The sequence below is a fragment of the Bubalus kerabau genome, chromosome 2 (assembly GCF_029407905.1).
Source record: "Bubalus kerabau isolate K-KA32 ecotype Philippines breed swamp buffalo chromosome 2, PCC_UOA_SB_1v2, whole genome shotgun sequence".
Lineage (NCBI taxonomy): Eukaryota > Metazoa > Chordata > Mammalia > Artiodactyla > Bovidae > Bubalus > Bubalus kerabau.
Window position 1 is genome coordinate 65646008 of NC_073625.1, and position 72089 is coordinate 65718096.

Below are 72089 nucleotides of genomic sequence, written 5' to 3' on the forward strand. Positions count from 1 at the left end.
AAATGCAGTATTTGGATGCAATATCAAAAATGACAGAATGATCTCTGTTCATTTCCAAGGCAAACCATTCAATATCACAGTAATCCAAGTCTATGTCACAACCAGTAATGCTGAAGAAGCTGAAGATGAACGGTTCTATGAAGACCTACAAGACCTTTTAGAACTAACACCCCAAAAAGATGGCCTTTTCATTTTAGGGGACTGGAATGCAAAACTAGGAAGTCAAAAAACACCTGGAGTAACAGGCAAATTTGGCCTTGGAGTACAGAATGAAGCAGGGCAAAGGCTAATAGAGTCTTGCCAAGAGAATGCACTGGTCATAGCAAACACCCTCTTCCAACAACACAAGAGAAGACTCTACCCATGGACATCACCAGATGGTCAACACCGAAATCAGATTGATTATATTCTTTGCAGCCAAAGATGGAGAAGCTCTATACAGTCAGCAAAAATAAGACCAGGAGCTGACTGTAGCTCAGATCATGAACTCCTTATTGCCAAATTCAGACTAAATTGAGTAGGGAAAATCACTATACAATTCAGGTATGACCTAAATCAAATCCCTTACGATTATACAGCAGAAGTGAGAAATAGATTTAAGGGACTAGATCTGATAGACAGAGTTCCTGATGAACTATGGATGGAGATTCATGACATTGTACAGGAGACGGGATCAAGACCACCCCAAGAAAAAGAAAAGCAAAAAAGCAAAATGGCTGTCTGAGGAGGCCTTATAAATAGCTGTGAAAAGAAGAGAATGAAAAGCAAAGGAGAAAAGGAAAGATATACCCATTTGAATGCAGAGTTCCAAAGAATAGCATGGAGAGATAAGAAAGCCTTCCTCAGTGATCAGTGCAAAGAAATAGAGGAAAACAATAGAATGGGAAAGATTAGAGATCTCTTCAAGAAAATGTGAGATACCGAAGGAACATTTCATACAAAAATGGGCTCAATAAAGGACAGAAATAGTATGGACCTAACGAAGCAGAAGATATTGAGAAAAAGGTGGCAACAGTACAAGGAAGAACTGTACAAAAAAGATCATCACAACCCAGATAATCACGATGATGTGATCACTCACCTAGAGCCAGACATTCTGGAATGTGAAGTCAAGTGGGCCTTAGGAAGCATCACTACGAACAAAGCTAGTGGGGGTGATAGAATTCCAGTTGAGCTATTTCAAATTCTAAAAGATCATGCTGTGGAAGTGCTGCACTCAATATGTCAGCAAATTTGGAAAACTCAACAGTGGCCACAGGACTGGAAAAGATCACTTTTCATTCCAATTCCAAAGAAAGGCAGTGCCAAAGACTGCTCAAATGACTGCACAATTGTACTCATCTCACACGCTAGTAAAGTAATGCTCAAAATTCAACAAGCCAGGCTTCAGCAATACGTGAACCGTGAACTTCCAGATGTTCAAGCTGGTTTTAGAAACGGCAGAGGAACCAGAGATCAAATTGCCAACATCTGCTGGATCATTGAAAAAGCAAGAGAGTTCCAGAAAAACATCTATTTCTGCTTTATTGACTATGTCATAGCCTTTGACTGTGTGGATCACAATAAACTGTGGAAAATTCTGAAAGAGATGGGAATACCAGATCACCTGGCCTGCCTCTTGAGAAACCTATATGCAGGTCAGGAAGCAACAGTTAGAACTGGACATGGAACAACAGACTGGTTCCAAATAGGAAAAGGAGTATGTCAAGGCTGTATATTGTCACCCTGCTTATTTAACTTATTTGCAGAGTACATCATGAGAAATGCTGGGCTGGATGAAGAACAAGATGACATCAAGATTGCCGGGAGAAATATCAATAACTTCAGAGATGTAGATGACACCATCCTTATGACAGAAAGTGAAGAACTAAAAAGCCTCTTGATGAAAGTGAAAGAGGAGAGTGAAAAAGTTGGCTTAAAGATCAACATTCAGAAAACTAAGATCATGGCATCCAGTCCCATCACTTCATGGCAAGTAGATGGGGAAACAGTGGAAACAGTGGCTGACTTTATTTTGGGGGGCTCCAAAATCACTGCAGATGGTGATTTCAGCCATGAAATTAAAACACAGTTACTTCTTGGAAGGAAAGTTCTGACCAACCTAGACGGCATATTAAAAAGCAGAGACATTACTTTGTTAACAAAGGTCCGTCTAGTCAAGGCTATGGTTTTTTCAGTAGTCATGTATGAATGTGAGAGCTGGACTAGAAAGAAAGCTGAGCACAGAAGAATTGATGCTTTTGAACTGTGGTGTTGGAGAAGACTCTTGGGAGTCCCTTGGACTGCAAGGAGATTCAACCAGTCTATCCTAAAGGAGATCAGTCTTGGATGTTCATTGGAAGGACTGATGTTGAAGCTGAAACTCCAATACTTTGGCCACCTGATGTGAAGAGCTGACTCATTTGAAAAGATCCTGATGATGGGAAAGATTGAGGACAGGAGGAGAAGGGGATGATAGAGGATGAGATGGTTGGATGGCATCACTGACTCAATGGCATGAGTTTGGATAAATTCCGGGAGTTGGTGATGGATAGGGAGGCCTGGCATGCTGCAGTTCATGGGGTTGCAAAGAGTCGGACATGACTGAGCAACTGAACTGAACTGAAGGTGACTGAGAAACTGAACAATAAAGATCACTAATGAAAACTTTTAAAGGCTCTTATTAAGAATAGTCAATACCTTATTGAGCCCCAACTTAGTAGTCATGTATGGATGTGAGAGTTGGACTATAAGGAAAGCTGAGTGCTGAAGTACTGATGCTTTTGAACTGCAGTGTTGGTGAAAACTCTTGAGAGTCCCTTGAACTGCAAGGAGATGCAACGAGTCCACCCTAAAGGAGATTAGTCTTGAATATTCATTGGAAGGACTGAGGCTGAAGCTGAAACTCCAATACTTTGGCCACCTGATGCGAAGAACTGACTCCTTGGAAAAGACCCTGATGCTGGGAAAGATTGAAGGCAGGAGGAGAAGGGGATGACAGAGGATGAGATGGTTGGATGGCATCACCGACTAGTGGACATGAGTCAGAGCAAGCTCCAGGATTTGGTGATGGACAGGGAGGCCTGGCATGCTGCAGTCCATGGGGTCGCAAAGAGTTGGACGAGACTGAGAGACTGAATTGAACTGAATTCAGCCTCAGCTCTAGGTCCTAAAGAACCAGACTCAAGACTCTAAAGACTTAGAGATAACTAAGACAAATCCTCAACAAGGTCCCAAATGCAATTTGATACTCTCAACATAATTGGTTCAGATTCCTATCTCCTGTCCCCTCATTCATCAGAGACACTTCTTTACAACATTGCTGGACAAACACATTTTTCCTTTCCTTAAAGGTTTTTGTGTAATGTCTATAAGACTCATTTCTTCTATCATATTAGAAAGCCATTCATGCCTTTACCAGCTCCTGCCTCCCCACGTCTCACCCTCTTTGCTCTCCTTCCACTTCAGTCCCCGAACACCTACAAAGCCTGGCTTACATCTCTGACTGCGCCTTGGGCACCATGCCCCCAGCAGAGTTCCTGGCACACCATTTGCTTTTCGTGTGTTTAATGATTTCTACTGAGCTGTGTTGGCCTGGAATTCTGGTTAACGTTCCTGATCTTTCTCTTTGTGAGTCTCCTGATATGGTTCTTTGGACGTAAACCCAAGGTTCAGAGGTCCTGCCGGCTGTTTGGTTTGGCATGACATTTTGATTTTGCTTTTTCTTTCTGCAAGCAGAGTGCCCTGTAGTGTTCTCTCCCCCATAAACAAATGTTTCTACACCAAGATGCAGTTTCTTTTCTGCACTTTCAGCTCCTCAAGCCTGTGGTTTTTTTCCTAGTTCTTTTCATTTTGTCCCATCTTCTTGTTACTTTTCATTCCCCTGATACTTTAGAAAGTAAATTTCTGTAGAGCTTCTCTTAGAAGGGTGAGAAATTTAGAGTGTGAAAGTGAATAGTAGAAGAGAAGAAAAGGAACTCATGCATTAGAGACCTCATCTTTAGAAAAAACTCAATCTCCATCAACCATTAAAAATTATCAATACAAAGATTTTGGCTTTTTTCTTTCATCAGAGAAAATATCCATTTATGCGGTAGGTCATTTTTAGCCACTTAATTCTTATGTAAGAAGCAGCTCTCAATTTTCTCTAAACATTTATTTCTTACACAATTTCCACTCTGAGTTTTCATTTTAATTAGTGAAATCCATCCTCGTTCCTGCAGCCATAGGACCGTTCCAACCACCTGTACATTCGGCTTAGCCAATACAAGCACTTCTTTTCCTTCTCACTCATTTCTTTCTCACTAGATTCTCAGGGCACAGTGTTTATGGCTCCCCAGACAACACTGCCTTTAGGAATAACATTTTTAAAGTATAAATAACCTAATTTGTTGTTGTTTAGTTGCTTAGTCGTGTCCAACTTAGTGACCCCACAGGCTGTCCGTGGTATTTTCCAGACAAGAATACTAAAGTGGGTTGCCATTTCCTTCTCCAAAATAACCTAATTAAACTCCATACACTTCTTTTTTTGACTTTTTACTTTGTCTTGGGGTATAGCCAATTACCAATGTTGTGACAGTTTCACATGAACAGTGAAGGGACTCAGCCAGACATATAAACGTATCCATTCTCCCCCTAAACTCCCCTCCCATCCAGGCTGCCACATAACACTGAGCAGAGTTCCATGTGCTATACAGTAGACCCTATCCATTTTAAATATAGCAGCAAAACACCATATACTTTTCAATCTGTTTTCTAAATACATATTAAATTTCAGGGGTGAAAAAGAAAAGTCAAACCCCAACTTATTCCCACTCAGTTTGATTTCACATACTTTTCCTTTGCTGAAATTCTAGCATTGCAACACTTTGTAAATATGGAATGAAGGGCACTCTCAGAGGCTAGTCAGCTTTGTCGTTCATGCTTTTGACCTGATTACTAAATTATGCCTGCAATAATAGTCTATTTTGATTATTTCAAAATGAAACACTTAAAATCACAATTCATTTTGTTACTAAGTGAGTATGAGTAAATCATAAATATGAATAGCATTGGAAGCCCAGGCAATTACAATTTTTCCCAAATCATCATCCACCCCACCCCAAGTCCATTGTTTAACATACTTTCCACAATCATTATTCTGTGATGATTTGGTTCCAAGGCTGAGGGGAAACTCTATTCAACCCTTCTTGGAGGAATGCTACCACGTGAATTCCTAAGGGAAACACATTTAGGGTTCCAGTTTGGACTGTAGCAAGTGCGTCCACATAGGGCTAGGAAGGGGGAAGTGGCAGGCATGAGGCCGACTGGGTATGAGTGACCACAAGATTTGGTCAGTTGGCTCAACAGAATAAGGAAGTTCCTGAGGTCAGGGAGAATAGGGAACTCCAAGACAGCTGCAAAACAGGAAGTATACACGAAGGAAGTTTACAGAGTGCATGTTCATAAGCCAGAGAATGTGCCTCCATTTGATCATAAATAGTTATTATGAAATACCATGGGACTTTTCTAAGGAGAAAACTGCAACCACCTGCTCTTACCAGAAATTCTCGTATAGGCCTGGCTTTGTGGGAATTTGCCTGGCTTTTTGTGGCTGCCATCCAAAACTGGTGACCACAGAGTCAAAGCTAAATATAAGCTAAAATTAAATTACTTCCCTTCTTTGTTTTTGTAGGTCTGCTGAATGAGGACATTTTAGCAGTGATTTTATATTCATTAGGAGAATGGAAAGTCACAGCAAGTCAATCATAGTCATAATGAAAATCCCAAGACATTCTTGCTCATTTTTCCACAATCCCCTATATTCAGTTGGGATAAAATACAGGATCTCCAGTGACATAACAAAGGTATGTGTTCAGTCGCTCAGGTTGTATCTGACTCTATGTGATCCCGTGGACTGTAGCCCACCAGGCTCCACTGTCCACGGGATTTTCCAGGAAAGAATGCTGGAGCAGGTTGCCATTTCCTACTGCAGAACATAATAATACTATACTACTACTACTAGTACTAAGTCGCTTCAGTCGTGCCCGACTCTGTGCGACCCCATAGATACCAACCCACCAGGCTCTGCTGTCCCTGGGATTCTCCAGGCAAGAACACTGGAGTGGGTTGCCATTGCCTTCTCCAGTGCATGAAAGTGAAAAGTGAAAGTGAAGTCGCTCAGTCGTGTCCGACTCTTACCGACCTCATGGACTGCAGCCTACCAGGCTTCTCCGTCCATGGGATATGTAAATGCACTTTAGCTCTCGATGTGAATAGATATTGATGGTAAAAATGTATGAGTCAATGTTCAGCAGCTTCCAAAGAACAATATCTAAATTTCTATCTACCAAAACTGGCTTTTCAGGATTAAACTTCAAGCTCTTTTAACTTTTTTCATATTTATATGAAAACTATTTCTCTAGAAATAACCAAGGAAAAACACAAGTGTTTTCAAAGGGAAGAGACTCATGAGCAACACTCACAAAAAATGGAGAGTGAGGGAGTTTGTTAAGTGTGGACGTGTTAGAAGATTGAGCAGAGGAGTATTTAGAAGAGAATAGAGTCAGTGATTCTAAATCTTTCTTAAACTCCTACCTACAATCCACAATTACACTTTTTGCTTCATGGGGAGCTCCAATACTTTGGCTCCCTGATGCAAAGAGCCAACCCATTGGAAAAGACCCCGATACTGGGAAAGATTGAAGGCAAAAGGAGAAGAATGTAGCCGAGGATACGAAGGTTAGATAGTATCACCAACTCAATGGACATGAGTTTGAGCAAACTTTGGGAAATAGAGAAGGACAGGGAAGCCTGGCATCCTGCAGTCCATCAGGTGGCAAAGAATCGGACATGACTTAGCAACTGAACACCAGCAATAATAGCTCATTCTCCAGAAGCATGCAACTCTTCCCACCAATTTTTATAGTTGTTTGTATCTGGTCCCAGTTTAAGAATAGATGCAGGCATATAACAAAACCAAGATTGTTTCCAGCACAGCCAGTGATTTTCTGTGAACAATCCCTGGCAAGTTTTACTCTCTTCATAAGAACCACAATATATTCAACTGCGCCAACCAGTTCCTCCTACTGTGGGTGAGCTCTCATGATAAAAAAGGAGGAAGAGAAAACTAAATTTTGAGCATATTATCAAGGAGAAATATTCCCATAGGTTGTAGCTATTTCAAAGTGCTTATTGGTAATTAAGAACAATTACCAATAACATTTGTCTAGTAAAAGAAAGGTTATAAAGAAGAGACACCAGTTATTAGACCCTTCCACCACTTACTTGCCATATGTTTGCAAATCAGGTGAAACTTCTAGTCCTCTATGATATGGTCCATGAGGGATTCTAAGATGCATTTCTTTGAAATAGTTAAAAAATTTATTCATTTACAAAATACAAACATGCCCACAAACAATCACAAAAGAGTGTGGTATGTTAAGTGGGAAGATGAGGATTCTTCAGACACACAATAAACACCCAATGTAAACTAATAGAAGAGGAGAGTTAGGGAGACTTTCCTCGGGGTGAATAGGAGTGTGGGATCCTAAAGGACCAGAAAGAAGGGATTGGACCCTTCTTTGACTGAAGGCCTTGGGAAGAGAGGACAAGAGCAGGGCATATTCTAGGTACCAAAAGAAATGGATGCAGCATCAATGGTGGAGAGAAACATGGACAAAGGGGAAAGCAGGAGAAATGATACTTACCATCATAGTTACCTTCCCAGTCATAGTTTTTCCAAACAGGATGGAAATGCCAAAGATGTGGTTGGGGAAATAAGGGAAGACAAGATTTGGCAGGGCTAGACCTATTATCAGTTTTTTACAAGAATTTTGTTGTCCTCAGGGGGAAACAAATGAAGCCACTTTTAAACTTACAGCTTCTGAACCCTCCTCCCACCTCCCACCCCATCCCACCCCTCTAGAACACCAGGTTTGAGTTCCTAGCATCATACAGCAAAGAGGGAAGGGACATATGTATGCCTATGGCTGATTCATACTGATGTATGGCCGAAACCAACACAATATTGTAAAGCAATTATCCTCCAATGAAAAGTAAATCAATTTTTTAAAAAACTTACAGCTTCTGGAACCAACAAAAAGAACTGTATCTCAGGACTATCACTCCAACTGCACTGGAGATTAGCATTAGTCCAGGAGAAAGGTGGTAGTGAGCGTTAGACCAGAAGAGTGTACCTTGATAGTACAGACAGAAATAAACAGATGGAACTGAGATGCGTTTAAGAAGCAGACTCAAAAGGACATGGTGAGGACGGGGCTGTGAGACTGAAGGAAGAGGGATTTAGGTTGGGGATACAGCGAGATCCAGGAGACAAGAAACAGAGATACAGGATAAGAGTGGCTAATTAGGAGACTGACAGTAAGAGGGAAGTCAGGTGTACAGAGAGAAAGGAGGGTGTTGACAAAGATCATATTTAAATACACCGAGTATCCTCAGAGATGTTGCCTTCAAGGACCCAGACAAGATTTCCAGCATGGACCTTAGAAGAAAGATATCAGCAGAGATATATGATTCATGGGTTGCACTGAGTCATTCAGTCATGTTCAACTCTTTGCAATCCCATGGACTGTAACCCGCCAGGCTCCTCTGTCCATGTAGGTTCTTCAGGCAAGAATAATGAAGTGGGTTGCCATGCCCTCCTCCAGGGGATCTTCCAGATCCAGGGATCGAACCCAGGTCTCCCACGTTGCAGGTGGATTCTTTATCGTCTGAGCCACCACTGATGGGTTAGATTTGATCATTTTGCTGAAAGAGCTCTTAAAAGATTGGACCCTGGATTAGGTAAAAAGTAAGCCCTTCTCAGTCATAGTTTTCCGTATTTGGAATTTTTTTTTTTAAGTATAGGGTTGGGGGTGTGTGTGAGTATGTTTGTGTGTGTGTGTGTGTGTTCTGATGGGAATTTTGTATTGCCAAGAATTTATACAGCCAGAAAATAAATTACATTGCAAATTTGTTTTGTAATTCTAATGCCATTCAAGAGGAATGCCGTCACTTGAAATATTAAAGGCAATATTGTCCAATAGGCACTTGCCTAGGACTTGATCAACTTGAAAATAAATACAAAAAGAAATATGTAGGTTAATTACTGTACCAACCAAAATAATGTTCACCCTTTATTGTGTCTGAGGCATCAGACTATGGGACAGCATTCAAGGAAAGATTTTATCTTCTTTGTTCATTCAGACTTTTCTTCAAGATCCTAAATGCACCATTTTATCTTTTTCCTTACTGGCATTTGCTATTATAATACTCCTCTTCCTTTCTTTTTCCCACCTTCCCTCACAATCTCTCTCGCTCAAAAAAAAAAGAAAAAAGCCTTTTCAATGTGCTAAGGGGTGTTGTTTGTGGGGTGGAGCTGTCAATCAATGAACACTTTTTCTAAAATATACTATTTTCTGTGCAACTAGACTGGATACCCCCTCCACGGGACACTGACCTGTCTCCTGTCACGTTCCAGGCTTAAAACCGAGCATTTTTTAGACATCTTTCCAGAATGAATGAAATGGACAGTAAAAGGACAACTTGAGACTCTTAAGAGGTACAGAGAGAGGGAAAGGAGATAGAATACATTCCCGCCATTCCCAAAGAAACCTCCTCATAGAGCTTATATACAAAATTGAATTCTTCTGCGGAAGCATGCAAACTAGACAGCAATTAGAGCTGATGAGGCAATCGAACTGAAAGAGGGTTTTGTTTTTTTTTTCCCCTCTCTGTCAAGGGTACTGTTTCTACTTTCCTGGGAGCCTTTCATTTTCTAAATATATTCCACCACACCCCATCTAAGTGCAATCTCACATCAACTTCCCTCAGGCAGTTGCCACAAATGGTCCAGTGCCATCCAAGACGAGCTGAAGCACAATGGAGAAGTCAGAAAGGAAACAGCAGTCATCTGAAGGTGATGGTTTCTCTTGTAAAGTTTACAAAAATATGTGACAATATAATTATATTGTCAGAGCCCCTCCCTGGAAGGAGCCTGCGCTAGTGAAGTGCTCTGAAGCTTAATCTTTACAATAATCTGCATCCTTTACCTCACATGTGTAACAGGGATAATATTAAGCTTCTTGAAAGGATTGAGTGGGGAAGATTCACACAAACACTTTGAAATGAAAGGCTCCTGGGAAAGTAGATACATGTACCCTTGACATAGGAACTTGGAAGATTTGCCAGCAAACCTATCATCTCAGTGAATATAAAAATCAATCTCTTCTGGTTTATTTCCATCAGTGCTTTCTTTCTTTTCCTTTTATCCTAATTCTTACATAGAATTCTGGTATCTTTTTCTTCCGCTTGGCTTATATTTTGTTTATTTTCCCAGGTTTCATTTCCTGTGTTTTCTGTTCTTTTTTTTTTTCAAACTCCCTCACGCTCCTTCCCTCCCCCGCTCAACTCGCAACTCCTGTGTTTTGTGTCCACGGATATGACCACCAGGCTTCCCTGGTGGCTCAGCAGTAAAGAATCCGCCTGCAATTCTCCTGCCTGCAGGAGATGCGGGTTTGATCCCTGGGTTGGGAAGCCCCTGGAGGAGGGCATGGCAACCCAATCCAGTAGTCTTGCCTGGAGAATTCCATGAACAGAGGAGCCTGGTGGGCTACAGTCCATAGGGTGGCAAAGAGTCAGACACAACTGAGTGACTTAGCGCACATGCATGCATAGCTGCTGGTAGCCACAGAACTGCTCCCATAGCTTTTCCTAAGCTGCTTACCATATCTTTAAAACCCACAGATGTGAGGACAGCCATCAATCCAGGAGAGACAGGCAAGCCATGTGATGCTTCACTCTCCAGATGGGGTTTCAGGGTGACCCTGTCTGATCACCAGGCTCAACTTATGAAATACAACCTCTGATGAAATTCATAGCAGGCAAACTCCCTGCTCTGCATGGGGCAACGGGTGATGGATGGGCCGGTGATGATGGATAGCTCCTCTCTCACCCTCAGTCCATGAATTCTGGTTCAGGAGACTACCCTAGCAGGGGCTGGATTGTCCCAGAGATAACAGCACTCAGTCGGGAGCTGGGTTCTGGGCTTATTGCTTGCTTAGGGATAGCTGCTGCCCTCATTACTCAGTAAAGCAAATTACTGCTGACGCTATAATGTTTTAGTTCATTCCAGTGGTTTTTAAATCAAACAGACAGCTTGGCATATGGATCTAGACTCCAAGCACTATTAAAAAAAAAAAATCTCTTCTACAGTATGGACAAAACACAGAATTAAAGTAAAGGGGAAGATTTATATATAGAAGCTTAATAATCCTCCTTGTCATCTGTTCATTCTTTTGGGAAAATAATACTGCATAGTTGATTTTTTTTTAAACTACATGACCCTTTTTTAGTATTAGGAAATGAATCTGAATATGAAAAAAAAATTGGGTGACTTTAATATGCCTGCTAACCTTGTCTCATTAATCCTTATGGTGCTTCTGAAAGATGTATGGAATGTATTTTTATCTCCATCTCATGGAATGTGGAACTAAGATATCCCAAAGCTCTTTAACATACTTAAGATCACACAGCAGCTCAGTAATAAAGTCAGAAATAAAAGCCAGCTTTTCTAACAAGAAGGGCTCTAACAATTAATCAGAAACACAGCAAGTCTGCTCTTTGATGACTAGAAATTTCATCTGAAACCAGATGATGAGGTGAGAAGAATGACATTGCCACAACTGGTAATTACATTGTTTCTTTGGCAGACTGTCAGTCCCCAGACTGGTAACATAACATGTAGACCCTGCTTAGATTTGGTACATCACAGCAAAGATAATGACTCCCAAAATTTTTTATAAAGAAAACCTTATTCTACTTCATTTATTTCATTTATAAAATTCAGGAGTCATTCCTATGGGAAACAGAATCCATAGACCCCAGTGGAAACAGAAGTTTCAATGAATAGCTCAAGATTTGGTAAGAAGACAGTCAAGTATCTGGGAAACTGGACTCTGTCACTTCCTAGAGCTTCTCTTTCCTTGTTCTGGAACTGACACTTGTTATTTAGTCACTCAGTTGAGTCCGACTCTTTGTGACCCCCATGGACTGTAGCCCGCCAGGCACCTCTGTCCATGGGTTTTCCCAGGCAAGAATACTGGATCGATTGGGTTGCGATTTCCTCCTTCAGGGGATCCCCCTGACCCATTGATCAAACCCGTATCTTCTGCATTGCAACAGGATTCTTTACTGCTGAGCCACCAGGGAAGCCCTGGAACCAACACTGCAAAGTAGAAATAATTATACTACATGGAACAGATGTGACAAAAATCACCCTTTGTATCCCCTGTGCTTGGCCTGATGAACAGGTATTTAATAGATAATTATTGACTATGAAGGGGGTGGAACATGTATTCAATAAATAATCAATGATACTTAAATGGGTTGCTATCACTCTGCCCAACACATTTCCACCTGCAGATGATACTGATGTGCCTGGAGTTCTTTCCACTGCCTAACACATTTCCAACCAAGAGAGCTTTTCCATCTAACTTGAACAAGAAGAATTTCCCATCTCTGTAAATACCAAGGTTTTACACTTGTGACTACCATCGCATCACTTTAATTGAACTGATAACTGCTAATTCAGTGGTTTTCCAACTGTATTGCATATAATAATCACTTGGGAGCATGTTATATGTGGATTCTCAGGTCTCTAGCAATTTTGGTTCGGATGGGAGGGCAGAACTCAGCATTTAAACAAGAACCTCACAGGGTTTTGATACAGACATTCCAAGGACCACTCTTAGAGAGAGAAAAAAAAATGTCTATATATTGGCCTTATCCCAGAAATAAAGAAATGGAGATTCAGAAAAGATTCTTGCCCAAGGCAACTCATTCATTCCATCATTCAGTCATTTGACAAATACCTACTCTGAGTATAGATGATCAGACCCTCCTGATTTGTGCAAAACTGAAACCTGGTCTGGTCCCCAATCCACTACTACTTTAAATCTTGCAGCCAGATGTTATGGAAATTCCAAACAATACACAAGACTGGCTGGAGTGAATTCAGGAAACGCTTCATGAAATAGGCAGAATTTGGACAGAATTCTAGCCGTCAAAATACAGAGAAAGGAACTGGGCTAGCAAAGATATTAATAATAAATGGCAGGTGTCCAGCACCTCAGCTTGCCCTCAGAGGACCAGGCGAGAGAGGCAGAGAAAGTGCAAGGGTGATACAGCTCAGGAACCCCACTTGGCATATTTCAGGAGGCCTCAAAGCCTTACCTCGTGAATCTCTTGGGCAATTCTCACTGCTACACCCAAGTCTGTCGGGATTCCCATCGGAACAGGAGAAGGCCACCAGCAGTGGCCCCAGCCCTCCACACCCAGGTACGCTTGAGTCTCCAGCGTCAGCCTTCTTCTAAGCACCTCCCTTCCCTCAGGCTTTTCAGCAGAAACAACCTCGTCCTCACAAACAACTTATTGATGCAGAAAAACAGGGAATATGATAGAAAGGGCTGCATGCAAAAATCAAACAAGAAGTGTAAATATGACCTGGGATAATTCCTCAGGATCCAGGGACCTCAGAAGGAAGAAGAGAAATACTCATCAAGATGCAGAAGCATGAGCGATTTCTCTGGGCACTTTGGTTCTCAGCCTGGGCTGCATGTTAGAATCACTTATGGAACTTTTGAAAAAACACCGAGGCCTTGGTATCCCCATGACCACTGGAATCAGGAGTTCTAAGGTGGAGTCCAGACATCAGTACATCCTGAAATCTCACTGGGTGTTTCCAGTATGCACCCAAGAAGCTGTGAACCACTGATCTAATAAAGCAGAGCTTGAGAAAAACCAATACAGTGTAAGTATGTTGGAGCCAATGAGGTGAGATTCAGGTGGCTGTAAATAGAGTGATTCCAACCTGGGACTAAGAGGTCTGGAATAAAGGCATAAGTAATCCAAGGAGTATGGGCTTCCCAGGTGGCTCGGTGGTAAAGAACCCACCTGCCAATGCAGGAGACAGGTTCAATCCGTGGGTTGGGAAGATCCCCAGAGAAGGAAACAGCAACCCACTCTAGTATTCTTACCTGGGAAATCCCATGGACAGAATAGCCTGGTGGGCTACAGGCCATGCTGCTGCTGCTGCTGCTAAGTCACTTCAGTCGTGTCCAACTCTGTGCGACCCCATAGACAGCAGCCCACAGGCTTCCCTGTCCCTGGGATTCTCCAGGCAAGAACACTGGAGTGGGTTGCCATTTCCTTCTCCAGTGCATGAAAGTGAAAAGTGAAAGTGAAGTCGCTCAGTCGTGTCCGACTCCTAGTGACCTACCAGGCTCCTCCATCCATGGGATTTTCCAGGCAAGAGTACTGGAGTGGGTTGCCATTGCCTTCTCTGGCCACAGGCCATGGCATCATAAAAAGTCAGACACAACTTAGTGACTAAACAACAACAAATCCAAGGAGTGCAGGTTATAAGTGAGAGGCAGTCAGTCTGAGAGCAACACTTAGATCTTGCCTGTGGAGGACCTGAGTGGTAAGCAATGTGTGCCAGGCTAGAGAAGATTGACTTTATAAACAGATCAATGAATCTATTAATATTACTATCTCCACTTGTCAAATAAGGCAACTGAATCATGCACAGGTAAAACTGCCCAAAGCTCTTATTACAGCAATTGTTCAAAAATAAATGATTACCAAATCAAACTGATTTTGATACAGGCTGTAGAATATATTTGGTTGAATTATAAGACATCACCATTTTTGTAGGTTATAAATAGTTGAATACAGGAAATTTCACATGGCTTAGCCTAATACATTCCCATCCAATCTTGTCTCTAGGTTCTTATTCACGTATTTATTTAGAAAATCTAATTGTATCTTGGCCTGGAAGTCCTCTGTGCGTGAATGCTCAGTCACTCAGTCGTGTCCAACTCTTTGAGACCCCATGGACTATAGCCCACCAGGCTCCTCTGTCCATGAAATTTCCTAGGCAAGAATACTGGAGTGGGTTGTCATGCCCTTTTCCAGGGGATCTTCCTGATCCAGGGATTGAACCCCAGTCTTTTGCATCTCCTGCACTGCAGGCAGATTCTTTACCACTGTACCACCTGGGAAAACCAAGAGTCCTCCAAAGCCTTCTGAATACTAATTTCATCATACCAGAATTGTCTATATTCATATATCAACTTGTCTTTCTATTTGTCTCATATCAGCAATTGGTTCTATGTGATAAAGACTATAAACCAAGAGAAGAAGAGTAAATAAATGACTTTCCCTGATAACAAAATCAGGCTAATAAACTTTTTATAGGGCTATCAACCTCTGCAAAAGAAGTGAGGTTGACCAGACAGCTTCCAGCTTTCCGTCAGAACAAGGGCAAAACTTTCAGCCAAGGAACAGAAATGAAGTCTGGCAACTTAATCTCTAATAAAATCATTAATAAAATCAAAGAAGAAGAGGAACTTTTCTCCCTTTAGAATGTTCTGGGTATCAGGATATCCTAGAAGAAACTTTCCTGTCTCTAACATCTAAGTAAGGCTAGACTAAGGAAAGTTTAATATGATTGTCATTGAACTAATCTTATATGCCATCACAGGGTCCCATTTTTTTATTTGGTCTCACTCAAAGATTACTTTGAGTAGGCTCCATGAGGCCAACACCCCCTCTGTATATTTTTATTTGACCCCTGACTTTTTAATTTTTATTTTTAATTAGATGATAATTACTTTACAATATTGTGATGGTTTCTGCCATACATCAGCATGAATCGACCACAGGTATGACCACCTCTGTCTTACTCAGCTCTTGATCACAAGTGCCTGGTGCAGAACGTGATGTGATGTTAAATTGGATACATATTTTGGAAAGAATATGTTTAAAAAAGGGACTGGGCTTCCCAAGCCGCTCAGCGAAGAAGAACCTACCTGCCAATGCAGGAGACACGGGTTTGATCCCTGCGTCAGGAAGATCCCCTAGAGAAGTAAATGACAAACCAATTCAGTATTCTTGCCCGAAAAATCCCATGGACAGAGGAGCCTGGCGGACTACACTCCACGGAGTCACAAAAGAGACACAACTTAACAACTAAACAACAGCAATAAATATTTATAAAGGCAGGAGTTGTTCTCTTAATAGTCACAATACAAACAATGCTGGTTTTCTAATCCCAACTTGCCAGTAACTGGCTGTGTGATATTGGACAAGTCATTTAAACTCTTTGGGCCTCCCTTTTCCTTTTGAGTAAAAGAGGGAATTGGGATGGAACCCGTCTTCCCCTCTGTAATTCCAGTGCACAGAAGAGAGTGTTTGGGCTAGTCTTGTGCACAGCATGGTAATTTCTGTACTGCACTCTTTCCTTGGTCTGTTCATCAGTCCTCTCTACACTTACCCAAGAGCACAGCAGAGAAGGGCAGGGAGTGCAAAATTATGAACCAACTTACAAAGAATTCTCAGGAGGCTTCTCGGGGTATCTGAGTTTGCCTGACCACAGGAAACTACAACAGCAAAGCTCACAGGGACAAAGCCTTGGTATGCAGAAGTTATTCTTTGTGCATTGTTGATTCAATTTAGGAGTAATTTCTCAATCATATTTCCATCCATGAGGTCTACATTTTTGTTGCAGTTCAGTGAAGATTCTATTCCTTCTCTTTTTAAAAACAATTGAAAAATTTCCATGAAAAGCCAGTTTCTCCCCAGTGGAAGGAGACCAGATAATATCATTGTCTTAGCAAGGTCAGACTTTGAAAGCTCTCTGTCCTTAAGAGGAGATACATTCCTGCAAGAGGTAAATGGCACACGTTCCAGGGTCCCACGCCATTCTGAAGGAGGGAAGGTGACCCCAAATACCACTACTTTTAATCCTCAATTTCCCAACCTCTTCATATTCCTTTTTACAAGGTTATAGATTGGATCAAAAGGACTACACTCTAAGTCTAAGAGAAAGGGGAAAAGGGGAAGACAACACAGAGAAAAAAAGATCTGGGAGTCTCCATATCAACTCACCTCAGAAAAAAGGGCCCTGAACTCCAGATACACATTCCTATACATGTCTGTTCTTCCCTGGTGGCTCAGTAGGTAAAGAATCTGCCAGCAATACAGGAGACCCCAGTTCGATCCCTGGGTGGGAAATATCTCCTGGGGAAGGAATGGCAACCCACTCCAGTATTCTTGCTTGGAGAATGCCATGGACAGAGGAGCCTGGCAGGTTACAGTCCATGGGGTCGAAAAGAGTCAGACATGACTCAGTGACTACACAACAACAAGGATTTTGTGCATCAGATCAGGAAATCAGGCGGAACTCAGATGGGTAATTCTTCTGCTCTCTGTGGCTTTGGCTGAGGTTGCTCAGGATCTATGCCTGGTGGATGGGTTGAATGGAGGGTCCAATGTGTCTTCATGCACGTGTCTGGCACCCAGGCAGGGATGGCCTGGCGGGCTGGGCTCAGCTGGGGCCACTGGCCAGAGCACCTCTGCTGGCCTCTGCAGCACAGTGGTCTCAAGTAGTTGGACTTAACATGGCTTAGTGCTCTTGGAGGAAGTTTTATAAAAAACCCATGAGATGGAACCTGCCAGGTTCTTAAGGGCTGGCTAGGCAACTGGTACAATATCATCTCTGCCATTTTCTCCTGGTCATTGCAATCACTGACATACACATTTTCAAGGTAAAGAGATATAGACAACCCACACCCACCCCTGCCCCACCTGCCCACCAATCTCTTCTTGGAAGAAGAGTCAAAGAACTCAGAGTCATGTTTAACATGCCATATCTGGCCAGGTCCCCCCAGGGTAACACTTCCTGAAGCATCCATATCTGCAGTTGTATGAGTCAACATAGGCTGCTGAGACCTAGAAAATAGTATAGGACAACTGCCAGAAAAAGAGGGAACGCTGAAAAAGAGGAAACACTGAAACCAATGCCAGGATTGAGATGTGTCAATGTGAAGAGAAAGAGGCTGCAGTGTGATCACTCCTCATTGGCTTATGACACTCATGCTGGAGACAGGAGCCCCTCTGAGGAGAGAGGACAAGCAGAGCTGAGCATAGGTGATTCAGACAGGTAAGTGCACAGCAGAGGATGAGCTGGCTGGATGGTATCACCGACTCGATGGACATGAGTTTGAGCAAGCTCCAGGAGTTGGGGATGGACAGGGAAGCCTGGCGTGCTGCATTCCAGGGGGTGGCAAAGAGTCAGACACGTCTGAGCAACTGAACTGAAGTGTGATACTATGAAATGCCAATTATATTGTCCTCTGATCCCACTGGTGAGGAAACTGGGGTCACAATTCTTTTCAGGAAATGAGAGCTCTGAAAAATGGGAAGACTGTATAAAATAGGAGTTAACAATCTTCAATCTTTGTTGTTGTTTTTTCTTTTAATAATGAGAACTTTCCTACTTGGGAATTTTAGCATGCTCTTGGGAAATTTTAACAACTTTTACATACTTTTTCCCTTCTGTGTGTAGGAGATGTATGTAAGCCCCAGCCACCGCCCCCTCCAAACTCACCCACCAAACTGCCCCTTAAGACCAGGTACTCATTCCCTATCCGCTGGGAGTGTTGGTGGCTGATCCAAGGTTCTCAGCTTAGTTCCTCCCTAGGAAACACTCTGTTCTGAAAAGAGCCACCATGTTCAATGGGCAGCCCCCATCTAACCACTGGTCCTTCTCATGAGCTGGCTGATACCTTCTTGATGGCTACATTACAGTTCAACCCTTCCTTCTGCAATCTTACCTCCTCTCCTCCATAAGAAATGAACTGAAGCACACTCCCCAGTTCAACTCGGGGCATGGCTCAAATGGTGAAGAATCTGCCTGCAATGCAGGAGACCTAGGTTTGATCCCTCGGTGGGGAAGATCCCCTGGAGAAGGGAACAGCTACCCACTCCTGTATTCCTGCCTGGAGAATTCCACGTATAGAGGAGCCTGGCGACCTACAGTCCATGGGGTCGTAAAGAGTCAGACACAACTGAATGATTTTCACACTCCCCAGTAGGTTTCCACACACAAAGCTCCATCTCAGAACTTATTCCCTGGGAAACTCAACCATAAATAGATTGCAATTGGGGCAGCAACAACGATGAAAGGAGGCTTTGTGTAATTTGGAAGCCCTGGATGTGGCCAGGTGAGACAATCAACCATGCAGGGCACCTTCCAGTTACACTGCCCCCATCAGGAAAGCCTCAGAATGGCAACCACATAAGCAAAGGAAAGAGCTCTGAATGCTTCCTGGGGGTGAACCTTGTCCTCTAACCCACTCAGCTGCATGCTGGCAAGCCGGCTCTCTGGAAGGAAAACAACCCTGATTTCTAGCCTTTCCTGATGTCCATGTGTAAGTACTCCAACCCTGGGTGATTTCAAACCATGGACTGTTTAACAACTGGGCTCATCAAATTCCTAAATGTTTCACAATCAGCTCGAGGGGACCAGTAAGGGGCAACTCCAGCACATCACTGCATGTGAACAGACTGTCCTGTTCAAACCTGCTTGGACCAGCCATGAGCACCAAACTCACAGCAAATCCATTATGGGTCTGTCAGTGGCCTAGGCTCGTGGTGGCATGAGAATCAGAAAAAGATCAGAGTGATTTAAGCAAAGTAGTCAGTTGCTCTCTGGGTGAATCTGAATGCAAAGGATATAGAGAATATGAGCAGCGGATGCCAGGGAGTAAAGCTAAGAAGGCAGCTATAGGGGCACCACAGGGGCCAGGAAGTGGTGCTAATTATGAGCAAGCCTTTGATAGTGAGAGATAACCGATCAAAGCCAAGCACAGAAACTGAAAGACACTCCAGGCGATGCATGATGCAAAGACAGGAAGAGTAGCTGAGCTGAGTTGCTTCAGTGTCAGACTCTCCTGTGAGCCCAGGGACTGTAGCCCGCCAGGCTCCTCTGTCTATGGGATTTCCCAGGCAAGAATACCAGAGTGGGTTGCCATGCCCTCCTCAAAGGAATCTTTCTAGTCCGGGGATCGAATCTGTGTCTCTTAAGTCTTCTGCAGTAGTAGGCAGGTTCTTTACCACTAGTGCCACATGGGAAGCACATACGTCTATACAGTCAGCCCTGATAGTTGAAGTAATCAGAGAAAATCGCTGTTGCCTGCAAAAACAGTAGTTTATTAATGCCAGGTCACCATCTGAGCTGAACAGCCACAAGGCATAAACAAATTGAGACTGTGTGCAAAGGTTATTGATATCATTGGAAGCAACCCAAAATAAAGACAGCGGAATCCCTGTGACAACAAGGGAAAGACAAAGACAAAGCCATTTTCTTCTGAGGGTCTAAATATCCATCTAGGCAGCATGATTAAGTCACTCCTTTGCCTGCTAGTGAAGGGAAAGACTGTGCGCAACTTGAGTACCATTCCTTATTATTCAACAACTATATAATGAGAGTCTATTCTCAGAGCCACACACTGAGTGGGATTCTGGAGATGCAACGATAACAGAAACAGATGTATTCTCCACCGCAGAGCTGGTACTCTAGTGGAGGAGATAAATATTTGATCAAAAGATGTCATAGAAAACATAAAACCCAACTGTGCCAAGTAGAAAAAAGCAGAGACATGGGGTTCCATGAGATTCACAGTGGGGTTGAGGTGATTTTACTTAGTAGATCAAAGGAGAGGTCCCTAAGAAGGGATCTGAACATGTATTCAAGTGAGAGAGGAGGAAAGAGTATTGAAAACCAGGAACAATATGTACAAAAGCAGGTGCAAACGGAACACGGCAACCAACACGCCTTTGGATTCAAAGCAGGGTCTTGACCAGCATCACCTGGGAGCTGATTAGAAATGCAGAATCTCAAATTTCACCCCAGTTCTACTTAACTAGAACCTGATTTTAACAAGATCTCCAAACAATGTATACACATTTTAAAATCTGAGAGGCTGAAAGAAGACCAGTGTGGCTAGACCTAAGGAAAGGGGAGGCGGGACATATAGTGAGCCCAGGCTGGACAGGCAGCGAGAGTCCAATGCTCAGAGTTTCATCAGCCCCGTTTAGAACTTTGGCTTTATTCTGAAAGTACTGGCAAGTCATGAAGTGTTTTAAGTATGCACATGATGTGGGGAGGGACAGGAGGGACTCTAGCAGCAATATAGAAACTTTATTAGACAGGAGTGGAATTAAATGTGATTTACAACTGGAAGGTGACTACTATGATCCAAGTTGGAGAATGTGGAAGTTTGAGCTCCAGAAATGGAAGTAGAGTTGGGAAGAAGGGAATGGATCTGGAAAAATAGCAAGAAATAAAGTCAAGACATGATGATGGTTCAGATTTGGGAAGGAAGGTGGTGATAAACTATAGGATGCTTTCAGACTCACATAAATTATTTTAATCGTCTTTGTTGATTTTTACTGTCCTATTCACAGCACTAGGCTTCCCTGGTGGCTCAGTGGTAAAGAATTCACCTGCCACTGCAGGAAATGCGGGTTTGATCCCTAATCTGAGAAGATCCCCTGGAGAAGGAAATGGCCACCCACTCCAGTATTCTTGCCTGGAAAACCCCCACGAAGAGGGGAGCCTGGCAGGCTACAGTCCATGGAGTTGCAGAGCTGACTTAGTGACTGAACAACAATTCACATCACCAACAGCTATGCCTAATAACTGTTGCAGGTGCCTAATATTTACTAAACAAAGGAATGATTGAAGTGAATGGAAAGTTTGAGGTATAGTTTTAGGGAGAAGAACATGAGTTTGGCTTTAGAATTGTTGTTGAGGTCTGTTGTGGGTTGGCTTGTGTCCTTGCCAAAAGATATGTTGAAATCCTAACTTCGGGGCCTGTGAATGTTACCATACTTGAAAACAGTCTTTGCGGATGTAATGATGAGGTCATATTGGATTAGGGAGGGCCCTAAATTTAATGATTGGCGTCCATGGCAGGAGAGGGAGACACACAGATACACATGGGGGATTAGTCATATGAAAATGGAGGTAGAAGATTGAACTGAAGTGTCTGCAAGCTGTGAAAGCTGACGGCCAGCAACTACTAGAACTCAGAAGAGAGGGGCTTGGAACAGATTCTCCCTCCAAGCTTCCAGAAGGAATCAACCTGCTGAGAGCTTGACTTCAGGTTTCTAGCCTTCAGATCCACGAGGGAATACATGTCTGTTGCCTTAAGCCACACAGTTTGTGACATTTTGTTATGGCAGCCCTAAGAAACTAACACAGGAGTGCCTTTCTAAATCCAAGAAGAAATCTTCATGTGGTTTGAAATTTGGATCTGAAACTGAGCAATTACCCTAATGAAGGCTCTTAGCTAGAGCATGCAATTATTAAGATAAACACCTCTGATAATTCCCTTTTTAACCATTGTGGCCTAGGAAATATCAATACTCAACTTTGTTGAAAAGTACAGTCTATGAGGGACTTCCCTGGTGACTCAGATGGTAATGAATCTGCCTGCAATGCAGGGGACGTGGGCTCATACCCTAGGCTGGGAAGACCTCCTGGAGGAGGGCATGGCAACCCACTCCAGTATTCTTGCTTGGAGAAACCCCAGCAGGCTACAGTCCATGGGGTCGCAAAGAGTCAGACCTCACTGAGCAAATAACACACACACACACGCACACACACACACACAGAGTCTATGAGATGCTAAGTAACCTTTTGGAAATCGGAGAGTTGAAAAAAGATATAAAAGAAAAGGAAATGTTACAAAGAAAACAAGAGATGGTAGAGAGCATTGAGAAAGTTGTTTTATGCGAGTGCTCTGACTTCTGCTTCAAGGGACAGAAGATTTTCTTGGGTTTGAGTTTTGTGTGTTATCTAACTACGTGGTTGCCCAGCAGTCTCCTGGAGATTTTCTCTAGTTCAGCTATCACTTTTTAAGATGGGTTAGAGGAGATAACCTTTCTGGGCCTTTCCTATGATGTGAACACCATTATCAATTCCCTGTAAGATTCTAAAGGTCGTTCTCATTTATCACAGGCCAGTCTACGTCCCAGGTTTCAGAGATCAACTGTTGCAACAGGCTGATCCTCGATGCTGTGCTCTGTCTAACACTGCCTCCAGGGTAACTGGGCCTTGAGCCCAGAGAAGACTAACTGGCTGAGGACTTGGACTGCTCAGAAATGAAGATCTCATTGTTCAGTCTCCCTAGGTTTCTCTGGGTTTCTGTACATGATGGGTAGCCACTTTCTCCTCCAGTTCTGACCAAGAGCAGTTATCCTATTCTGGCCTTAAAGAGTGCTTGGCTTGAGCAGGATTATGAATTAATATGAGCCACTAAAGAGCAAGGAACAACAAAGATGGTTCACATCCAGATGGTTTTAAATGATTTGTGGTTTAAGAGCTCACATCTAGTTTGGTTGTCCAGGACTGGAAACTGTATCTTCATAGATAAAATGTATAGGTGGTGCTAAGGGCTTTAAGAGCATCCACCTAACGTGGCCAAACTCACTGAATGCAGCTATACCTGACAAGTAATTATCATATGAAACTCTATCTAGAGCCCCCTGTTGGAATTCCTGGAACATACAGATCTGATGGCCAAATTAAAGAGGCCTCTCCTTTCTCCCTCTGGCCCTATTTCTACCTACCTGCTGAGCAAGCAGAAGTAACATTTCCACAGATCTAAGCCAAATCAAACAGAAATCCTCAGAGCAATACATGGGGATGGACTTGTATGGTAGACAGCTCCAGGTGGTCAGGAGAAATGGTCAAGGACACTCTGGATAGACCTCTCTCTCCTGCTAAATTCTTACCTCTCTCCTGGGCTTCTCTCAACATCAACAGATTAAGTAAATTTCTGTGCCACATGGATCCTCTCTACAGGCCCAGGCATGAACCAAAACCTTATTTTTCCTTTCCCCTGGGTAGGGCAAAGGAAGATGAATATTTCTAAAAAGAACTTTAACAACAACAACAAAAAGTAAAATAAATGAAGGTGCAGGGCTTCCCTGATGACTCACTGATAAGGAATCTGCCTGCCAATGCAGGAGACACGGGTTCAATCCCTGGTCCAGGAAGATCCCACATGGTAAGGAGCAACTAAGCCCATGCACCACAATACTGAGCCTGTGTTCTAGAGACTGGAGCCACAACCACTGAACCCACATGCCACAGTTACTGAAGCCTGTGCACCCTGGAGCTTGTGCTCTGCAACAAGAGAAGCCACCGCAATGAGAAGCCCACACAGCCACAGCTAGAGAGAAGCCCCTATTCCTCACTACTAGAGAAAAGTCCATGCAGCAGCAAGCACCCAGCACAGCCAAAATTAAATAAATAAATAATTTTTAAAAAGAAAGTGCAGAAAGCAAGAGTGAACGTTCAAATTACATGTCATTGCCCAAGTAGCCCAAGGATCGGGGCGCAGGCTGATACGAATTCCTAGGAAGCAGCTGTGGCTCACTGCTCGCCTGGCTGCCATACGGCTCAGGTGGTGTCCTTTTCTGCTCTTTCCCTACCCCAGTGCCTGCCCCTGGACTCTGCTAGCCATGGGTTGTCTCCTGTAGACTCACTAATGCAAGACTTGCAAGCGGATGGGAGTAGGGAGAAGAGAGTCTTTAATAATTTGATGTCTTCTCTGATAAGAAGTATTAAGTGTCACCAAGCCAATTAAGGGAGTAAGTGAGACTTTGGGGAGTTGGAAGCCATCCTGGCAACTGGGCGACACTTTGACCTTCCTTCTTGTCCTCTTCATAGGGTTGGGTTGCTGCAGTCAGTCTTCTCCTTGTCTCTTTAGATCTGGAGTGGGAGGTAAAACGGAGGGAAAACCTCAAACAGACTCACCCCAGGTGGTGAAAGTATGGGTCCCTGTCTTCCAGGTAATGTAGATCCTTTTTTGGGAGAAGATGAAGTGGCCAGATTCTTTAGCCAGGAACAGTGGTTCTGTCTTTGAAATTTTTGCCTGGTGGCATTTCTTCAGCTCAATCGATCTGCACCGGGGAATAAATGTGGAGCTGTGAGAACTGAGGGTACGAAGATAACAAAAGTGTAGAAAGACAAATAGTTTTAGTTACTCCCCACCTACCTCCTGTACACAGTGTCCATGATGATTTAAGAGAAAAATAGCAGCAGAAGGGAGAGGGGGAGAAATAAAGCAGATAGAGGGGTGAGAAAAGAAGGAAGAGGAGGAAGAACAGAGGAAAGGGGAGAAGAAAGGATAAGAGAAGAAAGAGAGACAGAAGGGAGGGAGGGAGGGCTTCCCAGGTGGCTCAGTGGTAAAGAATCTGCCTGCTGATGCAGGAGACACGGGTTTGATCCCTGGTCTGGGAAGATCCCACATGCTGCAGAGCAACTAAGCCCATGTGCTACAACTACTGTGCTTTAGAGCCAGCGAGCTGCAACCACTGAGCCCACCTGCCCTAGAGCGTGTGCTCCACAACAAGAGAAGCCACCACAATGAGAAGCCACACACCACAGCTAGGATAGCCCCCGCTTGCAGCAACTAGAGAAAGCCCTCACATATCAATGAAGACCTAGCAAAGACATAAATAAAAATTATTTAAAAAAGAAGAAGGGAGGGAGGTAGGAGAGGGTGAGGTGGTTGAAGAGAAACATATTGAGACTTTATAATTCTAATTATAAAAGATTCTGAACCCCTACCAGGCTTCCCCAGACCTTGCATCTCCTGCTCTGCAGGAGAGGTCTCTAATGATCATCTCCCAGTGTAGCTTTCACCTGACCCGATCCCATTGGCAGAGAAAAGAAATTACTTATCCACAGACTCTCTTCTGATGTGTCTCAGAATTAACTCAGTCTCCTAGGCCAGGGCCTGGTGACCAAGTAAGAGGAGTTGTAATCCATAGCTGCCTGCTGGCTAAGATTCTTTTGCTACTAAACAAACCCTGGATTGGGTATCATTTGTTTTCTACCAAATGTGGTTTTGTCTGACACTCCTTGTTTCTAGCAGATTGTTTTCCTAATACTCTAGCTCCTTCTTCTAAACCTGCCATTACCAACTCCAAAACAGAGAAACAGAGTCTATCTTTCCCCTATCCATAAAATGCTAATATTAACTGTCTTACTGTCTTGGTTCTCAAAAATATAAACAGAATCCTCAACAAAATTGTGTTGGGTTGGCCAAAAAGTTCATTTGGAATTTTCCATAGTATCTTATGAACTTTTGGGACAACCCAATAATAAACCAAATTCAACAATATATTAAAAGATTAAACACTATGACCAAGTGAGCTTTATACCTGGGCTGCAAGGATGGTTCAACTTTGAAAATCAACAGATCTACTCTATAGCACAAGTATCAATTCTACTTGATACTCTGTAATGACCTATATGGGAAAAGAATCTTTAAAAAACTGAATATATATATATATATATATATATATATATATATATATATATATATAAAAGCTTCCCTGGTGGCTCAGATAGTAAAGAGCCTGCCTGTAATGTAGGAGACCTGGATTTGATCCCTGGGTCAGGAAGATCTCCTGGAGAAGGAAATGGCAACCTTCTCTAGTATTCTTGCCTGGAGAATTCCAAGGACAGAAAAGCCTGGAGAGCCCTAGTCCATGGGGTTGCAAAGAATCAGACATGACTGAGGGACTAACACGTCACTTCATATATATATATATATATATATATATATATATATCTGATTCACTTTGCTATATACCTGAAACTAACAAACTAACATAACATTGTAAATAAACTATATTCCAATAAAATGTTTTTAAAAAAGAAAATCAATGAATACATTAACAGAATACAGAAGAAAAAAAATCACACGATCATCTCAATTGATTCAGAAAAGGCATTTGACAAAATTCAACATCCTTTCACGATAAAAAAAAACACTCAACAAGTGAGGAATGGGAGGAAATTACCTCAAAATAGTACAGGCCATATATGAAATACCCACATCTAACATCATACTCAATAGTGAAAAACTGGAAGATTTCCCTCTAAAACGAGGAACAAGGCAAGGATTCTCACTCTCACAACTTTTATTTAACACTGCACCAGAAGTCCTAGCCACAGCAATTAGGCAAAAGGAAAGAAGTAAAAGTCATCTCATTTGAAAAGGAAGAAGTAAAATCATCTGTTTGCAAATGACATGTTCTTATACATAGAAAAGTCCTAAAGATTCTACAAAGAAAAACCTGTTAAAACTAATAAATGAATTCAGCAAAGTTGTAGGATACAAAATCAACACACAAAAATCGGTTGTGTTTTTATATATCAACAATGAACAATCTATAAAGGAAATTTTTAAAAATCAAATTTACAATAGCATCAAAACAATTAAATATTTTGGAATAAACTTAACCAAGGAAGTGAAAGACTTGTACACTTTAGACTATAAAACATTGCTGAAAGAAATAAAGAAGATACAAATGAGTGGAAATGCATTCCATGTTCATTGATTGAAAGACTTAATATTTTTTAAATGTCCATACTACCCAAAGTGATCTATAATTTAATGGAATCCCTATCAAAATCCCAATGGCATCTTTTATATAAATAGAAAAAAATGCAAAGTTTATTTGGAACCTCAAATGACTCCAAACAGTCAAACAATCCTGAGAAAGAACAAATCCTGAGGCCCCAGCATTTCCTGATTTCAAAACATATTACAAATCAAAACAGTGTGGTGTGTGCACACATGCTCAGTCACTTCAGCTGTGTTCAGCTCTGTGCAACCCTATGGACTGTAGCCCGCCAGGCTCCTCTAGCCATGGGATTCTCCAGGCAAGTAAACTGGAGTGGGTTGCCATGCTCTCCTTCAGGGGATCTTCCCGACCTAGGAATCGAATCCGTGTCTCTTATATCTCTTGCATTGGCAGGTGGGTTCTTTAGCACTAGCACTAACTGGGAAGCCCAAGCAGTAAGGTACTGACATTAAAATAAATGTATTCACCAACGAACAAAATACAGAACCCAGAAATAAGTCCTCATGTGTAAGGTCAAATCATCTTCAACAAGGGCCCCGAATCTACACAGCAGAGAAAGGATAGTCATGGTATTGAAAATACTGGATATCTATCTGCAAAAGAATGAATTTGAATCTTTACCTTAAACATAGACAAAAATAAACTCTAAATGGATTAAGGACCTAAACATAAGACTTGAAATTTTAAAATTACTAAAAAAAACATAGAGAAAATTTTCATGATATCGGATTGGGCAATTATTTCTTGAATATGACAGCAAAAGCATAGGCAGCAAAATCAAAAATATACAAATGGAAGTACATCAAACTTAAAAACTTCTGCACAGCAAAGGAAACAATCAACAGAGTGAAAAGGCAATCTACAGATGGGAGGAAATATTTGCAAACCATATATTTGACAACCATAATATATAAAAAGGTACTCTAACAAAACAACAACAAAATAAACAACCTGATTTTTTAAATGAGCAGAGAACTTGAATAGGTATTTCTCAAAGGAGCTAAATTGCCAAAAGCATATGAAAAAATACTCAAGGTCACTGATTGGCATATAAATAATCATAGAGATGCAAGTCACAATGAGATATCACCTCATATCTACCCACTTAAAAAAAATAGAGAAAGAAAGAAAAGAACAAGCAAGGATGTGGAGAAATTGGAACCTCTGAACATGGGGTTGGTGGAAATGTAAAACAGTGTAAATACTGTGGAAAACAGTATGGAGTTTCCTTAAAAAATTAAAAATAGAATTACCATATGATCCAGCAATCCCACCTCTTGTTATATACCCAACAGGATCACAAAGAGGTATTTGCAAACCCATGTTCCTTGCAGCATTAAACACAATGGCCACAAAGTAGAAGCAACCTAAATGTCCACAAACAAATGAAAGGATAAAGAAAAAATATGTATATATACACACATACAATGGCATGCTAGTCTTAAAAAAGAAGGAAATCTTGTGATACACAGCATGGATGAAACCTGAGGACACTATGTAAGTGAAATAAGTTAATCACAAAAAAAGACAATACTGCATGATTTCATTTATGTGAGATACCTCATATAGTCAAACTTGAAACAGAAAATAGAATGCGGTCACCAGGAGCTGAGCGAAGAGGGAAATGAATACTTGTTCAATAGGTAGAGTTTTAGTTTTGCAAGATGAAATAGTTCCAGAGATCTATTGTACAATAATATGCACATAGTTAATTACTACAGTATTATACACTAAAAAATGGCTAAGATAGTGATTTTACCTTATGTTCTTCACCACAATTTAAAAAAATGGGAAACAACCCGTGTCCAATAACAAATGAATGGATAAACAAATTGTGATATATATATATATATATATATATACACACAAGGGATTCAACCATAAAATAAATGGAGTATAGGCTACCACCTGGGTGAAACTTGAAAACATTATGATAAGTGAAAGAAGCTGGATAAAAAAAGTAACATATTATATGATTCTATTTATAGAATATATGCAGAATAGGTTAATTCATAGAGACAGAAAGCAAATGAGTGGTTGCTAAGGGATAGGAGAAAGGGGAGAATGGAAAATAACTGCTTAGTGGATAAGTGGGTTTTTTGAGGATGTAGAAAATATTTTAGAACTAGTATAGGTTGTGGCTGCACAATACTGTGAATATACTAAATGTCATTTAATTATTTGCTATAAAACAGTGAATTTTATGTTATGCAAATTTCACTTCAAAAAATTAAAGCATTAAATATTATGTTTAACATGAAATATAAATATATTTTGGGCTTCCCAGGTGGCACTAATGGTAAAGAACCCACTTGCCAATGCAGGAGGTGTAAGAGACGTAGGTTTGATCCTCTGGAGGAGAAAATGGCAACCCACTCCAGTATTCTTGCCTGGAGAATCCCGTGGACAGAGGAGCCTGGTAGGGTACAGTCCATAGGGTCATACAGAGACAGACACAACTGAAGCAACTTAGCACACACATACATATATTTTATGTTGTTGTTCAGTCCCTAAGTAGTGTCCAGCTGTTTGTGACCCCATGGCAACACTTCAGAGTCCTCTGTCCTCCATCTCCCAGAATTTGCTCAAATTCATGTTCATTGAGTCAGTGACAATATCTGAACATCTCATCCCCTTCCGCCCCCTTCTTGTTTTGTCTTCAGTCTTTCCCAGCATCAGGGTCTTTTCTAATGAGTCGACTCTTGGCGTAAAGAGGACAAAGTATTGGAATTTCAGCTTCAGCAATAGTCCTTCCAGTGATTATTCAGGGGTGATTTCCTTTAGGATTGACTGGCTTGATCTCCTTTTAGTCCAAGGAACTCTCAATAGTCTTCTCCAGCAACACAACTCAAAAGCATCAATGGGCCTCCCTGGTGGCTCAGACAGTAAAGAATCTGCCTGCAACACAGGAGACTCGGGTTCAGTCCCTGGGTTGGGAAGATCTCCTGGAGAAGGAAATGGCAACCCACTCTAGTATTCTTGCCTGGAGAATTCTATGAACAGAGGAGCCTGGGGGGGCTACAGTCCATGGGTAGCAAAGTTGGACAGGGCTGAGGGACTACTTTCACTTTCAACCTTCTATATGGTCCAACTCTCACGTCTGTACATGACTACAGGAAAAGCCATAGCTTTGGCCGTACAGACCTTTGTTGGCAAGGTGATGTCTCTGCTTTTTAATATACTGTCTAGGTTTGTCATGGCTTTTCTTCCAAGGAGCAAGAGTTTGAATTTCATGGCTGCTGTCACTGTCCACAGTGATTTTGGAACCCAAGAAAATAAAATCTGTCACTGTTTCCACTTTTTCCCCTTCTATTTGCCATGAAGCAATGGGACTGGATGCCATGATCTTAGTTTTATCTGTGTGTGTGTGTGTGTGTGTGTATATACATTTATATATACAAATATATATATATATATATATTTGTGTGTGTATGTGTGCATATGTGCTCACATGTATGTACTCTCATTCATATGTAAAACTAACTCTTGGATCAGCAACCTCTTACTATCTAACTAGATTAAATAAGATAACTGGGATCACCCAGTATAAATCTTTCAATTTTAAATCTCTTCACCTTGCATGCAATCAAACTTTTACCTCATTTCATACTAAGAGAATGAGGTGTCCACCTCATTTGAAGATAACTCCTCAAATCCCTCCATTCTTTCTTCTAAGCCCTCACTCTTCCAACTTTTCCTTTTCTCTTAAATATGCAATCCCTTCCCTTCTATTCTTCTCTCCTCTTTAGCCTATAAATAGTCCCAAGACTCTTCCACCATAAAAAAAAAAATATATTTTACTAACCTCCTACTGCTCCCTATAATTTGCCACCTTCTATTCTCTGCCAAGTTTCTCAAAGAGCAGTCAGCATTCACTTTCTGCTGCAATTTGCCTCCCCAGGATCAACGACTCCATAACGTCAAATCTAATGAATATTTAAGTCTTTAAAAATGACTCCTTTGATTTCTTTCCATTTTTCCTTTGTTGATACTATCTCCATCTACTCTTTTTCTTTTTTTTTTTTTTTTAAAGTGAAAGCAGATTTATCTAGAAAGATACACACTCCATAGAGTGTGGGCTGTCACAGAAGGTGAAAGAGGCGGCCTGTCTTCATCTTCTCTTAAAATATTCTTGTTCCCAAGGGCCCATTTCCAGCCTACTCATGCTGCACACCCATGTGTAATTTCAATCACTCTTGTGGTTTTAACAACCACCTATATATACGAATATGATTAATTTCTCATCTACACCTTTGACTGAGACTTCTCTCAAAGCTTCAGAAACATGCACTCAATATCTTACTCACCATTTCCACTTGGACATCCCACGGAAACCTCAGACTCAGCATGTCTAGCCTTTGAACCTTTAAAATTCCTCATTCCACTCTCTTCTTTAGATGTATGCTAGAAATTAACCCAGCTCTGCTAATTACACCTCATATTTCTCAGAATTGTAGATTAGACGGTGAGATCATGTCACTCCCTGTTTAAAATTCTCTAATGGCTTTTCACTGCACTTGGCATAAAATGGAAATTCCAAGACCCACATGATCTTGGCCCCTCTGTTACTGGGCTGTTGCCACGTTGCCTCTCTTTGTGTTCTTCAAATGCTCGAGTTCATTCATATCTCCAGGTTGTGTCATTTGAGGTTTCCTCTTGCTGGAAATGTTTCCTGCCATCTCTCTGCGTGACTCGCTCTTTCCTTATATGTACTCAACACAAAAGCCATCTCTGAGCACTCTAATCCTGCTCTACCACCATCACTGCCCCCCTCTGCCCCACCCACAACAAGCAGACCCTTGCAGACACACCGTCACTTTTATTATCTTCACGGCACTCGTCACTATTTGAATCATCTGATTTGTGAATTTCCTTATTGTCTCTTTACTACAGACTAAGCAGAGACATTACTTTGCCAACAAAGGTCTGTCTAGTCAAGGCTATGGTTTTTCCTGTGGTCATGTATGGATGTGAGAGTTGGACTGTGAAGAAGGCTGAGCGCCGAAGAATTGATGCTTTTGAACTGTGGTGTTGGAGAAGACTCTTGAGAGTCGCTTGGACTGCAAGGAGATCCAACCAGTCCATTCTGAAGGAGATCAGCCCTGGGATTTCTTTGGAAGGAATGATGCTGAAGCTGAAACTCCAGTACTTAGGCCACCTCATGTGAAGAGTTGACTCATTGGAAAAGACTCTGATGCTGGGAGGGATTGGGGACAGGAGGAGAAGGGGATGACAGAGGATGAAATGGCTGGATGGCATCACTGACTTGATGGACGTGAGTCTGGGTGAACTCTGGGAGTTGGTGATGGACAGGGAGGCCTGGCGTGCTGCGATTCATGGGGTCGCAAAGAGTCGGACATGACTGAGCGACTGAACTGAACTGAACTGAAGCACTTATCATTTTGGAAATATTATGTTTAACTTGTTTTGGGCCCACCTCCCTTACTAAAATTTAAATTTTATAAGAGCTGAGATCTTGTGTGTGTGTGTGTGTGTGTGTGTGTATATATATATATTTTACTATATAGCCAACTCCAGTTTCTCTTCTGACAGGTCATGAATTCCTCTCTCACCCTCTAGGCCCAATACTGCTGATAAACCAGCAAGCTTTATGCCTGGTCCTGACTGAAATATGGTAAAGAGAGAAAAAACCAAAAAACTCTCTCCATGCAGCTTCTGAGAAAAATCTGAAACACCTAGTTTCTGAGTGGTGCTAAAAGTATCTTGGCCCTCCCAAGGGTGGCACCATGGTCACATAAATGCTCCATGATTCAACATTTGCTGGGCACCTTCTATGTGCCTCATGCTATCCTAAGTGTTGTGTGGGTTACCCTGGTGAATTGAGCACTATCTCTGCCTCCAGGAGCTTGTACTTTTATCAAGGAAGACACACAAACAAGTGTAACAGAATATCTGAGACAATTCTGATTGTTGGATCACGTGTCCTGGTTTATGATTCAGAATATCTTGATCTTGTAACCCAAAACTGAACATAATAAATACTTGTCAACAGTATTTGCTCTTTTGGGAGCATAAAAGAAGCAACTAACTCTGCTGGTAGAATCAGGGGAAATTTCACAACAGATCAGTTAGTTGAATCTTGATGTAACTATGGGATTTTTCTAACTGGAGAAGATGGAGAACAGCATCCAAAGCATAGGGAAAATTTTGAGCAAATGTTCAGAAGTGAGTGTGATCAAGTACCAGAGAAGAGAGAGGGAGAAAAAAAAACCCACTAAAGTGAATACTGCAGAATGATGAGAGCTTGGTAGTTGAGAGCATTGTATGTCATGGTGAGGAATGTTCATTCCCCACCCCCACCACCAATTCACTGGTTCCCCTCACCTGAGCTATACTGGCTATGTCAGAATTACCTGCAAAACTTGTTTAAAATCTCTATTCTTGGGAGTCAGACCTGGATAATCTGATTCAGACCACTTGGAACTCAGACCATCTGGACTGTTTCTGAGAAACTCGGACGATGAGCTCAGGTTGGGAACCTTGAGGTGGAGACTAGAGGAAGCCCTTCTTAGTCTTGCTCCACAGGCCATTACCAAGATCTAAAACTGGTTGGTTCAGCTTTGGAGAGTTCCCCAGCAGGACAGGAAGCAGATTGGTTACCGCATATCCAATGAGAGTGGACTCTGTCTAGTCCTTCTGCTCTGCCCATCACCCCGCGGGCCTGGGCACTCGATGTCCATTGGGCCTCTGGCCCAGGTCCAGGGGCTCGCTTTGTCTCGATGTCCTCATCTGTGATCCAGTTTTCCTCTAGATTTGTGGCTTCTGTAAGAGTCCTGAGTTACTTGGTTGGGGTAACTGCCTCATGTTTGCACTTCCTGCCTTGTAGGGCTGGACATTAGTGAAGGTCTGACTCCACAGCAAAGAGAATCTCAGACACTTGTCCTCACCAGACTCATCGAAGCTTTGTTGGCAAATGAAGGTTTCAACAGGAGGATGACATAACTGGGTCTATATTTTAGCAAGATGGATTACAAAAAATAGGGGGAAACATTTAGAAGACTGAAGTAGTAGTTTAATGGGAGACAGTGAAGAACTGTGCAAATAACGGCTGAGAAAATGAAGACAGGGGACTGAGAACTTGGTCACAGATTAGAGGCAGAGAGAATAAAAGCAGAGATGATGTCAAGGTTTTTAGTTTCATAAAACCATGTTTTTGCTGCATTAGCAATTTGCTTCTAAATCACTTGTTACCTACTTTTTAATCTTACTCAAAGTTTTCCTTGCATGGGGAAGCACCATTATTAAATGATGTCACAGTGTGTTGCAGCCCATTTATTTAAAAAAAAAGAAACACTGAAACTACTGCCATTTTGAAAGCCTTCCTACTGGTTGGAACTAATTTTCTCCACCACAAATATCAAAAGTGCCTGGAAATGTATAAAGTGATCATTTTCAGCCCCCAGAAGTAATGCTATTATTCTGAACCCAAAGTAATCCACTTGAGATGTTATTTTAGAAAAATTTAAAAAGCATCAATAGTTTATCATAGAGAGGAAGCTCTGCATTCAAAACTGCTAATCTGAAAATTTTTTTAAATTAGTGACAGGCTACTCATCTTTTTGTTTCCTTTTTTTTTCACATGAGTATTTCAGCTTTACTTAACAATTTTACTTCTGACTAATTTGAACATATGTGCATTGCTTTAGTGTTTGGCTTGGAGAGAATTTTTCTGGTAAAAATAATTCAAAATCAAGTTTTGTTTTTGGAATGTTTATTTCTCATGAGATTCTGAGAGATGTGCATAGATCCAAAGGGATAACTTAATATTTAGATTTACTCTTGGGCTTTAAAGGTGTCATTCAACATTAGAGCAATTGTGCTGAAATAACACTCTAATATTCAAAGGGGCTTCCCTGGTGGCTCAGATGGTAAAGAATCTGCTGGCAATGCAGGAGACCTAGTTTTGACCCCTGGGTTGGGAAGATAAGGGAATGACTACCCACTCCAGTATTCTTGCCTGGAGAATCCTACGGACAGAGGAGCCTGGCGGGCTACAGTCCAAAGGGTGACACAGAGTCGGACACAACTGAGCGACTAACAATCAATATTGAAAAGCTGTCCAGTCGCCATATCGTGATTCCTTGAAAGATGATACTGGCCTCCTTTCCTCTTCTTGAAGTTGCCAAGTTAGAACCAGTAGTGAAGTTTAGCAATAAACCTGCCCATGTAGGACCCTTCATTCTTGATTTGGCTAGTGTCCAGCTCTAAATCAGAATATAGTAAAACTCTCAAGTTTTATGTGTGAAAAAACCGAACTCAAATGCTGAGTCCACAAACTCCCACAAGGCAGATATGCCTCCCTGGCTTATGGCCACAACCACTGGAGAAGCTACCATGGACCTGCATGCTCAATCATTAACTCTTCCTCTAACCAGAATTTTATTCTTTCCTGGCTTTCTTCTTTCAACCAAATAATGGAGCAATTTGCAAAACTCCACTTCTGTTCCACAAATACCTTCCTACTATGGAGTGAGCTTTAATAACACACACTGTAGAAATTATTTCCCTCCTTGATGAGTTCATCTTGACCTTCTGTGTTCAGGAAGGAGAAACAACCCCTCTTCCCAAGGAGCGGATGAATAATTGCTTACAAGTAAGAAGAATGCTCCCGGGGAAGGAGGAAGGGAGTTGCCAGCTCCTTCCTTGGTATCACGTTCCCTGCCAGGTAACAGTTGGTAGGCTGCCCGTGATTTTCCACATTCCAGATTCAGTGAGGGTGACGCCCTTCTTCATTAAGATAAACCAGAGACAAGAGCAGCAGGTGTGGTGTAATTCCCTGAGCCTGGACTCCAGACAAAGAAGCAAAAATCCCCTACACCTGCATGTAAGGACAAAGCTTTACTGTAGCAGGAATTTGAGATTGAAAGCCAAGTTTGGAATTGCCTTAAGTCAAGTTGCAAAGAAAATCAGCACAGGCTAGAACTTGACCGGGTGTCTCAGGACCTGACAGCTCCCTTCTTTGGCTTCTTCCCAGCTGAAGCTTAAGAGTAGAGACGGTGTGACCTGAACCCAGAGTTCTCAGGAAATTCAAGAAGAGGAGATCCTGTGGAGCAAGACTAAACCTTAGATATCTTCTTCAAAATGCCTTCGCTTTCAGTAAGCTTCTGTTTGCGGGTGAGTGGAACAAATCCAGTTACTTTGTTCCCTTGAAGAATGGGGAGAGGATATGGAAAAGAGCCAACAGCCACATCCTGACAAGAAAGAAAGCATATTCGCTCAGTCATGTCCCACTCTTTGCGACCCCATGGACTGTCCTCTGTCCATGGGGATTTTCCGGGCAAGAATACTGGAGTGGGTTGTCATTTCCTTCTCCAGGGAATCTTCCCAACCCAGGGATCGAACCGTGTCTCCTGCATTGCGGGCAGACGCGTTACCATCTGAGCCACCAGGGGAGCCCAGATCCTGACATCCTGACAAGAGCCGCATCAGACCTTCAGTCCTTCCAGCAGGGGCAAACTTTGGCTCCACGTTACAGGTCTTGTAACTGAAGCTTGGAAATGTTCCATCACTAGCTCAAGGTCAAATGACTAATAACGGGCAGGGCCTGAATCTGTTGTTGTTGGCTGTGCTGGGTCTTTGTTGTGGTGCCCAGGCTGCTCTACTTCTGGTGCGGGCTTAGTTGCCCCAGGACAGCATATGGGAATCTTAGTTTGCCGACCAGGCGTCAACCACACATTGGAAGGTGGATTCTTTTTTTTTTTTTTTTTTAAGGTTTACTTTACTTATTTATATATTTATTTTATTTTTTGACTGTGCTGGGTCTTCACTGCTGTGCATGGGCTTTCTCTAGTTGTGGCAAGCAGGGGTTACTCTTCGTTGCAGTGCGCAGGCCTCTCATTGCAATGGGTTCTCTTGTTGCAGGCGCGTGGGCTTCAGTAGTTGCGGTTCCCGGGCTCAAGAGCACGGGCTCGATAGCTGTGGCACATGCGCTTAGCTGCTCCGTGGCACGTGAGATCTTCCCGGATCAGGAATCCAACCCATGTCTCCTGCATTGGCATTGTGGATTCTTTACCACTGAACCACCAGGGGAGCCCCTGGAAGGTAGATTCTTTACCACTGGACCACCAGGGAAGTCCCCAGAGCCTGAATTTGAACCCAGCATGGCCAAACTTACTACCCAGGGTTTGTCCTTCGTCCTCGTGATTCCCAAATGCCGGTCGCTGGACTTAAGCTAGCCCAACCATTCAGAAGACCCACCTGGGCAGCATTGTCAAAATGCCTAGACCACATACAGGTTCTAGAAAATCTAATTCAATAGATATGGAATGAGACCTGGGAAACTGTGTTCTTGAAGTTTTACCTTGACATTCTTTTGCAGCCAGACTTGGGAACCAGTGCAGTATGTATTTTTCTAAGCCTTTTTTCCAGCAGTTAATCGATTTTGTGCAAATCTTAACTCATCTCCCAAATCAAAGTATAATACATCCATCACTCATAGGGAATGTATCTGATGTTTCTTTGAACTGTGAAGTATATTTTCAAAGTATTTATAATTCTATGCTCCACTGGAAGATGTCTTTGAGCTCTATTACATGCTTCCTTATGTTCAAAGAATGAGGGTGCATCCTTGGGACGAATGTGTAACCTACAATTGGCTTGCTGCAAAACTCAGTCATTTCCTGCAGGGTTCAAGATTTTCCTTACTTCTGAGTGGCTCAGAATACAGGGCTACCGGTGCTCAGGACCAACTTCCCACCTCTTAAGACACTTCTGATTTACTGTACCTTCAGGGCTTTCTTTGTGTTAGACACGGGCTACGCATCTGTTTCGCCAATTTTCTACAGTGCACTTTTTCCTAAGACCATTTTAATTTCAAATTCCTGCTAAAGACCCTGATGAGCCCCTCTCGAGACCTGAGGAGAAGCTTTTTATATCCTTATGCCTTTCAGCTGAGGTTCTTTGTGCCCCTAGGTCCAGGTCTCCAAAGCTTATTTCTCCTTCTTACTCACCCTTTTCTGTGAGAGTCCACAGCTAGACTGAAGGAGGATTTAGAAAGCTGTGATCTAGGGGCCACATCTAGCCTGGCACTTGTTTTTGTAAATAGCATATTACTGGAACACAACCAGGCCCATTCATCTGCTTGTCTGAGGCTGCTTTCATGCTGCCGTGGCAAAACTGGGTAGCCAGAGACCACACGCCCTGCACAGCCAGGAGCATTTAGTTTCTGGCCCTTTACAGAAAAAGTTTACATTTATAAATTTTCCTGCAACAGAGAAATACCACATATACTTCTAGGATCACTCAAAAACACATATGGTGTGAGGATTTTGTCCTTTGCCTATTTTTCTTTATTTTTAATCCTTTTTTTACAGCATAATATCTGTTGCTCAGTTGCTTAGTCATGTCTGATTCTTTGCAACCCCATGGACTACAGCACACCAGGCTTCCCTGTCCTTCACTGTCTCCCGGAGCTTGCTCAAACTCATGTTCATTGAGTCGTTGATGCCACCCAACCACCTCATCCTCTGTCACCCTCTTCTCCTGCCCTCAAGAATATATGTATCCTTTTTTTTTAATCACATGTTCAGATTATTACTGAGGCAAAATTAGGGTGTAAAAATGATGGATAGTCTTTTAAATAAAGCCATTTTTAAATATATGATGAGTCACTTATTTATATATGTAAGGGGAAGTACTGTGGAGAAGATTATTTGAATCTCTGTTCATTTGTCAGTAATTCTCTCCTCTTAACCTTTCCCCCATCTGCTAAAAGGAACCCCAATTTCACCAATTTGTACAGTGTATTGATGACAACAAAAGGAATCAATATTTTCTTTTAATTTTCCCTAAGCCATCTTGATAATTAGTGATGGTACCAAGTATATATCTAATAAAATATCAACCCAGGAAAGTAAACCTTAGAAAAAAGTTTCATTACTTTCTACAAAAATAAGAAATAACACGCCTTTAAAAATCTCATTATTCTTTTCAAAAAAACAAAAGTCACTAAATAAAATCTTCAAGATTTTATATTTAATGATTATCAAAATGCAACTGACTTGTACCTGAAATCTGGACCTTGTCTTTAATTATGCTCACTTTGCCTGCCAAGTTATTGACATTTAAAAGTACCAGTACGCCCTCTTGTGGCACATTGCAGTTACTGTTCTTTTTTACTACTAATTTAGCAAGCAGTTCGTTGTGTGCCTGTGTTAGTCCTTTAGTCCTGTCTGATGCTTTGCGACCCCATGGACTGCAGTCCACAAAACTCCCCTGTCCATGGAATTCTCCAGGCAAGAATACTGGAGTGGGTAGCCACTCCCTTCTCCAGGGGATCTTCCCGACCTAGGAATTGAACCGGGCTCTCCTGCATTGCAGGCAGATTCTTTACCAACTGAGCTACCAGGGAAGAACTGGTGGGACCAGCTCCCCGTAATGTCTCCCCTGGACTGCTTGGGATTCTTTTGTTTTTTAATATACAAGCCCATCATTTACTGGTTTAACTGGGATCCCTTGAGCAAACTACTGTAATATTCTCAGCCTTAATTTCTTACCTGTAAAATGGAGAGACTAATAATGGCACTTTCATATAGCTGTCATGAGGATTGAGTACAAGAATGAACGTTAAGGTGCCTAGATCAGGCCGGCAGCAGAAGAGACTAACATGTGTTACAGCCAGTACTGCTATGAGGTTTTCAAACATACCCTAACACTGTGATTTCTTAATATTCCCCGCTCTCCTTTTGCCACTCCCACTTTTCAAGTGTATTCTTAATCTGTTTTCTTAATTTTTTTGTTTGTTCATATTTGCTTTTGCTTTCTGTGTGGCAATGGAAAAGCTAGCCTTAAAAGTGTGGGCTCTTAAAAAAAAAAAAAAGTGTGGGCTCTTGTTTCTGAAGCCTGGATTTCAATTGACTTCTTACTCCTCTAACACAAGAAGACTGCCTTTTAGGGCCAGTACCTAGAAATGTAAATAGTGGAATATTTCTGTGTTACATGGCTATGAATCCCTGGACACCCTTTTTATTGAAGAGCTGAGAGAGATCTTCTGATGATTAAAAAGTTTGAAGAGCAATACAAGGAAGTACTTGTGTGTGAGTGTGTGTGTGTGCATGTGCACTCAGTCAGGTCTGACTCTTTGTGACGGCATAGCCTGCCAGGCTCCTCTGTCCATGGAATTCTCCAGGCAAGAATACTGGAGTGGGTTGCCATTTCCTCCTCCAGGGGATCTTCCCAACCCAGGGATCAAACCCATGTCTCCTGCGTCTCTTGCTTGGCAGGTGGGTTCTTTACCACTAGCACCACCTGAGAAGCCTGAGGAAGTACTTACTGTTTGGTTTTTCAGTGGTCAGATGATTCTTAGGCATTGATCTGGAAGTTTCTGATGCAAGTCAGGCAATTCCCACGTCACGGATCTGTCCGTTTTAGAAGGAAAGTGAAGAATGACGGCGGTACAACTTCACTGGAGGGAACAGATGCTCCAACTATTGAGGGTTTTTTGTTTTTTGTTTTTTTGTCCACAGCTTCATCAAACATTAAAAGTGAATTTCTAGGTCAACTCCAGCTGGAAAGTACTTATTTTAGAACCCAGTTTTTTGTTTCCTTAGCAATGCTCTGACATCACGTCAAGGTTCTTACACTCAAAAATAGGGCCTAAAAAGGAGCCTTGATTCTTTTTGTATGATTTATATTTGCAGATGTTTCAGTGTCTTTATTAGATGTAGTAAGAGTAAAACATGCTAGAGAGAGAGAGATGATTCCAAACAGACTACTCCAGATAATATTTAATAAACAAGTTTTTAACTATACCCATGTTGGTATCCATGACTGTTGCCTGTTACCTAGGAATTAAATGGAGTTGCAAGGTATCATCACTATAGTAACTGGAAGTCACTGGAATCTTGAAAATGTGGGAAGATGTTAAATTTAGATCAAAGTGAGTATTTGTCACATTATCAATCCTATTCCGGCAGGAGCTAATTTTCTTCAACAGATCTTCCTTATATATCACACGAGAATCTCCTGTATCTCTTTTGTGCCAATTCTCAAAATCATTCAAATTAGCAAAACAAAATTTTTTTTTTGGTTTTCAGAAATAATGGTTTTGTTGTTGTTTCAAATCATAACTTAACCGTTGTTGTTGTTTAGTGCCTAAGTTATGTCTGACTCTTCTCAGCCCCATAGACTGCATCACGCCAGGCTTCCCTGTCCTTCACTGTCTCCCAGAGCTTGCTCAAGCTCATGTCCGTTGAGTCGATGATGCCATCCAACCATTCATGTCCCAGTGCTATTTCGCTTTCACTGAATGATAAACATTACAAATGCCTTGTGTTTTCTGGACACACACTTTTAAGTAGCCTTTTTTTTTAAACCTCAGAAATGCCCCATCTGACCTTCCTTGTGACTGGTCACAGTGAATCATTCAAAGCTGGCATGCTGCAGGATTTTAGTGTTTTCTGTGGCATTAACTTCCCTACCCGCAAACACACAGCCTTCAAACTACCCAGATGAGATCAAACAGTTGCTGGTGTTTATATTTTCCTAGGCATCAGAAAAAAAAAAGTCAATCCCACAAAATTAAGTGTCTTTAGGAGAAAAACAAAAAGACATGTGGATGTCTCACATCAAAGGCAGAAATATTTTCCATCTCTTGTTTAGTGTTCCCAAACTCCAGGCAGTCTCTTTTTAATTTTTTTTTTCCTTTTTCTCTATCACCTTTCTCTCCTGCCTCTGAATTATAATTAGGAAACTGGAGGATAGAGTTGACCTTCACTTGAGCTCATTTTCAGTAATAAGCAAAGTCTAATGGAGGACTTTTCTGCTTCTTGACAAATGATCAATGCTGCTTCTTTGGAGTTCCTGACACACATCTGTGGGGTGTTGGCCATGGGCTCCCCATTGGAAACCCCTGAAGGGGGACTGTGCTCCAAGCAGTGCAAACACATGTGTTGCTAGTCACCTGTCTTGCTTTGTCCATGGCCCATTGTTGTCTAAAAATAACGAATGCTCCTGACCTAACCCTTTACTAAAACTTTCTGGAGGAGTTGACCTCCTTGGATTGTATCCCTGGAAGAGCCAAGTGAAGGACTGTATTTTGCCTCAGACCAGATCCCCTGGTTGAGCAAGCAGCTCCTCCCATAGGTCTGGACTGAGGAGAGGATGAGCCGTGCTCTGAATCAGTGAAACCAGCTGGATACACTTCATATCAAAATATACTCCCTCTCTTCTGTCCCAAAGCTCGAGAAGAATGAGGTACAGTTCATTCCCCAAAGAAACAATCCTACTAGTAACTAGCGCTGACAGAGTCTAGCGGATGTCCAGAGGTGAGATATTATGCCTGACAGTGCTTACAGAGTCTTCAGTGGGAGCCTGGGAACCCCTTCCTCTGCAGTCTCTTTTCTCTCTCCATGCCCCAGCGATGCCCACCCCATTCTAGAGGTGCTGGCTCCATCTCGGGAGTGAGTAGGTAATGAGATTCCTTGAGGTCATCATGATCGTTTTTCCTAGACGACTCAACCTGTTACACTTGCCTTCTCCCTCGTAAGAAGAGGCTTATCATTTCAGAATCTTCTGATGAGACCATTCAAATAAACCCTTTTTAAAATGTGTTTAATGTGCTTAAAATTTTCTTTCACTTGAATCTTTACTACAAGTTCCCTTCATCAGAAGTAAACAAGGAAGAAAAAATTTTTAATTATGTGTATATACGTGCTAAGCCACCTCAGTTGACTCTTTGCAACCCCATGGACTGTTGTCCGCCAGGCTCCCCTGTACATGGAATTTTCCAGGCAAGAATACTGGAGTGGGTTGCTGTTTCCTTCTCCAGGGGATCTTCCTGGCCCAGGGGCTGAACCTGCATCTCCTATGCCTCCTGCACTGCAGGCAGATTCTTTACCACTGAACCACTGGGGAAGCCCCCACGTATATATTCAGATAGATAGATATAGATATATCTATTCAAGAAGTCCAAACATAACGTAGTGTCTTCTTTGAATCAAGAATTGTAGTAGGTCCTGGGAGTATAGAAATGAATAATTCATAGGCAAAATTTTAGTGTCTATGAATTCAGAAATTAACTAGAGGTGAGGTGGTGGTGGTGAGTTTCCTAGTGGCTCAGTGCTAGAGAATCTGCCTGCCAATTCAAGAGATGCAGGTTCGATTCCTGGGTCAGGAAGATACCCTAGAGAAGGAAATGGCAGCCCATCCAGTATTCTTGCCTGGAGAATCCCATGGACGGAGGAGCCTAGGGGGTGACAGTCCATGGGGTTGCAAAGAGCAGCAGCAGCAAGGTGGGGGAGGTAAATAGACATATAAAAAGTTAATGGTAATGCAGTCCTGTAAGAACTTGCATCTAGAAATGAATAAAGTTTTGGTTAGCTCTGAAGGAGGTACCACTCCCTGGGACAGCCTGAGAGGATATTGTTGGTCTAGGGTGGATGGGCCTTGGTCACAAGGAGGCTAGCTGCAGGGCTCAGGGTAGGGGGGGAGGGTTGGGGGCAGGGGGTAGGGACATATCCCATAGTTAGTGCTGACTCACTAGTGGGCAAAGTCAGGCCTTGGCAAGGCTGGCTGCCAGGCTGGGAATCCTGGAGCTGGTGTCAGCCTAACGGCGAGTGAGGCCAGATCCTAGGGCAGCTGGCTGTGGGACCCAAGGTATCCTGAAGTTGGTGTCAGCTTGCTGGGGGATGGGGTTGGGGCCCAGGGGTAGGGTTCCAGGGCTGTGCTCACCCCCTGATGGATAAGGCTAGGTCCTGGACTGGCTAACATCCAGTGCCAGGTCTTCAGGTGGTCTGCTGGTGGGTGGGGCTGTGTCCCCGGTTCAGCTCCTGCTTGACCTGGGGTGTCACAAGACTGCTGTCAAGTGGCCAGTGCGCAGGGCCGGGTCCTGGCACCAATAAGCTGGAGGGAGAATTGTAAAACGCTGCTTGCCAGCACCAGTGGCTCGTGGTAAGACAAGCCCCCTAAAACGGCTTCTGCCAGAGTCTGTGTCACCAGTCTGTGTCATGGGAGTGTGTCTAAATTGCCTCCCTCCTTTCCAGAAGGCTCTCCAAGATCAGAAAGTGGGTCTGACCCACTTTCAACAGTGATAGTTTCCCTGAATAAAGTCTGCCTTAGCATGCTTTAACAAGTGTCATGAATAATTTTCTTTTTAATAGACTTCAACATATGAATTTTGGAGCGAGGGGACTCAATTCAGGTGATAATATAGAGCTTTGAAAGTTTTGAGAAAGTATGGTAAGGAAGCTCCAGTGAAGAGCTTCTCCTGAGAGAGACAAAGAGAGAGAGAGGGAGGGAGGGAGAGGAGATTCTTCGTTTTCCTAGAGCTCTGGAAGAAGGCATGGATTGACTGGGGTAACCTCAAGCTCTGTACTGGGGAGTAAGGAGAAGAGAATGAAAAAAGTAGTTGGCATCCTGTAGGATAACACTTCTATGTGGTTTAGGAAAAATAAACCTCAGGAAAACACAAAATCAAACAATGCTCTGACATGTAGCCCTATGTATCTCTTGGCAATTGAAATGCCCACTACTATTCCATCACCAAAGAGTCATGTTTATGATTATTACCAGTTATTGATTGCCTCCTAGTTCAGTCCAGCAGAGACATTAAGGGCCCTAGGGTCAGACAACCTTGCATTTGAGTCCCAGCTGTATCACTTACCATGCGACCTTGAAAAATTCAACTTCTAGGCACCTCATCTTCTCTTCTGGAAACTTTGAACAATGACTGTGTCTTCCTCAGATGGCTCTAGTTAGGTATATTAGATATGATTTAGTGTTAATACAGTCAGGGACTATATATAAAAGTCCCTGAATTTTTTATATTTTATCTTCTTTAATTTAGGGGGAACACAATTCAGCCCCTAAAAATACCCAAAATAATTAAAATCAGCATCTCAAAGAGACATCTGTATACCCATGTTCATAGCAGCATTATTGACAATAGCCTAAAGGTGAAAGCAACTCAAGGGTCCATCAAAAAATAAATAGATAAAATGGGGTATATATATCAGTTTAGTTGCTCTGTCATGTCTGACTCTTTGTGACTCCATGGACTCCAGGACACCAGGCTTCCCTGTCCATCACCAACTCCCAGAGCTTGCTCAAACTCATGTCCATTGAGTCAATGATGCCATCTGACCATTCATGTCCCAGTGATATTTCGCTTTCACTGAATGATAAACAACAAATGTCTCATCCTCTGTTATTCCCTCCTCCTCCTGCCTTCAATCTTTCCCAGCATCAGGGTCTTTTCTAAGGAGTCAGTTCTTCCCATAATGTGGCCAAAGTATTGAAGCTTCAGCTTCAGAATCAGTCCTTTCAATTCAGGACTGATATACTTTAGGATTGACTGGTCTGATCGCTTTGCAGTCCAAGGGACTTTCAAGAGTCTTCTCCAACACCACAGTTCAAAAGCATCAATTTTTCAGCACTCAGCTTTCTTTAGGGTCCAACTTTCACATCCATACATAAGTACTGGAAAAACATAGCTTTGACCATTTGGACCTTTGTCAGCAAAGTAATGTCTCTGCTTTTTAATATGCTATCTAGGTTTGTCATAGCTTTTCATCCAAGGAACAAGCATCTTTTAATTTCATGGCTGCAGTCACCATCTGCAGTGATTTTGGAGCCCAAGAAAAGAAAGTCTCTCACTGTTTCTGTTGTTTCCCCATCTATTTGCCATGAAGTGATGGGACCGGATGCCATGATCTTAGTTTTTTGAATGTTGAGTTTTAAGCCAGCTTTTTCACTCTCCTCTTTCACATTCATCAAGAGGCTCTTTAGTTCCTCTTTGCTTTCTGCCATAAGGGTAGTGTCATCTGCATATCTGAGGTCATTGATATTTCTCCTGGCACTCTTGATTTCAGCTTGAGCTTCATCAAGCCCAACATTTCACATGATGTGCTCTGCATATAAGTTAAATAAGCAGGGTGACAATATACAGCCTTGACATACTCCTTTCCCAATTTGAAACCAGTCCCTTGTTCCATGTCTGATTCTAACTGTTGCTTCCTGACCTGCATACAGGTTTCTCAGGAGGCAGGTCAGGTGGTGTGGTATTCCCAGCTCTTGAAGAACTTTCCACAGTTTGTCATGATCCACATAGTCAAAGGCTTTGGTGTAGTCAATATAGCAGAAATAGGTGTTTTTCTGGAACTCTCTTGCTTTTTTGATGATCCAACAGATATTGGCAATTTGATCTCTAAGTCCTCTGCCTTTTCTAAATCAAGCTTGAACATCTGGAAGTTCTCAGTTTACATACTGTTGAAGCATCACTTGGAGAATTTTGAGCATTCCTTTGCCAGTGTGTGAGATGAGTGCAATTATGCAGCAGTTTGAACATTCTTTAGCATTGCCTTTCTTTGGGATTGCAATGAAAACTGACCTTTTCCAATCATGTGGCCACTGCTGAGCTTTCCAAATTTGCTGGTGTATTGAGTGCAGCACTTTCACAGCATCATCATTTAGCATTTGAAATAGGTCAACTGGAATTCCATCACTTCCACTAGCTTTGTTCATAGTGATGCTTCCTAAGGCCCACTTGACTTTACATTCCAGGATGTCTGGCTCTAGGTGAGTGATCACACCATCATGCTTATCTAGGTCAGGAAGATCTTTTTTGTACAGTTCTTCTGTGTTCTTGCCACCTCTTCTTAATATCTTCTGCTTCTGTTAGGTCCATACCATTTCTGTCCTTTATTGAGCCCATTTTTGTATGAAATGTTCCCTCGGTATCTCACATTTTCTTGAAGAGATCTCTAATCTTTCCCATTCTATTGATCACTGAGGAAGGCTTTCTTATCTCTCCTTGCTATTCTTTGGAACTCTGCATTCAGATAGGTATATCTTTCCTTTTCTCCTTTGCCTTTAACTTTTCTTTTCTCTGCTATTTGTAAGGCCTCCTCAGACAACCCATTTTGCCTTTTTGCATTTCTTTTTCTTGGGATAATCTTGATCACTGCTTCCTGTACAAAGTCATGAACCTCCTTCCATAGTTCTTCAGACACTCTATCAGATCTAATCCCTTGCATCTATTTCTCACTTCCACTATATAATCATAAAGGGATTTCTCACTTCCTCTGTATAATCCCTTGAATCTATTTCTCACTTCCACTGTATAATCATATATATACATACACACACACAGTGGAATATTATTCAGACTTAAAAATGAAATAAATGTTGATGTATGCTATGACAAGGATTAACCTTGGGTATATTATGCTAAAGGGATTTTAAAAAGTCACAAAAAGACAAATACTGTATGATCCTACTTACATAAGTAACCTATAAAATTCATAGAAACAGATACTACAAGGGTTATTGCAACTACAACCCAATTTTTTTTAAAAAGAAAAGAAATACAGGGTGGTTGCCAGGGGCTGAGAGGAGAGAGGAATGGGGTGTTAGTGTTCAATGGATATGGAATTTCAGTTTTGCAAGATCAAATAATTTGGGAGCTTAGATGCACAACAACGGGAATGTACTTAACACTATTGAAGTGTACCCCTAAAAATGGTTAAGATGAAAAATGTTATGTTTTGTATCTTTTAAATATATTTTAAATTTAAAAATTACATAGCTGTATACACGTGTTATACCACTGTTAATTTCCTTGCTTTGATAATGTACTATGTTAATGTAAGATGCAACCATTTAGGCATGCTGGGTGAATGGAACAGGGAGCCTCCATGTATGGTCTTTGCAATTTCCTGTGAATCTATAATTACTTCAAAGCAAAAAGGTTCTAAAATTTATATTCTTGTGTTAAAACAATTAAGGAAGTTAGAGATTGTCAATTAAATCTCTTGGACCAGGATAACAGAACTTTATGGAGACAGAGATTAAACTGTTTAACTGCAGCATGCCCATGGGGGGAACTTTAATCAGAAAGAAGCTCACAAACCGGAACCCAGTTGGACTAAGTAACGCATGTAATTACTGACCTGGACTCTTGGGCCCCTGAATCAATAGAAATTGATAAGAGGCCAGACAAGAAGCACGAGGGAATGAAAACAAGAGTTAAGACACCCAAGCTCACTATTTTATCTATTTTTAATCTCCTACAAAAATCCTGTGAGGAAACAACAAATGCTGGAGAGAGTGTGGAGAGAAGGGAACCCCCCTTCATTGCTGGGGGAATGTAAGTTGGTACAGCCACTGTGAAGAATAGAATGGAGGTTCCTTAAAAAACTAAAATTAGATGCAACAATCCCACTCCTGGGCATATATCCAGAGAAAAACATGATCCTAAAGGATACTTGCACCCCAATGTTCATTGCAATACTGTTTATACTAGCCAAGACATGGAAGCAACCTGAATATCCATCGACAGAGGAATGGATAAAAAAGATGTTGTACATGTATGCACTGGAATATTACTCAGCCATTGAAAAGAAGGAAATAATGCCATTTGCAGCAACATGGATGCACCTATAGATTGTCATACTGAGTGAAGTCAGACGGAGAAGGAGAAATATTGTATGACGTCCTTTATATGTGTAATCTAAAAAGAATTGATTCAAATAAATTTTCAAACCAGAAAGAGACTCACAGACTTAGAGAATGAACCTATGGTTGCCCGGGGGAAGGATAGGGGTGGAGGGATAGTTAGGGAGCTTGGGATGGACAAGTACACAGTGCTATATTTAAAATGGAGAAGCAACAAGGACCTACTGTATAGCACATGGAAATCTGCTCAATGTTATGTGGCAACCTGGATGGGAGGGTGTTGGGTAGAGAATGGATACATGTATATGTACGGCTGAATCCCTTCAGTATTCACCTGAAACTATCACAACATTGTTTGTTAATCCGCTATATCCCAGAACAAAATAAAAAGCTAAAATGTAAAAAAAAAAAAAAAAAAAAATCCTGTGAGGTACATATCATCAGCCCCCCTCCAACTGTCTCCTAGCATCCCACATGCCCCAGGTATCACTGAAGATAATTGACATGAAATTCATGAGAGCTCTACTCCCCAAAACTGATGGAAGCAGTAGCTTCAAAATTACTTCCTTCTTCTCTTCTTTGGATGGTGCAATTATCCTGTACATAGCTGTTCTCCCGGCACAGTTCCTATGACAACGGCTCTCTCAGATATTTTTCTGCCCATCCATAGTACTCATGGCTCTTCTTGTTACCAAAGAAAATCATCAAATAAAGCCTTATGTCAAGGGTTTTGTTAACGGGAAATCTTTTGTTAATGGGGACTCTCAGAAAAGAGCTATGATGCTCCATCAACCGAGGCAGCAAATTGCTTTAAGCTGTTTCTGTTTAAATGTTATAAAGCCTCATACACACTCACTCTCTCCAGCACAATAATTGGGAACATGTACAATTAGATGTCATAGTTACTAGTACAATGCAAAGCAAAGAGTTTCATTCTGATTGATCTCTTTTAAAAAATCTTTTTCTCGATGATGTTTCTTTCATTTTAATTGTCTGTTGCAATTTGCTTTACAATATCACAGTATGTAAACATTTGGAACTCTGTGGGCACAATTCAACTCTAATCTACACCCCAGGGATCAATGAACATATGAAGCAGCCTGATCTAATAAACACCCTAAGAAATGGCCAGGTGGCATTCAAAAGTATTTTTGTCAAAAAAAAAAAAAAGTGAAATTGTTAGTCACTTAGTTACCCTGACTCTTTGCGACTCCAGGGATTGTAGCCCACCAGGCTTCTCTGCCCATGGGATTCTCCAGGCAAGAATACTGGAGTGGGTTGCCATTCCCTCCTCCAGGGGATCTTCCTGACCCAGGGATCCAAGCCAGGCCTCCTACATGGCAGGCAGATTCCTTACTGCCTGAGCCACCAGAAAAGCCCATATCAACACTAAAAGTCCTATTATTTTAGTGTGTTAGAAAGACTTTCCAACTGGTGAAATCAGTAGAGTTTAAGTTATGAAATTGTTAGAAGTTGGGCATCTCCATCTTTGCAGGAACAAGGTGGAAATACCTGTCTGGGTCAGTAGTTCACACCAGGAGGACAGTTGGTATGGCCCTGTACCCCACCCATCAGTGGATGATCCTGTTCTCTGATCTGACTAAACAGCCTGACCCCGGCTCCATCAGAACACACTTGTCTTCATCTTGGGGAGAGTCATTCATGAAGGTCCTGGTCATTGTGTCAAGGGTGAAAACTGAAAATATTAGAAGTAAACAGATACTGTACAATTGTTTTATGCCTGCTTGCTACCCAGTATTTGTGTACTTAGAATGATATGGTCTGAAATGAATAACCGACAAGGCCTTATTGTATAGCGCACAGAATTCTGCTCAACCTTATGTGGCAGCCTGGATGGGAGGGGAGTTGGCGGAGAATGGATACACATATATACATGGTTGAGTCCCTTCACTATTTACCTGAGACTATAACAACATCGTTTGTCAATTGGCTATGGTGGTGGTTTAGTTGCTAAGCCACATCCGACTCTTGCGACCCCATGGACTGTAGCCTGCCAGGCTTCTCTGTCCATGGGATTCTCCAGGCAAGAATAACGGAGTGGGGTGCCATTTCCTTCTCCAGGGGATCTTCCCCACCCAGGAATCAAACCCAGGTCTCCTGCATTGCAGGCAGATTCTTTAACAACTGAGCTATGAGGGAAGCCCAGTCTTCATATAATTGGCTATACCCCAATACAAAATAAAAAGTTTTTTTTAAAAAAGAATAATATGGTCTGAAATATACTTTTGCTACAACTATCTGGTAGAAAGGTAGTAAGTGATACTCCCTCTGACTACTGGAGAGCTCTGATGAGGTTCAAAATTACCTGATATTCATGCAACGAAAAGTAACTGGGACTACGTTGGTTCAAATTCTCATATTCCATTCTTCAACACACAGCTCATAATAATCTGTATACCTCAATTTTCCCTGCCAGACTGATATTTGTTTTCGTTGACAGGCTCATTGATCTTTATGCAAGTGCAGTCTCAGAATATTATCTTCAGGCAACGTAGAAATGCTCTAGTGTCCATAAGCAACATTTAGGTACTGAGTCATGAATCCTCATACTAATTCCCAGACACTTTGTTTTTCCTTTTAAGACTATTTTTAGAGCAGTTTTTGTTCATATCAAAATTGAATGGAAGGCATTGTGAGTTCCCATTATCCTCTGTCCTCAATACATGCACAGCCTCCCCAACTATCAACATTCCCCCCCACAGTGGTAATTTGCTACAACTGTTGAACCTACACTGACACATCATTATCACAGGTAGTCTGCAGGTTGACTCAAGGGTTCACTCTTGATTTTATACATTCTATGGGTTTTGACAAACATAATTATATGTATCCATCATGATAGTATCATACAGAGGTGTTTCAATGACCTAAAAGTCTTTTGTGTTCCACCTGTTTATGCTTCCCTTCCACTGCCAACCCCCCGGAACCACTGAATTTTTTATAAATGATATACATTTATTTCCCCTCTCCCTACTATCTCCTTAAAGAGCCCTCCTATCCCCACCTGAGCTCCCAAACCCACTTGCAAGTACTTGTATTACAACACATCTGACATTGTTCCTGTTATTTTCACTAAGACTATGAGTTTTTAAGTAAGGTTTTTCATTCACGTTCATCAGCCTTTCTCCCAGTAGAGGGTCTGGCATGTGATAGGAATGCAATAACTGCTTGGTGAGTGAGCAAGAAAGTGACTCCTGGAAGTTAACACTTATTCCCTTTATGGTTTTGGAATCACTCCTCTACCAGCAGCACTTGTGATTTCCCAAATGAAGCTTTACATGTCTAGGAGTCTGACACGATCAGTCACAATAGGAAAAGCTTGATTTCCCTCCAAAAGAGATGCAACTTTCACTTTCTAAGGCCTTTACTCTGTGGAAGGGTCAAAATGCAGATCAAATATAAGAAGTAAAGAAATAAAGCACCTTTAACAATTCCATGAAGTACAGAAAGCAAATTGTAAAGTCTCAACATCTCATAATGTCCTGAAATGGAAAGTCCATGTGGCTGTTTGGTAAGCCACTGCAGGGCTTTCGTCATTCCAACTTATAGACACTTTTTGAGGCAAAGAATGGACATCGAGAAAACCAATGGCTGGAGTGCCTAGTATTGTTAGGCCAGTGGTGGGTGGACAAAATGGCCAGAAGGGCTCCTCATTGCATAAATATACTTGGGAAACATCCTTTAGGAAAGAATGTCAGGAACATTCTGGAAGGTTTATGTCTGAAATATGTCAGAGACTGGAAAAAACAAAGGTTGGAAACCACTGCTTTTGATTTTAGACCATGCAACCCCAAGCACAGAACTGCTTGACCTAATTTCTGATTCCACAAACAGCTTTGGGGAAATCGTCATTACTTTACCCTAGCCTTCCCAGAACAAGAACCAAACATCCCTGAGGACGCCAAATGACACCACCACCCCACCACCAAGCTGGCACTGGCAAAGAGGTAGGCTATTTGCAGAGAGCACGCCGCCTCTGCTGTGAGTGGGCAGTGAAGTACCAGAGAGATGCGTGCCGCCTGCCTGGAGACAGGGTTGCTAGGTGCCTCTGAAGTAGTGAGACCAAGAGGTGTGCATTATTTCCCCCACACTTCTGATTTTACACAGCGACAGTGGTAGCCTGGAAACAACAGGAAAGAATAGTGCCTGTGATGTCAGAAATAATGGCCAGCCAAGTGCCCTATGGGGCAGAAGGAGCAGGGTTGAAGCTTTTATCAAGGGCAGGAGAAAAAACGTAATGTGATTTGGTTTCACCATAATTGCTTAAGCAGCCTGGGTGAGAACTAATTATGAGTTCTTCTGGCTCCAGAGAAACCCCACCTCTTCCTTCTCCAGGATGGTACTAAAATACCAGCATTGCATCACCAGAAATCACTCCCATTGGCGGCCTTTCTTAGGGAAAGCCGTGTGCTCCGTTTCTCTGAAAGCCACTGGAATCTGAATAGACCCAGGAATTTATATCTTTCCAAGGCAAATAAAATATTCCTGGCACTTCCTTGTCACTTGAAAGCTCCTAGAGTGCTTGCCTATGATTATGTCATAGAGGAAGTATTGTTTTTAAAATGTGGGAGTGATGAAATGCGGACCAGGAAATGAAGGGACAAGTTATAGGCCTTTCGTCACTACAACAGCCCCGCCACTGTGAGACTCGGGGTAAGTCCTGGGTTTCAAAACCAAGCTGTTTATTGGCGATATTTGGTGGCTCTCACTGGGCTCTAGTGGGCTTCCCTGCTGGCTCAGTCAGTAAAGAATCTGCTTGCAATGTAGGAGACTAAGGTTCGATTCCTGGGTAGGGGAGATCCCCTGGAGAAGGGAATAGCAACCCACCCCAGTATTCTTGCCTAGGAAATCCTACAGACAGAGGACCCTGGGGGCCTACAGTCTACGGGGTAACAAGAGTCGGGCATGACTTAACGACTAAACAACAACTGGGCCCTAATGGCCCTAAAGAGTAAAGGACTTTTGCTCAGAAAGTTGCTCACTTAATTCTCAGCAGAGGTAACACTGAAAATCAACTTGTGTTCATCCAGGTTAATAGTCCAAACTGCAAGCAAAGTAGTACTGCTATAGTGTGATTATTTGGAATCTTTGTGAGCTCTGAGAATGAGGCAAGTAGATATACAGAAGTAAGAAGAACTGAGTTCAAATCCTAGGTTCAATCTGGGTTCAAACCCTATACTAGCTATACATAAGTTACTTGCCTTTTCGGAATGTCCGATTCAGCTGAGAAAAGAGGTAAAACTACCCGTTCCTATGTAAGGATGAGTCACAATATGTAAAGTGTCTGCGCTGCACTTGGAACACAGGATGTGCACAATAAATGGGAGCACGTGTCACAATTCTCTCTCGACGGGAAAGCCTAAGCTGAGTGCCTCATACACAGGCGGCACTGTGGGGATGACAAAGACACGCCAAGTGTGACTTCTTCTCTGAACCTTCACAATGTAGCTAGTTGGGAGGCAGAAGAGGTGTGAGGACTGAAACAAGCAACAACAAAACAACACTGTAGACTTAGATACTGCAGATCTTCCCCAGCTTAGGATGGGGCTAAGTCCCAATAAACCCTGTATGAATCGGAAACATCCTAAGTCAAAAATGCATCTAACATACCTAGCCTACTGAACATCATAGCTTAGCCTAGGCTACCTTAACCATGTTCAGAATACATCAGTCTACAGTTGGGCAAAATCATCTCACACAAAACCTATCTTATAATACAGTGCTGAGTATCTCATGGGCTTTATTGAATACAGTACTGAAAGTGAAAAACAATAGTTGTAAGGTTACTAAATGGTTCTCTGTGTGTCTGCTGTTTACCTTTGCAACCATGGGGCTGACTGGGAGCTGTGGCTCGCTGTGGCTGCCTGGCATCACGAGACAGTATTGTACTACATGTGGATGGTTCGGGAAAAGATTCAAAGGAGTGTTTCTACTGAATGAGTATCACTTTCACATTACTGTAAAGTCAAAAAAATCGTAAGTTGAAATCACAGTACATCAGGGACTGTCTGTCAATGGTGTAGCACAAATTCGACGCAGGGGAGAAGCTCAGGGGAAAGGAAGAACAATGCAAGTAGAGTGATAACTTCAATCACTTGAACAGAAAAGCAAACCCAAGTGGGGTTTACCCACCACTAAGTTATGACCAACCCAGACAGCATATTAAAAAGTAGAGACATTACTTTGTCAACAGAGGTCTGTCTAGTCGAGGCTATGGTTTTTCCAGTGGTCATGTATGGATGTAAGAGTTGGACTGTGAAGAAGGCTGAGTGCCAAAGAATTGATGTTTTGAACTGTGGTGTTGGAGAAGACTCTTGAGAGTCCCTTGGACTGCAAGGAGATCCAACCAGTCCATCCTAAAGGAGACCAGTCCTGGGTGTTCATTGGAAGGACTGATGCTGAAGCTGAAACTCCAATACTTTGGCCACCTCATACGAAGAGTTGACTCATTGGAAAAGACCCTGATACTGGGAAGGATTGGGGGCAGGAGGAGAAGGGGACGACAGAGGATGAGATGGCTGGATGGCATCACCGACTCAATGGACATGGGTTTGGGTGGACTCTGGGAGTTGGTGATGGACAGGGAGGCCTGGCGTGCTGCGGTTCATGGGGTCACAAAGAGTCAGACACGACTGAGCGAATGAACTGAAGTGAAGGTTCACACAGAAGTGAAACTATAGATTTAACAAAGACAAAAGGGCAGTCCACTGAGAAGAGGCTCATTTAAGCACCCAAAGTATATCTGAGCAAAAGTTATTCACCAAGGCATCATTCTCAAAGAAGACTGGAGCCCTTTGGAAGCTCTAAGCATGGACCTTGACTGGGCTCACCTGTGGTAGACAGGAGATGAGTAGCCAATTTTATTCTACAAGAAAAGTTAGGAAATGAGCAGAGATAAATCATCCAACTCCATAAAAAGTCCAAACTGAAATACAAGTTTAACATGTGGTACTTTGTAAAATTAAATGGCTGATTCTACCCATGACTCTGCTGTTCTCCCTTGTCATGGTGGTGGTGGTTTAGTCGCTAAGTTGTGTCTGACTCTTGTGACCCCCACAGACTGTAGCCTGCCAGGCTCCTCTGTCCATGGGATTCTCCAGGCAAGAATACTGGAGTGGGTTGCCATTTCCTTCTCCAGGGGATCTTTCCAACCCAGGAATTGTACCTGGGTCTCCTGCACTGCAGGCAGATTCTTTACCAACTGAGCTATGAGGGAAGCCCAAGGGTGTGTTGCCTCCCCGTCGGGGAATTGAACCCCGGTCTCCCATGTGACAGGCGGGGATACTCACCACTAGACTAATGGGGACGGCTCCCTTGTCATAGATATCTTTAAATATGTATTAGAGTTATGCCCAACTCCATAAAAATGGATAAACAATAGACAGCATTTTATTTTTCTATAAACCTTAGTAATTTGAATCTGAATCCCCCAGGAAAATCCAGTCTTTATGCTTGACCACCCCCTTATTGGGAAAAGAGGAAGAAAACATAATAGCATTGATTGTGTATTTAAATCACACCCAGGCTTACTATTGGGTACAGATTTGCCTAAATACCATGTGAACTTGAATATAAATAATATTTTCTCCGAAAACTATTCCACAGACGTAAAAAGAGTTACCTTATATTGGGTTAGCCAAAAAGTTCATTCAGGTTTTTTCCATAAGACATTGCAGAAAAATCCTAATGAACTTGTTGGCCAACCCAATATTTAAGTCTTTACAAAGTTCATTATCCTGATTCAATCTCAATAGTGAAAATTTAAAATGCTTACTGAAGTCAGCTGATGAAGTTGGTAAAAAAGGAGGCAAAAATATTTTACACAGAATTGAAGTTATTCTTTGAGATAGGAATTATAAATTATAATAGTTGGATGACATTGCAAATAATCATTTTAAAAATCAACTTTAAAAAGTAGTATAGTAAGTGATCAGTTTAGAAAGATAATAAATGTAGATCTGCTGGTATACACTGAATGTTTGTATCTCTCCAAAATTTATATGTTGAAATCCTTACCCCCGATGTGATTACATAGGTAGGAGCTTTGAGAATCAACAAATTCATGAGGATGGAACTCTTATGAATGGGAATAGTGTCCTCACCAAACATCAAATCTTCCAGCACCTTGATCTTGGACTTCCCAGCCTCCATAACTGTGAGAAATGAATGTTGGTTGTTGAAGCCACTCAGTCCATGGTATTTTTGTAATATCAGCCTGAATAGATTAAGACAACTCATATGGGAAATAAACCAACTGTGGAGTAAATACGACCCACTGAATATATTCATTTGTTTTTTATACTTTTCAGAAACCCTATTAAGACATGGTAAAGAATTTTTTAAGACATCAAATCACAAGGACAAAGAATGGGGACACACACAACAGCATCAAAATTTGGAAGTCTGGAAGGTTAATGAAAGATCGCTAAATGTACCAGTTCCAAGAGTACTGGGTCCCCCAAAAAAGGAAAGAAAGTGAAGTCACTCAGTCGTGTCTGACTCTTTGTGACCCCACGGACTGTAGCCTACCAGGCTCCTCCATCCATGGAATTTTCCAGGCAAGAGTACTGGAGTGGGTTGCCATTCCCTTCTCCAGGGGATCCTCCCAACCCAGGGATCGAACCCAGGTCTCCCACATTGCAGGCAGACTTTACCATCTGAGCCACCAGGGAAGCCCTGGGTCCCAAAATGATGACACAAAAGCTGAGAGGCATTGATTACGCTTGAGTCTTGGGAATTTGTGCACTGAGCAGCTATGGAAGTGGGATTGAAGGTAGAGAAAAAAATCAGTATCAGAGTCTCAAACCCCTATTCACCCCCCAACAAAACCTAGATGTTTCTTTTTGGAAAACCTAAAACAGGGCTCTGGGAGAGTTGGAGAACTGCAATACCAAGCAATAAATTAAAAATATGTGGATACTGGCATTTTGGAACAAAAATCCTCCTTGCCCCTACTCCTCTTTCTTTACCTGGCTCTGAGAATGATAGCATTCAAGCCTGAGCCTCTCAGAAAGGAGTTCAAAACTCTTTCTCTAATGAATCCAGCCCAATTCACTACAAAAAAAAAAAAAAATCAAAGGGAAAGCCTAGACCTGCATTGTCCAATATAGTAGTCACTAGTCACTGGTAGGCTGCAGTCCATGGGGTCACTATGAGTTGGACACGACTGAGCAACTTCACTTTCACTCTTCACTTTCATGCATTGGAGAAGGAAATGCCAACCCACTCCAGTGTTCTTGTTGGAGAATCCCAGGGACAGAGGAGCCTGGTGGGCTGCCATCTATGGGGTCGCACAGAGTCGGACACGACTGAAGCGACTTAGCAGCAGCAGCAGCAGCAGCCACTTGTAGTGATTTACAGTAAAACTCAGTTGTGTTGTGTCTGACTCTTTACAGCCCCATGGACAGAGGATCCTGGTGGGCTACGGTCCATGGGGATTCTCCAGGCAAGAATACTGAAGAGGGTTGTCATGCCCTTCCCCAGGGGATCTTCCCAACCCAGGGATTGAACCCAGGTCTCCTGCACTGCAGGCAGATTCTTTACCATCTGAGAACCCAGGCCCAAGAATACTGGAGTGGGTAGCCTATCTCTTCTCCAGGGGATCTTCCTGACCCAAGAGTCAAACAGGAGTCTCCTGCATGGCAGGCATATTCTTTACCAGCTGAGTTACCGGGGAAGCCAATAAAACTTAGATTAATTAGATTATGTAAAATTAAAGCATCATTTCCTCAGTTGCACTAGCCACATTTCAAGTGATCAAAGATGTATGGCTATTGGTTATTTGACAGACAACATGCCCATCATCAGATAAAGTTACATTAGCACTGGTCTTGACAAATCTTCATACAGTAGAGTCAACAGGCTCCACCCTCACACGCTGTGTGCCATGCTCTCAACTATGTGCAAACATGAAGGATCGCCAGATGTCTAAGACATCTTTTAACACACACACACACACACACACACACAAAGAGAACTGAGTTACAGTTTAAGTAAACTGGAAGAACCAAAGAAAATACACAGAGAAGAAACGTTATCTTTGATATCTTCATGGAGGTAAGGTTCAGTTCAATTCGGTTCAGTTGCTTAGTCATGTCCGATTCTTTGCAACCCCATGAACTGCCGCACGCCAGGCTTCCCTGTCCATCACCAACTCCCAGAGTTTACCCAAACTCATGTCCATTGAGTCGGTGATGCCATCCAGCCATCTCATCCTCTGTTGTCCCCTTCTCCTGCCCTCAATCTTTCCCAGAATCAGGGTCTTTTCAAATGAGTCAGCACTTCGCATCAGGTAGCCAAAGTACTGGAGTTTCAGCTTCAACATGAGCCCTTCCAATGAACACCCAGGACTGGTCTCCTTTAGCATGGACTGGTTGGATCTCCTTGCAGTCCAAGGGACTCTCAAGAGTCTTCTCCAACACCACAGTTCAAAAGCATCAACTCTTCGGCGCTCAGCCCTCTTATTAGTCCAACTCTCACATCCACACGTGACTACTGGAAAAACCATAGCCTTGACTAGACGGGCCTTTATTAACAAAGTAACGTCTCTGCTTTTTAATATGCTGTCTAGGTTGGTCATAACTTTCCTTTCAAGGAGTAAGCGTCATTTAATTTCATGGCTGTAATCACCATCTGCAGTGATTTTGGAGCCCCAAAAAATAAAGTCAGCCACTGTTTCCCCATCTATTTCCCATGAAGTGATGGGACCAGATGCCATGATCTTCGTTTTCTGAATGTTGAGCTTTAAGCCAGCTTTTTCACTCTTCTCTTTCACTTTCATCAAGAGGCTCTTTAGTTTTTCTTCACTTTCTGCCATAAAGGTGGTGTCGTCTGCATATCTGAGGTTATTAATCTTTCTCCCAGCAATCTTGAGTCCAGCCTATGCTTCATCCAGCCCAGCATTTCTCATGATGTACTCTATATATAAGCTAAATAAGCAGGGTGACAATATACAGCCTTGACGTACTCCTTTTCCTATTGGGAACCAGTCTGTTGTTCCATGTCCAGTTCTAACTGTTGCTTCCTGACCTGCATACAGGTTTCTCAAGAGGCAGGTCAGGTGGTCTGGTATTCCCTTCTCTTTCAGAATTTTCCACAGTTTATTGTGATCCACACAGTCAAAGGCTTTGGCATTGTTAATAAAGCAGAAATAGATGTTTTACTGGAACTCTCTTGCTTTTTAATGATCCAGCAGATGTTGGCAATTTGATCTCTGATTCCTCTGCCTTTTCTAAAACCAGCTTGAATATCTGGAAGTTCATGGTTCACGTATTGCTGAAGCTGGCTTGGAAAATTTTGAGCATTACTTTACTAGCATGTGAGGTAAGGTAGATTGTTGTAAAAAAAAAAATCAATACATACAAATAGAAGATATTAGATATTTTTAAAAATACAATGACGGAGTACTTTGCTGGTGGTATAGTGGATGATAATCCACCTGCCAATGGAGGGGACACGGGTTCGATCCCTGGTCCAGGGAGGATTGCACCTGCCTCAGAGCAACTAAGCATATGAGCCACAACTACTGAAGTCTGCACGCTCTGGGGCCCATGAGACACAACTAATGAGCTCCAGTGCGGCAACTACTGAAGCCCTATTGCCCAGAGCCTGTGCCCTACAACAAGAGAAGCCCATGCACCTCAACTGGAGGGTAGCCCCCACTCTCCACAACTAGAGTAAGCCCGCTCAGCAAAAAGACCCAGCACAGCCAAAAAAGTAAATATTTAAAAAAATCAATGACATAAATTACAAACTTGATAGACATGTTATAGAAGGTAAAACTGGGGAAACTACTCAGAAAGCAGACTGGAAAAATAGAAAATAATCAGAAAAGCAGAGGATAATTTCTTAAGTTCAACATTTAAACAAAAGGAGCTCCCAAGAAACCAAACAGAGAAAATGAGGGGAGATAATTATTTAAGAAGCATTTCAAGTGAATTTCCCAGAGTGGAATGACCCAAGTATCCAGACTGAAAGAGAATCCAGAATACCCAGATAATGGCTGAAAATAACCACACCCAAGTCACCTCACCATGAAATCTTAAAATACTGAGACAGAGGCAAGCCTCCGGTGGAGGCAGGGGCTTGGTCACTTAAAAGCATAGAGACTCTGAATATCAATTAAGCATGAGGGAAAAATAAAGGCATTTTCAGACATCCAAGGTATCCAATTGTTTACATCACCTGCACCCTCTCTCAGATAGCCACTTACAAGCTGTGCTTCCTTAACGTCAGTGGATAGATTTTTTTTTAAGCAAAGGAAGCTGTGAGACCATACAGAGGGGGAGAAGTGGAGGGAATCAGAGAAGCCTGGTCATAAGAAATTCAATGATCACAGGTATGTGAGGACACTAAGAACAGTCAGATGAGGGCAGGTTAGCATGCCTCAGGAACGAACGCTTCAGGGCTATGCAACATCACAATACTGGACGTGTCAGACACATCAAGAGATTTAAGCAATTGGCACAACATGGCCATCAAGCATGCTTAGGAAACTATTTTATTTTTAATTAAAGGACAATTTTTTAATCCAGAGAAAATACAATTGTGAATCAGAGAAACGATCATGCTTATATAAGTCACTATATTCTATAAGGCATAGCTGTGAATAACATTTACATCATCATCATAATGCAATACTTTTGCTCTGTCACAAATTATGAAATAACTATAATATAATAAAAAAAATAAAATATGAAATAACTCCCCTAGATAGATGGGGAGCAAAAAGGAATGCATGTACTGGGACAGGGTGAAAGTATAAGAACTAAAGAAAACTCATCTTCCAAAATGAGATATGTCAATATTAATTTGTTGTTGCTATAATGTTATAGTGTTAGTTGCTCAGTCATGTCTGACTCTTTGTGATCCCATGGAATGTAGCCTGCCAGGTTCCTCTGTCCATGGGATTTCCCAGGCAAGAACACTGGAGTGTGTTGCCATTTCCTTCTCTAGGGGATCTTCCCAACCCAGGAATCTCAACCCAGGTCTCCTGCATTGGCAGGTGGATTCTTTACCACTAAGCCACCTGAGAAGCCCATTAATATTACTAGATAATGACTAAAAAAAAAAATCAAGAATGGAAATATTAGTATATAACTTAGAAAAAATAAGATCATATACCTAAGGGGAAAAACAGAACAAAACAAATAAAAGATTTGATAACTTTCCTGGTCATCCAGTGGCTGAGACTCTGCATTCCCAATGTAGGGGGTCCAGGTTTGATCCCTGGTCAGGGAACTAGAGCTCACATGCTGCAACTAAGCCAAAATAAAGAAATAAATAATAAGGACTTCCCTGGTGGTCCAGTGGTTAAGACTGCATTTTTACTGCAGGGGTGCAAAAATCTAGTTGGGGAACTAAGATCTCACATGTCATATCATGTAGAAAAGGGGAAAAAAAATGTGTTGAAAGTGGTTACTTCTGGGTGTTGAGGCTCACGAAGGGCTGTTCCAAAGCTTGCTAAAGTGGCATACTGATTATTCTGAATTAAAGTTACTTAAGAAACAACTAACCTAGATAGCATATGAAAAAGCAGAGACATTACTTTGCCAACAAAGGTCCATCTAGTCAAGGCTATGGTTTTTCCAGGGTCATGTATGGATGTGAGAGTTGGACTGTGAAGAAAGCTGAGCGACAAAGAATTGATGCTTTTGAACTGTGGTGTTGGAGAAGACTCTTGAGAGTCCCTTGGACTGCAAGGAGATCCAACCAGTCCATCCTAAAGGAGACCAGTCCTGGGTGTTCATTGGAAGGACTGATGCTGAAGCTGAAACTCCAATACTTTGGCCACCTCATACAAAGAGTTGACTCATTGGAAAAGACCCTGATACTGGGAAGGATTTGGGGCAGGAGGAGAAGGGGACGACAGAGGATGAGATGGCTGGATGGCATCACCGACTTGATGTACATGAGTTTAGGTGAACTCCGGGAATTGGTGATGGACAGGGAGGCCTGGCATGCTGCAATTCATGGGGTCGCAAAGAGTCGGACACCACTGAGTGACTGAACTGAACTGAGCTGAACTGAAGAAACAACTGGTGGGAAATAAGATATAAAAAGCAACTCCGACTCCCCTCTGTCCTGCTGACAATGAGAAACAAATCTCCCATGTGAAGGAATCCTCCCTATAACAGGAGGATAGAAAGTATCTTTATCCCAAGAGTTAGGGAATTCAAGGCTAAGAAAGCTGTGTAAGTAAATTTTTTTACTTTGTTTATTAGCTTGCTACCCCAAGTACAAGCTCTTTTGTTTTGTTAAATCTTCAAAAGTAATTGTGTCTTTGTCTAAAATAAAACTAACAGAGGAGGAAGATGAACAAGAATTAACTACATGGGACTGTGTGTACTAAGGAAGATGATTATAATGTTTTATAATTTTTTTCACTTGAAACATTGTTAATTTTCAAAGATGTTTTGTTCCTCCAGATTTAAGAAAAACTTCTCCTTTATCTAACTTAGAGCATATTTGTTCTCTTTTAACAACTTAGAGTAGTTTGATAAATTTTATCTTTGTAAGCAGAATAGAAATGTTTATCATTTTTCTCCCTGACTGATCCCTCTGGAACTCAGAAAACTCAGTGATTATTCTTATTTTCATGGCAATAAAGTTGCTTCCATAAGTTCAATAAGAATCTACTCTTCTTGTAACAGGACACAATTAGAAACATTGATTTTATTGCCAAGGCTTTAGCTGGAATTTCACATTTGAGAATGAACCTAGATTCAGAAATGACCAGACAGCTTTGAGGAACTAAGATTGACTTTATGGAGCCAATAAAGTCCCTTGGAAAATCAGCCCACTATCTTGCTTACTGCTGCTGCTGCTGCTAAGTCCCTTCAGTCGTGTCCAACTCTGTGTGACCCCATGGACTGCAGCCTACCAGGCTTCTCCATCCATGGGATTCTCTAGGCAAGAACACTGGAGTGGGTTGCCATTTCCTTCTCTAATGCATGAAAGTGGAAAGTGAAAGTGAAGTCGCTCAGTCGTGTCCGACTCTTAGCAACCCCATGGACTGCAGCCCACCAGGCTCCTCCGTCCATGGGATTTTCCAGGCAAGAGGACTGGGGTGGGGTGCCATTGCCTTCTCCCACCTTGTTTACAGGTTTCCCAGAAACCTTACCAGATGCGTAAGGAAGATCGGTTCCCAGGCAGGCCCAGGAATCTCAGGATATTTTGGGGACCTCAAGAAGAAAGGAATTCACTCAAATCTATCAATTTTGCAGGTGATATCTGATGGCAAATGTTTGACTTGGCTTCTTAGCCTTGAGAGGCTATTAAAAGTTTGCTCTGGGACTTCCTTGGTGGTCCATTGGTTGGGAATCTGCCTGCCAATGCAGGGGATGTGTTTGATCCCTGGTCTGGGAAGATTCCACATGCTGAGGGGCAGCTGAGCCCATGTGCCACAACTACTGAGCCTATGTGCAAAAGCTACTGAAGCCCTTGTACCTAGAGCCTGTACCCCACAAGAGGAACCACCACAATGAGAAGCCCATGCACCACAACTAGAGGGTAGCCCTGCTTGCCACAACTAGAGAAAGCCCGTGCACACACAGCAAAAAAGACCCAGGGCAGAGCCCCCACCCCCTCCTCCCCCCAATAATTAATTGATTGATTTTTTAAAACATTCGATCCGAAGATTCTTTATGAAAAATGCCAGCAAAACAGATTTTTTAAAAACCTGTATAGTAATCACTGTTCTTGCAGAACTCCTATAAATAGCCATGTCAGATGTATTAAATCTAGACTTATTTTGCAAACAAATTAGTCTTAAAGGCTATCTTTGGTAAAAGTATAAGTGATTTTAGAGAGAAAAATTATGTTTCAGTGGAAGCTGCTATAAAACACACTTGTAGATATCAGATTCAAGTTTTACTAATTGTCTTCAAGATTTTGTTTCCTACCTATTAACTGGATGGAATCTTTAATTCTTCTGGTATCCTCCAATATCTGGCTACAACTCTTGAAACAGGTTTCAAATTTTTCCTCCCATCCTTTTTACTTGGAATGATTGCTTAAGATTGTCCTTTTTCCTGAAGCCCTGCAGATCGAAGCTAGATGACTTGATATAAACTTCAAAGAAATCACAGAAATTGCTCATATTTTTAAGCAATCTTCTTCATGTCTGTTGTGCAGGCTGCTCAGAAAGTTTTCCTGAACACTCGATAAGATCATCAGAGATATTTCAAACTGCAAAAGATGATTCAACTTTTGACCTCTAGAAATCTCCTTGACTAGCTGCCTCCTGGGCTCAGAAACTGACTATAGTTGGCTCCAATCATTAACCTCTGTTTTTCTTTGTTTCCACAGATACATCTCTTCTCAAATACCCAATTGCTTGTGCAATGTAGGCCTGACTTTGGGAGCCCACTTGTATCACCATCTCCTGAAATGAGTTTAACTAAACTGACCTATGCTCAGGACTAAGAACCCAATTCAATGAAATAATAGAAAAATCCATCAGCTCAGCTTTTAATATGTGAAACTTCCAGGGAAGTCTTAGAGGAGAAAACTGTGGGGACTCAAGGCAAGCTACCCTCAAAGATACCAAAATGACATATCAATTATTTCAAATTAAAATCACTCTAGAAACAACTGGCAAAAAAAAAAAAAAGTGATACTAAAACACTCTGACCCTCCTCTTTCCCCCTGAAAGTGAGAAAGAAATCTCCCTTGTAAAGGTGTCTTCTATATACCAAGGAGGATAGAAAACATCCTTAACACCAAAAGTTAGGGAACTCAAGACTAAGAAAGTTATATAAACAAACTTCATTACTTCTTCATTTGTCTCTACCCCAAGCACAAGACCCATTGTTTTGTTAAATCTTCACAAATAATTGTTTCCTCTGTGTAAAGATGATATATAAACAGCCTGCTTTGATCACTTTGGGGATCCTATTTCTATGAGACCTCCATACCTATGAATTAATTTTTCTTCTGGTTAATCTGTCTTGTGTCAATTTAATTATTAGAGCAGCCAAAAGACCTCAAGAAGGTTAATAGGGAAAACTTCTCCTCCCATGGGTAAAGAGAGGTAGATGAGAGAGACTAAGTTTTTCTTTGCACATTCCTGTTGAGTTAGTTTACTCTGTACAGTGTGTGCACCTATAACTTTCATTTTCTAAAAAATGAGGAGAAAAGGCTACAAGGGAAAAAAACCCAAAGCTGCATGCCAATGATAGCATCATACACAAATTCCTTTCACCCCCAGTGTTTTCCCTTCTAAGCTTCCCCTAGGTTTTCTGTTTAATGTCACAAGTCCTGCCTCTAAATCCTTCTACTCAATTTCCCTATGGCCTCTCACATATCTTACCTGCTTGCATTTTTTGCTAAGAGTTATGAATCTAGTACTTTTAAATAGTTCTATATACTCAATCTACATCTCTAATTATGACAAAGTTTTTGAGAACTGAAAGCATATCTTGTTCTTTGAAAACTTAATACCTGATTCCATTCTTGCAATGGTGTGGAGACACATATTTCTTAGTAATTATTCATTGAACATATATTATGTGATACAGTCACTTTATACATGCCATCTAATTTCATGCTAGAATAACTTTGCAGGAGGGGTTTAATAATTGTCATTTTACAGATGAAGTGGGAAAAAGAGGAAAGGCAATAAAATTTTCACCACAACTCTGAGTGTAAGAAATATCACACTTCTTCAGATTAAACTGCTTAATGAAAGTAGCTATTGAATGGGCAGGAAATTCTATTTCAGTCATTTCTGGACTCCCTTCCTCCACTCCTTTTCCAGGTGATGCAAAGGTTGGGGGTGGGGACTGTCTTCTGCAATCTGAAATACTGAAAGAAGGCTGTGGTCCCCACTGATACGCTCACTGTCCAGGACACCTGGATAATCTTGACCCAGAGTTCCTATCATCTCCATTCCCAAGGCAGTGGCTCCTAGAGACCTTCCTCCCTAGAGTCTGCTAGGAACCCACTCACTGGGAGTTAACAAGTAGAACAGGGGTGGGTTATATCTTTTGAAAATCACCCAAATCTATTTCCTCCTGCTGTTTCAAGGAATTACTGCCAGTAGTCAGTTCTCTTTCCAATCCCAGCACCCCTCAAAAGCAATTATCTTTCTTCCTTCCACTCAAGATGATGGGGCATAGTCTCCTCAATGATTATACTTTTCCAATCCCACTCCCCCCCACCCCCCACAGAGAAATACACACAAAGAATGAAGCCAGCCTCTGGCAACATCTGCTTTCCATCAGCAACCCAAGGCCCCTGGGGCAAAGGAACACAATGGCTTGGCTACTGTCTTGGAATGGGAAGGGGAAAAAAACCCTTAGCAGTGAAAACAAAGTGCAGTATTTTATTTTATTTTATTTTTTCTTGTAGAGAAAAACAAATCTTGCCTCCAATAGAAACACACACGTACATCTATAATATGAAAATAGAAAAGTATTTATACAATTATATCTCTAACATACACTGTTGAATGAATGCCTGTGGGAAAAGGAGATTTTCACTGGAAAAGCAGCAGCTTTTATTAGAAGGACCTGTCTCATCCTCTAGTCTTCTACTATTGCTTTTGAACCACATTCCAAACCCAAGGAAAGAACATGTTTATAAAATTGCAAAGGTCGAGGTCAGTAATGGAAATTGATTTTACATGCTCAGTGGAGTGTTTTTAAAACCATGGAACCATCTAAGGAAAAATAAAAAATCTATTTAATTACTTGACAGTCTTTTGTAGTCCATTAAAAAGGCTCTGCAATTGTCTACCTTTCCTGAACCAACTTAACATAAATCCCTCCCATTAAAAAAGCACTTTTTAGAAATTACAGAGAATGTGCCCTTCTAAAGAGGTGAAAACTCCAGAGGACAAACTCAAACCAAGAATAATGATTCCTACATTGAAGACAAGCTGCTTCCTTTAAATGTTTTTAATGGGGCAGAAATTTTCACTGGAAGCTCCTGCCCAATACCTGAGTAGCTGATCCCTTTGAACTTGGTATTTTTCTGCCTTCATTCTCTGTTTGATGAGATGATGAGGAAGAAATCAATAGCCTTTGCTAAAGGAGCAATTATGGTGCATTTTTGCCTTGATTCTTTTTGAATTTTAGTCTATCTTGATCCACACTAAAAATCTTTTCTCCATTTTTCAAAGCAAATTCGTGATCATTTGAAAAATGATTTTACTATGATTAACAATGGACTGCTTTTTAAATTCTTACCACTTGTGATAAAAAATTAAGAATAAAGGGATTATGTAAATTAGATTTAAGGAACTGTGTCTCTGAATAATTACTTGGCTATACAAGCAAGTGTGGCTTCCTTGACAGGTCAGGGCTCAAATGCATCTCCTGGGACAACTATTCTCCAGGTAGGGAGGCTGGGCTGCAAGTCCTTCTAAAGATTCCTATGTTCATTAGATCATTAATTTAATTAATTCCACTTAATTAAAGTTCTTGCTTAAGTGTGTAGTCAAGCACTACTGTCTAGAGTTTTAGTAGTTTTTCTATAAGGCCATAATTAATTAATTATGCATTAACTATATAGCATCTATTCTTGGACAGTAACTTGGAAACCATGATTAATGGTTTGTGCTACCACTGCTGGTTTGAAACAAATTATATTTCAGGTTGATATATAGTGTCCTCTCCCCATACTAACAAGACTTCACTGTATCATAACTGTTATTTTAAGGTAGGTACTCATCTAAGACTGGGCTTCCCAGGTGGTGCAGTGGTAAAGAATCCACATGCCAATGCAGGAGATGTGAGTTCAGTCCCTGGGTTAGGAAGATCCCCTGGAGAAGGAAATGGCAACTCGCTCAAGTATTCTTGCCTAGAAAATCCCATGGACAGAGGAGCTTGGTGGGCTACAGTCCATGGGTTGCAAACAGTTGGATATGACTTAGCAACTGAGCGTGCACTCATCTAAGATGACTCCTACTATCTCGTCTAAGCGAAATTTACCTTTCTCCTGATTCCTTCCCTTGCAGCCCAACCCAGTGACAGTTGCTTGCTTCAGCTAGTCCTAAACCTGCAAGAGAGTTGCCATTTTTCTTCTTTCAGACTGATTTCCAGGTTTTTTTTTTAATAAACTTCAATAAATTCTATTTTTATTTTGAAATTCATTTATTTATTTCTATGAGACCCACCTCAGACGATTAACTATGACCTTCCATAAGGTTTTGAATTACTAGGTTTTTAAGTTTTCTTTTCCATCTATGGTAGGCTAATAAATGGGAACACAAAATATATCCATGTCCTAATCCCTGCAACCTGTAAATGCTACCTTATTTGGAAAAGAATCTGATGTCCTTAAATTAAGGATTTTGAGATAGGAGATTGTCCTAAACCATCTGGGTGACTCCTCATTGCTGTCACAGGTAACTCAGCAGGGAACGGACCCCTCCCTTGTCGGAGCTTCACTCTGAAGTACCAAGATAACAGTATCTGGTGCACATTTCCTGAGTTATCTTACAGATGCTAAAACTCCCACACATGAAATATATTGACTACTTGATGACCATGAGCACATAGCTCCCAGACCTATTGGGGCCTAAGGATTGATAATGTTAACCTCTGTGACATTGTCTTATTACCTTGCCATTAACCAGTCAGATGACTGAGCATGAGCTAGTCATATACCCTGTAACTCCCCTCCCTGAGTTCAGTTCAGTTCAGTCACTCAGTCGTGTCCTACTCTTTGTGACCCCATGAATCGCAGCATGCCAAGCCTCCCTGCCCATCACCAACTCCTGGAGTTCACTCAGACTCACATCCATCGAGTCGGTGATGCCATCCAGCCATCTCATCCTCTGTTGTCCCCTTCTCCTCTTGCCCCCAATCCCTCCCAGCATCAGAGTCTTTTCCAATGAGTCAACTCTTCACATGAGGTGGCCAAAGTACTGGAGTCTCAGCTTTAGCATCATTCCTTCCAAAGAAATCCCAGGGCCGATCTCCTTCAGAATGGACTGGTTGGATCTCCTTTACAGTCCAAGGGACTCTCAAGAGTCTTCTCCAACACCACAGTTCAAAAGCATCAATTCTTCGGCGCTCAGCCTTCTTCACAGTCCAACTCTCACATCCATACATGACCACAGGAAAAACCATAGCCTTGATTAGACGGACCTTTGTTGGCAAAGTAATGTCTCTGCTTTTGAATATGTTATCTAGGTTGGACATAACTTTCCTTCCAAGGAGTAAGCGTCTTTTAATTTCATGGCTGCAAGTCACCATCTGCAGTGATTCTGGAGCCCCAAAAGATAAAGTCTGACACTGTTTCCACTGTTTCCCCATCTATTTCCCATGAAGTGATGGGACCAGATGCCATGATCTTCGTTTTCTGAAAGTTGAGCTGTAAGCCAACTTTTTCACTCTCCTCTTTCACTTTCATCAAGAGGCTTTTTAGTTCCTCTTCACTTTCTGCCGTAAGGGTGGTGTCATATGCATATCTGAGGTTATTGATACTTCTGCCAGCAATCTTGATTCTAGCTTGTGTTTCCTCCAGCCCAGCATTTCTCATGATGTACTCTGCATATAAGTTAAATAAGCAGGGTGACAATATACAGCCTTGACATACTCCTTTTCCTATTTGGAACCAGTCTGTTGTTCCATGTCCAGTTCTAACTGTTGCTTCCTGACCTGCATACAGGTTTTTCAAGAGACAGGTCAGGGGGTCTGGTATTCCCATCTCTTTAAGAATTTTCCACAGTTTATATATCTTTATATAAATACACGGAGAAGGAAATGGCAACCCACTCCAGCATTCTTGCCTGGAGAATCCCAGGGACGGCAGAGCCTGGTGGGCTGCCGTCTATGGGGTTGCACAGAGTCGGACATGACTAAAGCGACTTAGTTTAGCTTATGTAAATACAATTGTAAAATATGAATGTGAAAATCACTTTGTATGGAGGAGGGAGCCCATAAAAAGCAAAAATGCATAGAATTTAGAAAAGTCATTATGTAGTCCTCCCTAGGAGGAGCAAGAGAAATATTAAAGAAAAGAAATTAAAGAAAAAAAAATATTAAAGCCATCAACTAGAGACTTCCCTGGCAGTCCAGTGATTAAGATTCCACACTTCTTCTGCTAGGGGCACAAGTTTGATCCTTGGTCAGGGAACTAAGATCGCACATGCCATACGGTATGGCCAGTAATAATACTAATAAAGGCACCAATTAAAGAATATTGCTAATCACCCAGTTCTACAAGAATTAAGACATTAGCTACTGTAGTTGCTGACCTTCAAAATACCCTGAAAGAAATTCAGGACACAGATCATGAATGAAGCCCTCTGTGCTCTGGGAAAATTAACAGAACAGATCTTCTGTTAGTTAGACATTTTCAGGAGAAAATGTTATGAACCCCAATTCTTACATCTTCCCATACTTAGAAAAGCACTAAAGTCATTAACAGAGATAATATGTTCCTCATGACTGAGATGTGTGTTTAATTGCATGTACTTCTTTTCCAAAATCACATACACACTGATCTACCTCTTTGTCTCTTTGAAGAAATTCCTCAGAGTTATCTGAGAGGCTGTCTTCTGTTCCATAGTCCTCAGTAAGTCTCCAAATAAAATTGAAATTCACAACTCACTGCATTTAAAATATACATATATGTATTATTGAACTATGGTTGATTTACAAGTTGCATTCGTGTCAGGTGTGCAGCACAGTAACTCAGTTTATATATATATATATATATGTATTTGTAGTGGAAACAGTGTCAGATTTTATTTTGGGGGGCTCTAAAATCACTGCAGATGGTGACTGCAGCCATGAAATTAAAAGACGCTTACTCCTTGGAAGGAAAGTTATGACCAACCTAGATAGCATATTCAAAAGCAGAGACATTACTTTGCCAACAAAGGTCCATCTAGTCAAGGCTATGGTTTTTCCAGGGTCATGTATGGATGTGAGAGTTGGACTGTGAAGAAGGCTGAGCGCCGAAGAATTGATGCTTTTGAACTGTGGTGTTGGAGAAGACTCTTGAGAGTCCCTTGGACTGCAAGGAGATCCAACCAGTCCATTCTGAAGGAGATCAGCCCTGAGATTTCTTTGGAAGGAATGATGCTAAAGCTGAAACTCCAGTACTTTGGCCACCTCATGTGAAGAGTTGACTCATTGGAAAAGACTCTGATGCTGGGAGGGATTGGGGGCAGGAGGAGAAGCCTCTCATCAGAGGATGAGATGGCTGGATGGCATCACCGACTCGATGGACCTGAGTCTGGATAAACTCCGGGAGTTTGTGATGGACAGGGAGGCCTGGCATGCTGTGATTCATGGGGTCGCAAAGAGTCGAACACGACTGAGTGACTGAACTGAACTTAACTGAACTGATATATATATATATATATATATATATATATATATATATAGTTTTCTTAGATTCTTTTTCTCTATGCTGCTGCTACTAAGTTGCTTCAGTCATGTCCA

The 72089-nt window shown here is 41.8% G+C and overlaps 1 long non-coding RNA gene across 1 annotated transcript; it reads right to left on the bottom strand.

Annotated features, from left to right (window-relative positions):
• Positions 1-24116: 24116 nt before the first annotated feature.
• LOC129644753 (uncharacterized) lies at positions 24117-44951 on the bottom strand. Its single transcript, XR_008710961.1, has 2 exons — positions 44876-44951; positions 24117-24777 (listed from the first exon to the last, which is right to left on the bottom strand). It is a non-coding gene; the product is annotated as an uncharacterized LOC129644753 (long non-coding RNA).
• Between the last annotated feature and the right edge of the window lie 27138 nt (positions 44952-72089).